The 72,089-nt window shown below is 34.4% G+C and overlaps 1 pseudogene; it reads left to right on the top strand.

The window, feature by feature from the left end:
* Positions 1-45,337: 45,337 nt before the first annotated feature.
* Positions 45,338-46,894, top strand: LOC100598693 (annotated as a pseudogene).
* Positions 46,895-72,089: the final 25,195 nt, after the last annotated feature.

The raw sequence follows: 72,089 nt of genomic DNA, 5'->3' as shown, positions 1-72,089 counted from the left end.
AAATAGGAAAAAATGGGTTTGCAATGTACCAATATAGACAAAACTGTAGGATAACCTGAATTGACGTGGTGCTTCAGAGATTAGGCATTTCTGTTAACACATAATTTGACAAGTTTATGACATCAAAATGAAGATGTCAAAAGGCATTTGAATATATGTGCTAGTTCAGAGAAGAAATGTGTATTATAGACATAAAGTTGGGGGCTGTCTGCATAGGGATGGTGTTTAAAACTTGAGATGAGACTTACAAAGGAGTCAGTCAGTAGACAGAAAATAGACAAAGAGAAAGAAATACATCCTATTAGATGTAAGATCTAACCTATGGCCCTGAATATTTATCATTGTGTTTGGTAGAGCTAATAGAGCAAATACTTTATTTATTTAAATGATATAACATAATTATTTATTAACTATATGAATAAAATATATTTTAATATATAAAATTATTGTACAAATTTTATAAAAACAATGAATAAAGCTGTTTGTTTCTTATGCCCTGAATGCACTTTAAATAATTTAGAGATTTCCCACACCTGAGAAACACTATTTAGGGAACACTCGGAAATCCTTTTTCAATTTATTGAGGAGTTTTGATATATATCAAAGGCAAAATGATACAAAATGTGTTTATTGTATTCTAGGAGAGGAGCGGAGGAACAGAGCAGAAAGGTGGCAAAGTCATTCTTCCTGGGAGCTTTTTCTCTGGGAACTCTTCTTACAGCTTCACTATAGTACAGCTTGACTATATTAGTTTAGAATTGTTTAGAATTTAGAATTTTCTTAATGGCTCTTCTTATGGACCAGGTTGTTATGAAGAGATGTTTGTCTACCTTTAGTGATATTTCTCTTTTATCTTTCATATAACTGGACTGAAAAGAAAGGTATGGAGCTGCCACTGTGTGGCGGTAATTACCCAGCTTTTGAAAGTAAGCAAAGTTGGTCATGGAAAGAAGGCACCTCATGGATAACTGTTCAAACACTTGTGCTTCCAAGTAATGACAACTGCTTACAATTAAAAAAAAAAAAGATGTTTTGATTAATAGATAAAATAATATAAAACAAATTATATTTAAAACTATTTCTATGTTATTTTGAAAACTTATACTATAAAATATGAACATGATGTAATTTCAATCCTTTGAAATGCGTTGAGGATTTCTTCATCTAGAGTATGGTCAATTTTGATAAAAGTTAACGTTTCTGAAAATAATGCATTTTTTTTTTTGCCAAATAAGTTGCATTTGTAATTTGTGTAGTTAAAAAAATGTACATGTATCTAGTGATTTTTCCACTGTTCCTGCTAAAAGCTATTGAGAAAAGTGTATTAAAGTCTTACTCTATAACATTTTTATTTACATATTTTTAAATTGCCAAATGAAATTATATGTATTTACCAGGTACAACATATTGTTGTGAAGTATATATATATTGTGGAATAACTAAATCTAGCTAATTAACATTATGTTTTACCCCAGAGTCATCATTTTCGAGATAAGAACACTTTAAATCCTATTTCCTAGCATTTTTCAAGAATACAACATGCTGTTAACTATAGTCATCACATGTACAATAGATTACTTGAACTTATTCTTCCTATCTAACTGAAATTTTGTATTCTTTGATGAACGTCTCACCAATTCACCCTCTACCAACCACCCTGCCCCAGCTAACCACCATTCTACTTTCTGTTTGTACTATCATCTTATAGTTATCTATCTTTTTTTAGTTTTGTCAAGTTTTACTTTCTATATTTTGAAGCGATATTACTGACTCTACTAGTTTAGAATTGTTTAGAATTTAGAATCTTCTCGATGGATAGGCCAGGTTATTATTAAGAGATATTTGTCTATCTTTAGTAATGCTTCCTGCCTTAAAGTATACTTTTTATACTATTAGTATTAAAAAACACATATTTTATTAGTATATCAATGGTATACATTTCATTCATTATTTTAATTTTCACCTTACTCCATTCATACCTTTAAAGTGCATCTCCTATTGAAAAGTGCACAGAGTTTTTATTTTTAGTTCTAGTTTTTCAACATTAGTCTTTGTATTGGAGTCTTTAAAATAGTTTCATTTAATGTAATTAGTGAAGGTTTTGGAATTATATATACTGTGTAATTTTTTTTGATTTAGCAATGTAATTTGTTCTTTCTTCCCTCCTTTCTGGCTTCCTTAGGGGTTAACCAAATGCATACATCTTCTATCATACATTTGATTATAAAATTATTAAAGTAAAGCTCCAAAAGATATTAAACTTCTAGCTTTTACTTTTATGTCTACAAAACTTATTTCTTGTGCCAGGTTTTTCCGTTGCTAGGGTATTGGAATATTTTAGTAATATTTACCTTTATGTAAAGTGTTGTTATTTTAAGGAAAGATTTTAATTTCGCATATGTATTTAAACCACTGAATATTGTTTTGTACATTCCACATTTATATATATGTACCCACATATTATATTTTCTATTGTTCTTCATACTTTCCTGAATTTCTGTGTTCCCATTTGAGAATATTTTTCTCTCTGAAAAGAAATCTTTTTAATATTTATTTTTGAGAAAATAAATATGCTGCTGGAATACATCTTTCTTGATCATCTTTTTTTTTTTTTTTTTTTGAGATCGAGTCTCACACTGTCGCCCAGGCTGGAGTGCACTGGCGCAATCTCGGCTCACTGCAAGCTCCACCTCCCGGGTTCACACCACTCTTCTGCCTCAGCCACCCGAGTAGCTGGGACTACAGGTGCCTGCCATCATGCCCGGCTAATTTTTGTGTATTTTTAGTAGAGATGGGGTTTCACCGTGTTAGCCAGGATGGTCTTTATCTCTTGACCTTGTGATCCACCCGCCTTGACCTCCCAAAATGCTGGGATTGCAGGCGTGAGCCACCGCGCCTGGCCTTGACCATCGTTTTTGAAGAAATGTTTAGGATTCATAGTTGTCTTTATTCTCTTTCAAAATTATACATATTTCATTTTATTGTCTTCTGTTTTCCACCATTTTTTGTTCAGAAATCAGTCACTCTTAATTATACTATTTTAAAAGCAAATAGTTTACAATTTGGCTGTTTTTAAAATTTTATCTAGGTCTTTCTAAATCAATATAGGTTGCTTACCTGTAATCGAAAATCCATAATCTGAAATGTTCCAAAATTTGAAACTTTTGGAGCACCGAAATGATGCTCAAAGAAAATGCTCATTGGAGCATTTTAGATTACAGATTTTCAGATTAGAGATGTTCAGCCAATAAGTATCATGAAAATATTTGAAAATCCAAAAAAATTCAAAATGCAAACACTTCTTGTTCCAAGCATTTTAGAAAATGAATTGTTTTTATTTATTTATTTATTTTTTATACTTTAAGTTTTGGGTACATGTGTACAACGTGCAGGTTTGTTACATATGTATACATGTGCCATGTTGGTGTGCTGCACCCATTAACTCGTCATTTAACATTAGGTATATCTCCTAATGCTATCCCTCCCCACTCCCCCGACCCCACAACAGTCCCCAGACTGCGATGTTCCCCTTCCTGTGTCCACGTGTTCTCATTGTTCAATTCCCACCTATGAGTGATAATGTGTGGTGTTTGGTTTTTTGTCCTTCCGATAGTTTGCTGAGAATGATGGTTTCCAGCTTCATCTATGTCCCTACAAAGGACATGAACCCATCATTTTTTATGGCTGCATAGTATTCCATGGTGTATATGTGCCACATTTTCTTAATCCAGTCTGTCATTGTTGGACATTTGAGTTGGTTCCAAGTCTTTTCTATTGTGAATAGTGCCACAATAAACATATGTGTGCATGTGTCTTTATAGCAGCATGATTCATAATCCTCTGGGTATATACCCAGTAATGGGATTGCTGGGTCAAATGGTATTTCTAGTTCCAGATCCCTGAGGAATCGCCACACTGACTTCCACAATGGTTGAACTAGTTTATGGTCCCACCAACAGTGTAAAATTGTTCCTATTTCTCCACATCCTCTCCAGCACCTGTTATTCCCTGACTTTTTAATGATCGCCATTCTAACGGGTGTGAGATGATAACTCATTGTGGTTTTGATTTGCATTTCTCTGATGACCAGTGATGATGAGCATTTTTTCATGTGTCTGTTGGCTGCATAAATGTCTTCTTTTTCGAAGTGTCTGTTCATATCCTTTGCCCACTTTTTGATGGGGTTGTTTGTTTTTTTCTTGTAAATTTGTTGGAGTTCATTGTAGATTCTGGATATTAGCCCTTTGTCAAATGAGTAGATTGCAAAAATTTTCTCCCATTCTGTAGGTTGCCTGTTCACTCTGATGGTAGTTTCTTTTGCTTTGCAGAAGCTATTTAGCTTAATTAGATCCCATTTTTCAATGTTGGCTTTTGTTGCCATTGCTTTTGGTGTTTTAGACATGAAGTCCTTGCCCATGCCTATGTCCTGAATGGTATTGCCTAGGTTTTCTTCTAGGATTTTTATGGTTTTAGGTCTAACATGTAAGTCTTTAATCCATCTTGAATTAATTTTTGTATAAGGTGTAAGGAAGGGATCCAGTTTCAGCTTTCTACATATGGCTAGCCAGTTTTCCCAGCACCATTTATTAAATAGGGAATCCTTTCCCCATTTCTTGTTTTTGTCAGGTTTGTCAAAGATCAGGTAGTTGTAGATATGTGGCATTATTTCTGAGGGCTCTGTTCTGTTCCATTGGTCTATATCTCTGTTTTGGTACCAGTACCATGCTGTTTTGGTTACCGCAGCCTTGTAGTATAGTTTGAAGTCAGGTAGCATGATGCCTCTGGCTTTGTTCTTTTCGCTGAGGATTGACTTGGCAATGCAGGCTCTTTTTTGGTTCCATATGAACTTTAAAGTAGTTTTTTCCAATTCTGTGAGGAAAGTCATTGGTAGCTTGATGGGGATGGCATTGAATCTATAAATGACCTTGGGCAGTATAGCCATTTTCACGATATTGATTCTTCCCACCCATGAGCACAGAATGTTCTTCCATTTTTTTGTATCCTCTTTTATTTCATTGAGCAGTGGCTTGTAGTTATCCTTGAAGAGGTCCTTCACATCCCTTGTAAGCTGGATTCCTAGGTATTTTATTCTCTTTGAAGCAATTGTGAATGGGAGTTCACTCATGATTTGGCTCTCTGTTTGTCTGTTATCAGTGTATAAGAATGCTTGTGATTTTTGCACATTGATTTTGTATTCTGAGACTTTGCTGAAGTTGCTTATCAGCTTAAGGAGATTTTGGGCTGAGATGATGGGGTTTTCTAGATATACAATAATGTCATCTGCAAACAGGGACAATTTGACTTCCTCTTTTCCTGATTGAATACCCTTTATTTCCTTCTCCTGCCTGATTGCCCTGGCCAGAACTTCCAACACTATGTTGAATAGCAGTGGTGAAAGAGGGCATCTCTGTCTTGTGCCAGTTTTCAAAGGAAATGCTTCCAATTTTTGCCCATTCAGTATGATATTGGCTGTGGGTTTGTCATAGATAGCTCTTATTATTTTAGATACATCCCATCAATACCTAATTTATTGAGAGTTTTTGGCATGAAGAGTTGTTGAATTTTGTCAAAGGCCTTTTCTGCATCTTTTGAGATAATTATGTGGTTTTTGTTGTTGGTTCTGTTTATATGCTGGATTACGTTTATTGTTTTGCTAATGTTGAAACCAAGCGGACCTAATAGACATCTACAGAACTCTCCACCCCAAATCAACACAATATACATTCTTTTCAGCACCACACCCTATCTATTCCAAAACTGACCACACAGTTGGAAGTAAAGCACTCCTCAGCAAATGTAAAAGAACAGAAATTATAACAGACTGTCTCTCAGACCACAGTGCAATCAAACTAGAACTCATGATTAAGCAACTAACTCACTCAAACCGCTCAACTACATGGAAACTGAACAACCTGCTCTTGAATGACTACTGGGTGAATAACAAAATTAAGGCAGAAATAAAGATGTTCTTTAAAATCAAGGAGAATAAAGACACAGCATACCAAAATCTCTGGGACACATTCAACGCAGTGTGTAGAGGGAGATTTATCACACTAAATGCCCACATGAGAAAGCAGGAAAGATCTAAAATTGACACCCTAACATCACAATTAAAAGACCTAGAGAAGCAAGAGCAAACACATTCAAAAGCTAGCAGAAGGCAAGAAATAACTAAGATCAGAGCAGAACTGAAGGAAATAGAGACATAAAAAACCCTTCAAAAAAATCAATGAATCCAGGAGCTGGTTTTTTGAAAAGATCAACAAAATTGATAGACCGCTATCAAGTCCAATAAAGAAGAAAAGAGAGAAGAATCAAATAGACGCAATAAAAAATGACAAAGGGGATATCACCGCCGATCCCACAGAAATACAAACTACCATCAGAGAATACTACAAACACCTCTACGCAAATAAACTAGAAAACCTAGAAGAAATGGATAAATTCCTTGACACGTACACCCTCCCAAGACTAAACCAGGAAGAATTTGAATCTCTGAATAGATCAATAACAGGCTCTGAAATTGAGGCAATAATTAATAGCTTACCAACCAAAAAAAGTCCAGGACCAGATGGATTCACAGCCGAATTCTACCAGAGGTACAAGGAGGAGCTGGTACCATTCCTTCTGAAACTATTCCAATCAACAGAAAAAGAGGGAATCCTCCCTAACTCATTTTATGAGGCCAGCATCATCCTGATACCAAAGCCTGCCAGAAACACAACAACAAAAAAGAGAATTTTAGACCAATATCCCTGATGAACATCGATGCAAAAATCCTCAATAAAATACTGGCAAACCGAATCCAGCAGCACATTAAAAAGCTTATCCACCATGATCAAGTGGGCTTCATCTCTGGGAAAATGAATTCTTAATATGTCCTTACTATTATATTTATTTTGTGTCTGTAGAGCTTCTTGATTTGTAGTGTAATGTTTGAAAATACATAAATCTGTCAGTTTTGTTTTCAGTAATTATCATTTATAATTTTTCCATAACTTATTCTCTTCCTTGTCTCCTTTGGAATCTCCAATTTCCTACACTTAGATATATATATTTATAAAACCTGGCATATCTGATAAATATTTGTTAAATTACAGAATCATTAATGAAATGTTGGAAAGGGTCAAAATGCTATTATCTTCATTCAAAGAGGGTTCCTGTATTTTTACCAGGCTGACAACATTAACGACATGATGCAGTGAGCCCACTAAGAATGGGTTTCAGGTTTGATAAGTCAGCATCTGTGTCTGTGATGCTCTCTGTTTTTTAGGGTATAGACCTTCAGGTGTCCTAGCTGAGGGTGTTGGTTTGGGAACAAGATTGCTTGTCCATAATGTTATAATTCTAACCCTTGTCTTCTGAGTAAAGCAAATTTGTCAAAAACTTAAGCATTTCTGTGTAGTTTTTTATTGTCCATCCACCACAGAGCTGCATAGTCACCAAATCAGCTGTTAGTTTCTTCAATTTCTTCATAGCATTCCTTTCTTCACCTCTTTCTAGCAACTCAAATTGGCAAATACGTCCAGGCAATAAAGCAACTACAGCAGGGGGCTTATTCTTCATGTCTCCCTAATTTCCCTAGATTCAGGCCACTAGATCCTGTCTGTCCTGCTTATAAGTGTTCAGTGCCTTCAAACACCTCTGATTTGCATTCTATCTCACCATTTCCATTCAATCTCAGTGGACATTGCTTGTTAACAATTAATTATATCATAGTTGTCAGTAAATCTAACACCGGAAGGATAAATACATTCTCCATGGCAATGTTCCTTTTCATTTACAAACCAATTTTAGCATTTTTATTTCTTAAAAAAATAAAATGAGCTTGCAACCCTATTTCTGTCATACAAAACCATGTCAACATTGTTAATTGTGTACTTTACTTTGCCATATCCTTGTGAAATTGTTTTAGATTTAGTTTATAGTTGGTTTTACTAATTTACTGAAATATATATTTTTAAACTATTGACATGGGTAGATATCATCACTTTCTAAATAATGCTTACTCAGTAGCAGGCATTTAAAGAAACTTTACACATATTAATTATCTCAGTATTATGATAGATATCTGAAGTAATCATTATTCTCTTCATGTTAATGATGAGAATATAGAGAAATGAGAAGAGGGAATAGATTTTCAAGGTTACACAACTACTAAATGATAGAGCATTGATTTGAGCCAGTATCATAAGGAAGTCAGTGTTCAAAGCCACCATGCTATGCTTTTATTCCTAAAATCAAATAAAGAATATATCTCATTGTTAGATTTAATATGTGGCAACAAGATATCTTGACGTATGCTATTTTTATAAATTTTTTAAAATAGTATTGAAAATTTTGATTACTGTTTAAAAGTCAGTTGGCCTCTGTTTGAATCTCAGCACTGTCAGTAATAAATAAGAAAATCTTGCAGAAACTTTGAAGATAAATAAAAAATTTTGAAGATTTTTTTTCTCCTCAAGCCTCAGTTTCCTCAACTTTCATATAAGGTAACAATAGTGAACAAGAGAAATTTTATGAAACACACTGAGTTAATAGTTGTTAAGTGCTTAAAGGAATTCCAAAATTTATAGACTATGTATTTGCTAAAAAACAATATTTATCAAGATATAATTTTATGAGGACAAAAATAATCTAAATTAATTTTAAGTTATATTCCCAATATAAATTCAAAGGAATAAAGATATTTATTTATAAATAACATAACATGCAGACTCAGTCAAAAATACATTTCTTTAGCTACACAATATTAATGTTTAAGAAACACTTAAATGTTACAATCTGCAAAAATATTTAGCATTATTATATAGAACAAAATAACTACATTATAAAATCATTTACTCCTCAAAGGCTGTTTATTCCCTTTTCATCAAATTTACTGCTGATTATGCAGTATATACTCATTTGTGTATTTCCTAAACTTATATTAATTTTTGTTCCACAGTAGTCCTTTTCTAAATTTAAAATGAATTCCTCATGCATTTTTTTCTTTTCTGTCATATGATTTTGTTTAATTTCAGATGTTTTTCATAATCTTTCTCACTATTTCCTGTTTTTTCTTGACTAATAAAATTTATTGAAACATTACTTTTACTTTATTCTTCTCTGATTCAGAGAGCTAGCATTACTGAGAACTATTTTGTCCTTATTAGAGAGATTTTCTCTCAAATGGAAACCTGGAATAGATAAATTGCACATATTTTCTATTATTACTTAACATTTACTCTTTTCTGTTCAGATTTTGTATTAGCATACCTTTAAGTCATAGACTATAGATAACACAAGATATGATTTACAATATAAATAATTAAAGCCTAATATTTTGTTTTATGACCTAAAAAGAATCTTGGCTATAAGACAAATCTGTATTTACATAATAGCTCCACTAAATATTACCTTCACTTGCCCTTATTATAAAATTGAACATATGTTGACTTCTTTTTTTAATTTCCTGGAGCAAAGAAATTATTCAATGTGCATTTTATGGAACTGAAACAAACATAATATGAGTTTTCAAGTAACAGTATGGATTACTAAAACTAAATCAATGTCAGCATATCAAGGATAAAATGCAGTGAATAAATTTTGGGAAAAAATATAAAGGAGGTTATTCATCTTTGTAAACTACTCCCTACTTAGAAATTCAAAATTGTTTACATGATTTTAGATAAGAGGGTTTATATTATTTTCTCTCTCTATATATATATGTGTGTGTGTGTGTATGTAATCATAATTTGTCAAAAATATTTTAATTTTTCTATCAGAATACAGAGTTGATGATCAGCACTTTTTTAAAAAAAATCAATGAGTTGGGGAGTGATAGAGAAATTGAGTACAATCAGTCTGTCTGAATTGTTCCACAATGGAAGTTTCAAATTATGCTAAAGAATTTCATTTGCCTATTCATTATTTGCTCTTTAGAATTCATGTACATGTTCCAACACATTAATTGTTACAGATCAGTATGAAGCAGGCTCACTGAGCACTGGTTACTAACTTGTTTGTATCCGGTGGGACAGAATATCCATACATGCAAGTTATATGAAGCAGATTTCTTACTTACAGATAGAATACAAGGGACAACAGAAGCCTAAGGTGCATCATGAGCCAGTTCCCCAAGAAGCAAAAAGCTACTTCAGGCGGATGGAGTTTCATCGGCATGCGCGCCACTTGCACTGTAGCTGTGATATCCCAGAATGCTGTCTGCCTTGGCTTTTATAGCCTGGGGCTACAAGACAAGTGGGTTACAGGGTTGAAGAATACTTCTAGATGGAAACTGGAACAGAGCCTAGGCTTTCCAAGCCAGTTTTTTTTCCTATCGGAATGTTACATTGCCAGCACATTCTACAATTATGATTCAGAACTACAGATGAGAAAAGGAGTGGAACTGCGTCAGTCCTAGGCCACCCAGACAACAGTCCTTTAATCAAGAATTCCATCTACAGATGTACAAGGACACACTACTATCTAGCATCTTCTGCAAACCACACATGTCAGAAAAGTGGTAAATAGGATGTGAGTGTCTGGATTGTTATTTTATTGTGTCTGTTAGAAGCTTGTAGTCCTTATAGCTATATATTTATCTCTTCCACTCTCTCTTGCTCTATCAACATGTATTATTACCACTGTATTCCTTAGAGTAAAATATATTTTATTCTCATTCATGATGTTTCTACACACCATTGCTTTTACATCAGATAGTCTCCTGTCTTCTTTTCCGCTATTCCACATCTATCTTTCCTTCTTCGTATTTATTGCTTCTTTTTGGGAGACACTTCAGTTTTCATCGAAGGACTGACTAGAATCTTCTGAAGAATAATGCAAAATTTTATTCTTATGTTCTATAACTTAGGAGCTCAGGAAATACTTGGTTAATAGCTAAATTTAGCTCTATATTTTAAGGGAGGATTGCATAAACATTAACCAAATGAGCTACAGAAAAGCCAAGAAACTATTTGGAAATCGCTTCTTGATGGTGTAAGGATAATTAACAATATTTATTATGTACCACACTTGGAATAGTGGTGTAGAGGAGCGCAGCTAAAGAGATTCAAAAGAAAAACATGACAAACCCTAGAAACATAAATAGCGGTCAGTCACATCTTAATTTAAAAAATGATGTAATATCAATGGATTCTACAATTCTGGGCTTTCTGATTCAAGAGTGTGGGACTGATCTGCAGTCTATGGGAAAGCAAAAATTATTGGGCCTAATATAAATGTTTAAACTGTGGATGTCAATTCTATATGAAGTGAAGGAAATTGGGATAGTCCATAAACTTGCCAAGCTTGAGAAACAAGAATCACAGTCATGTATCAAGAAAGCAGACTTTAGTCACTCTCCAGTTTTCCCAGTGGTTCCTGTATCCAGAACGACACATTAAAAGTATAACAAAATTGGGTAGAAATAAAAAACAATCACACAAAACAGGTATCATTGGGATAGCAAAGGTATATTTCTGCCACGTATATTCTTAGGCACTAAATTCCATTCACATTATTATTATTATTATTATTATTATTATTATTATTATTATTATTTTGCTTTGCATCCCAGTATTGGAGCAGTAGAACACTATATTGAAACTCCTTCTTAAAATGAAGATTGTGAATAGTATAGTCTAATATTTTACTCTACTTACAGGTTAATAAGACAACCCGTAACTACTTCATGGCTGCTAGCAGAAGACACTAGACCATGGGATAGAGACAAATGAGTTTATTATTAATGAAAAAAGCAATGGCCATGTCTTCATATTGTTTGCATCAGTTTCCTTTATTCCAATTCAATTCCCAGTGAGGTTAGTCAAAGGGGCCTACGAAAGAAGGCTCTACACGCAGTAGGTTTTATTACAGGAAAGGAACAATGTACTTGGGGGACACACTGCTTTTACCATGAGCAGAACCAAGCCTGCTTTCTGTCCAGGGGAAGATATAAACTTATTCCTTAAGACTGTTCATTGCAAATGCAACTCTGAAAAATATCCAAGATAATGAACAGCCAGGGCCTTGCATTTTTGGAAGAGTTCACAACTTGCATGGAATCTCGGCCCATGGTGGATTGCTTCTGGACCCTTAGCAGCTGTTGTTAGCCTTTCAGGTACAGCACCAACTCAAGCTAGGAAAAATCGAAGCCTGAAAGAAGTGTGGATGATAAAGACTCAGTTTGAATAAACATCATTAACACTGAGAGAAACAAAAGCGATTGTACGCTCAAGCTAATTCACTATATAAAAGGAGGTCACAGGTATAACATCATATTCAAAGAGATGTCATTTGAATATGTCACAAGTTAAAAACCAAATTTACTCTATTTTATAATCTATTCTTTATGTTTCTATATGTGGCCATCAGAGAAATGCAAATCAAAACCACAATGAGATACCATCTCACACCAGTTAGAATGGCGATCATTAAAAAGTCAGGAAACAACAGGTGCTGGAGAGGATGTGGAGAAATAGGAACACTTTTACACTGTTGGTGGGACGGTAAACTAGTTCAACCATTGTGGAAGTCAGTGTGGCGATTCCTCAGGGATCTAGAACTAGAAATACCATTTGATCCAGCCATCCCATTACTGGGTATATACCCAAAGGACTATAAATCATGCTGCTATAAAGACGAATGCACATGTATGTTTATTGCGGCACTATTCACAATAGCAAAGACTTGGAACCAACCCAAATGTCCAACAATGATAGAGTAGATTAAGAAAATGTGGCACATATACACCATGGAATACTATGCAGCCATAAAAATGATGAGTTCATGTCCTTTGTAGGGACATGGATGAAACTGGAAACCATCATTCTCAGTAAACTGTTGCAAGGACAAAAAACCAAACACCGCATGTTCTCACTCATAGGTGAGAATTGAACAATGAAAACACATGGACACAGGAAGGGGAACATCACACTCCGGGGACTGTTGTGGGGTGGGGGGAGAGGGGAGGGACAGCATTAGGAGATATACCTAATGCTAAATGACGAGTTAATGGGTGCAGCACAACAACATGGCACATGGATACATATGTAACAAACCTGCACATTGTGCACATGTACCCTAGAACTTAAAGTATAATAATAATAAAAAATAAATAAATAAATCCATATTTCTAAAGCATCATAAATCTTCCTCATATGCTCTATATTACTTTGTTACAAAAGTACTTTGGGAAATTTTTCAGAGTTGTTGTCTGGGAATTAACTTGCACTTAGCAGATCAAAACCTAAAATGCAATTTAGAAACACTTCAAAATGAATAATAGCTTTTTCATGTTGGAACATAATATAGAAACACATTCAACCTAAGGTATTTTTTGTTATACTGTAATGCTGTCAATTGACAAAGATAACCAGTTCATTATTTTCAAAGCAACATTAAAATATGCAAAATCTAACATTCCATCTCCAGTACCCAGTTGTAAGAATCAGCTTTTAAAGAACAGTTTTCAATTTGACCTGCCAAACCTCTCTGCACAAAAGTATAAAGTTCATCATAAGGTTTTCACACAAACAAGAAATGAGAAGCAGTGAGATTTTCTTTATTAACCTATTATATTTATATTTATTCCACATTGTGGCTTGTCATTTTACTTTATTCATGGTGCCCTTTGTGGCACATAATTTGTAATTTTGATATTATCCAATTTACTTTTTTGTTGTTGTTTGTGCTTTTGCTATCCTATTTAAGAATTGTTTTTTAAATACAGGGTCATGAAGATGTATCCCTCTGTTTTCTTCTAAGAGATTTACAGTTTTAGATACTACATTAAGTTTGTGACCCATTTGGAGTTAATTTTCATATACAGTATGAGATCCCAATGTTCTGTATTTTTTTGTTTGTTTGTTTGCTTGTAGAGATCTAGTTGCCACAGCAGCATTTGTTGTAAACACACTTCCTTTCCCATGGAACGGTCTTTACACTCGTGTCAATAAAATCATTTGACCTAGGTGCATCAATTTATTTTTGGACTCTCAATTTTCTACCATTGGGCTATATGTCTATCCTTGTGCCAGTAAAACACTTTCTTGATTAAGGTTGTTTTGTAAATAAGTTTTGAAATGTGGAAGTATCAGTCTTCTTACCTTTTTCTTTTTTTAATGGGATTTTTATGGCTTTCTAGTTCCTCTAAAATGCTACACAAATTCTAAAAGCAGATCTTTAATTTCTACAAAAATCCAGCTGGAATTGTTAGAAATAACATCTAATTTGTATATAGGTTTGGAAGTATGGTCATTTAATAATGTTAAGTTTTTTGACCCATGAACATTTTTATTTATTTAGATATTCTTAATTTTTTTGAATGTTTTATACCTTTTACAATATTAACTTTAACACTTTTTGTTAAAATTATTCTTTAGTACAGCAGATCCTTGAATAACATTACTTTGTTTAGCATCACTTTGTTATAATGTTGAAGAGAAAAGAAGTTGATTTCTCGTAGAGGTGAATGTCTGTGTGGAGTTTGCATGTTCTCCCCATGCCTTCATGAGGTTTCTAAAGTTTCTCCAGTTTCCTCCCACATACCAGAGATGTGGCATTAGGCTTATTGACATGTCTAAATTGTCCCAGAATGAGTGAGTGTAAGATATATATATATATAAGAGTGCACTCTGTGATGAAATGGCATCCTGCCCAGTGTTGGTAACCAGTTGGTGCACTGAACTGCTGGGTTAGGCTCTGGCCCTTAGTGACCCTGAACTGAAATAAGTGGGTTGAAAAATGCATGCATGAATGAATACAAATTATTGTAATATAGAAGTGTGTAAAGTTTGCGAAAATTATACAAATACATGACAATAAATGATGTGATACCTAAGTGCTCAGCAAGACTGCCACGTCTGTTATTGTTTTTGGTCTGCATGGTGTTATGAGGTACTCCTTACAATTTTCACTTTGCAAACACTTATTCCTTAATTTAACTCACACCGTTATGACCACCATCACCCACTAAGTAACCAAAAATTGAGTAAATAATTACTTGTTTCTATTAATCTTTCTTAACTGCAGGTATGGCTCACGTTTATTGTAATGTTTAATATTAGAAGTGTTTTTATTCATTATTTAGAATTTTGATGATGTTGCTGTGATCAGATATACACTGTATCAACTTACCTCTTGTTTACATTAATTTGCCTATGGTGAAACTGGTTTCATTGTATGTTTACTTAATGTCACAGTTGCTACTAACCTATTGACTACATTAGTTGTAGATTTATTGCATTTATTTTTATGCTACTGTGAGTGGAACTGTCTTCTAAACTTTATTTTTTGGATTATTCATTGCAAGCATATAAAAATATCATTGATTTTTGTGTATTTATTCTGTGTCCTGCAAACTTTTGTATGCATTTAAAGTTCTATAGCTTTTGGCAGATTTCTTAAATTGTCTATATAAAAGTTAAAGTCATCCAAGTATAGCGATAGTTTTTCTTTTCCCCCTTGTCTCCTTTTACTTTATTTTTTCTGCTTAATTGCCCTGGATAAAATCTCAAGTACAATGTTAAGAGAGAAGTCATCAAAGTAGACATCCTTGTCTTGTTCTCAATCTTAGAAAGCATCTGGTTTACATCATTAAATAAAATATTAGCTGTTGGCTTTTCATAGATGCTCTTTATCAGATTGAGGAATTCTTTTATTGCTAGTTTGGGTCAGATTTTGTCAAATGCTTTTTCTCTGTCTATTGAGATAATTATGTAATTGTTTTTTATAATGTTGATGAGATATATTAATTGATTTTCAGATGTTAGATAATCTTTGCATCCCTGGGATACATTATATTTGATCATGACATAATTATTGTTAGAAGTTCTTTTATTTCTTTTGATGGTATTTTGTTGAAGATTGTGTGTGTTTACTTGAAGTTCATTGAGCTCGCTGGATGTGTAGACTTATGTTTTAAGTAAATTTTAAAAGTTTGCGGTCATGTTTTTGAATAATTTTAATACATCCTTTCTCTTTTCTCTCATGCTGGTACTCCCATTGCATGTATGTTGGTATGGTTAATGCTGTCCTACCTTTTTCTGAGGCTCTGCTTATTTTTCATTTTTTCTCTTAGTACATCAGCCTGCATAATCTCTATTGATCTTTGTTCAAGTTCACTAATTTTTTTCCTAACAGTCCAAACTAACTGACTTAGTTTGAACTCAGTTATTATTCACAAAGTTCCTCTCAGTGAATATTTTTAAATTTCAGTTATTGTATTTTTCAACCCTAAGGTTTCCATTTTATTTTTATTTTTAATATCTCTTTTGTATTGATATTTTATATTTAATGTTACATTATCATCATATCTTCATTTATTTCTTTAATCATACTTATCTTTAGTTATGTAAACATATTTATATGGTTACTTTGAAATCTAACATCTGGTTACTCCAACAAGTAGTTTCTGTTAACTGCTCTTATTTCATTGTGTGATCTTGCTTTCCTGTTTATTTGCATTCCTTGTAATTTCTTGTTGGAAATTTGGTACAGGTTGAGTATTACTAATCCAAAAATTCAAAATTCAAAATGCCCCAAAATCGGAACTTTTTCACTCCCACCATACCACTAGTGGAAAATGACACACCTGACCTTATGTGACAGGCAGAGTAAAAACATAATAAAAACCTTTTTTGTGTGGACAAAATTATTTAAAATTTTGTATACAATTATCTTCAGGCTATGTGTATAAGGCATATATAAAACATAAGTGAATTTTATGTTTAGATTTGGGTCCCATCCCCAAGATATCTCATTATGTATATGCAAATATTCCAAAATCCAAAACATTTTCCATCTTTAGCATTTCAGGTAAGAGATATTCAAACTGTATTATAGCTACTCTGGTTAAAGTTTTCCACCCTTCCCTGACCCCCTCATGCTTCTTATTGTTATTTGCTTATTATTTGACTGCCTGAACTACTTTATGAAGTTTATTCCTTGCTCTACTCTAGCCTTCACCCCACCCTCAGTGTTAAGACTCTGATGTTTCTCCTCAGGGAGACATAGTTTTGTAGTGTCCGTCGCCATTCTGTGATTACAGTGGTAGAGTTCTCTTTCTGTCTTTCCTAACCACCATGCAGTTGTCAAGTTCCATCAGTTGCCAAGGGATTGCTTTACTGTTGTTAACAATGTCTGGGACATAAATTCCCCTACAAACTAATTCAATGAAATTTTAGCTTCTTTGAAGGATATTTTCTGAGGTTAGTCTTTTATATATTCTGAAATTAGCAGAGCTCTTTCCAGTTCTTATCCCTGGGTTCTTTCCTATAAACTAGCTGGCTTAAATTATAGGCTGTAGCTATTTTAGACCCATGGATCTCTTCCCAAATGCCTATTACAGCAACCTTCATAGTTGCTGAGAGAGATTTTAGGTTAAAATTTTCCTAAGCTCTTTTGCAAATGAAGTTAGTTTTTTTTTTTTTTTTCATAAATGTTTAAAGGTTATCTATTTTGTGGCCTTTTTCTTCTCCTGCCCCAGGCAAAATCTGATCTAGGGCTCTTGAGCTGGTGGCAGGGTATGTTTCTTCTGAGTCACCCTTCAACTCTAGGACTGGAGTAGAGGGCAGGGGCAGCCACTTAGGCAACTTTTGGCTTACTTCTCATGGAATAAAACCACCATCTCATAAGCTGGGCAAGGCCTATTTTAGCCCCAATATTCTCAGTGTGCCACATCTGAGGTAGAGCCTTCACTACAAGAATGAAGATTGGGCAGAAGAAGGAAACCTCCACATCTCCATCCCCTTGCCTCTGACAGCTTCAGCAACAGGCAGCTTAGAGTAGGATGACAAATGGCTCAGGTTCTGCTCCTCAGGGGAAGAAGGCACGGTGGCTGGGAGCTGGGGTAAGAGGGAGCCCTGTGTTTCCGGCTGCAAGCAGTCCAGGATGGCATCGCTATCTCACTGAGCCGCGATTTGGAGGAGGGAGAAATCTTGGTTAGAATGCTGCCAACTCTCATCTTTCTTACTGAATTTTTTTTTCTATTTTTTTATTTTTTGAAATGGAGTTTTGCTCTATTTCCCAAGCTGGAGTGAAGTGGCGCGATCTCGGCTCATTGCAACCTCCACCCCATGAGTTCAAGCAATTCTCCTGCCTCAACCTCCCCAGTAGCTGGGATTACAGACACACACCACCACGCCTGGCTAATTTTTGCATTTTTAGTAGAGACAGGGTTTCGCCATCTTGGCCCGGCTGGTCTTGAACTCCTGACCTCAGGTGATCCACCCGCCTCAGCCTCCCAAAGTGCTGGGATTACAAGTGTGAGCCACCGTGCTTGATCTACTGAATGTTTTATATACTGGCTTGATACCTGTTTCTTCATTTGCTTTTAACCCTTACAACCATTTCCAAAGGCTTTGAGTGTTTTAATGATTTTTTAACAATAATTTTTACTAATTCCACTGGAGAATTTAGCTCTTTATGTTGTCATGACAGAATAGCAGGTTGAGTTCTTATCACATTTTATTACTCTGGTTTCCTCTTCTGCTTCCCTCTTTCATTCCTAAGGACCCTCATCATTACATTGGGCCCACTTGGACAGGTCAAGATAATCTGTATTTTAAAGTCTGACAATTAAACTATTAAAATTCCTCTTTCACACGTAACATAATATATGTATAGATTCCAGAAATTAGAACATAAATTTCTTTGGGAAACCATTATTTTATCTACCAAATACAGCCAATTGGGATACACATTTACTTATGCTGAATGAAAATCATAGGAATGGGCATGAATCTCAAGCTGATCTTAATTCCTGAAATCCAGAAGTTTTCTATCAAATCAATGGAAAATTCTCATTTTTTAAATTACAAGCTTTTAGACCATAAAGTAAGCAATTGTAAGTGACCATTTTTAACATTAAAAACTGGGGCCAGGCGTGGTGGCTCACGCCTGTAATCTCAACACTTTGGGAGGCCGAGGCGGTCGGATCACAAGGTCAGAAGATAGAGACCATCCTGGCCAACACGAAGAAACCCCGTCTCTACTAAAAACACAAAAAATTAGCCGGGCGTGGTGGCGGGCGCCTGTAGTCCCAGCTACTTGGGAGGCTGAGGCAGGAGAATGGTGTGAACCCGGGAGGCAGAGCTTGCAGTGAGCCAAGATTGTGCTACTGCACTCCAGCCTGGGGGACAGAGCAAGACTCCGTCTCAGAAAAAAAAAAAAAAAAAAAAATGAAGTATTTCTGAAAATAAGGACAATGGTAAGAAAAGCCTAGCTAAGAGGTAATAAAAAGTGATAGGGTCTGGACAGTATTATTTGAGTGCCTACTTCCAATCATCTGTGAAGTCACATTTATTCCTCAACTTTTCTTGCAGGTTAGATATAAGCTAAAGTATTATACACACATTCTCACACAGAAACATATATGTGTCTATGCCTATGGATTGAACTAGTTTGAATTGTGAGGGCTTTTTAAAAAATCATGAAATACAAAGAAACCTAAGTAAATGAGCCATTGTATTTTAATTACTTACAATTATATTGCTGGTCCTTTCTTAAAGGGAGAGGTATACACTTGAAGATACATTCTTCATTTAAATTAACTTCTTCATATGCTCTTTCCAACGTCATAATCTATGAATAAATAGATTATCAAAGTATTCTGGCTTACTTATATGAAAATCTATAATCATCCTTTCACATGTTTAATGTCAGTAATTTGTTTGTGGTTGTTTTTTAAATTTTCCCCAATAGGCTAAGATTTAAATATACAAAATGAGGGGAGGATTAAGCAATGAATAAGAGACAGCAGATGTAGATACGACACAGGTTTTAAACATATATTTACGAGCTTATACTATAATGTGTTGATGAGTCAGGACTCATTACCCCAATATATGGCACCTTGGTATTTAAGGAAACAGAAGAAGAAACAGGAAGGTCTCTCTCATTTCTTCTCCCCTTTTATGTCTTTTTATGTCTGCCCTAAAGTGGGACATGAAAAATATCCTCTGACGTTCCTGTGAGGTCATAAGACCTTCATTGAAGAAGTACCCTTTCTATACTCAGGAAAAAGGAATGTCCCTGTCTCTAAAAATACATGAACACAGAGAATAATGTGAACAAAGAGGCCTTGATAGGCTCCCCGTCCCCAGTTTACTACCATTAGATCATACACGTTTTGTACAGTCATATATCTGCATGACTGTCTACTTCTTCATCTGCTTCTTTTGGTATAGGCTGAAAAATACACAGGTTTTCCTGTTTCCTTGGATCTTCATTTCTGAAAGCTCTTGTGCCATGTGAAATTTATATTAAATAAGTTTGTATGCTTTCCTTTGTTAATCTGTCTTTTATTATAGGTGCCTCTGCCACGAACCTTGAGTGAGCTGAGGAAAATATATGACATTTTTGCCCCTACAATGTGTAGGAGAGGCAGGATACTGGATTGTGGAAACAAACTGCCTGTATTAAATTCTCAGCTGTGCATGTTAGCTGTAGGACTTTTGATATATTACTTAACTGAAACTAAAATATAAAATTATATTTTTTAAGAATGACAGAACAAGTAATGGCATCAGAAACATGCAGATGATAATATACTCATGCCTCATAGTTATTATGAAAATATATATTATCTCCAAAGAATAGTATATGCCTGGAATATGGAAAGAACTCATAAGGATCGTAAGACTGTAAGAGAGTGTCCTTAAATTTTGTGCCTCAGGTAGCTCACTTGCATCACACTAGTCTTGATTCTGGTGCTTAATCAAAGAAACTGAAATTAAAGACTAAATAAATAAGAATTAACTAACTTGAGAGCACTTCCTTAGAAAACAAGATAACACTACATAGGATACAGATAATTTATGCTTTGACTGAAAAAGCTCTAGTTTTAACTCTGGGAAAGTTTTGATAGGAGTATATGAATTTGAATCTTGCCTAAGGTAAAGGCATTAGCATTCAATAAATGATATACAAAGTTTGGAATTTTCCTGGAAAACACCAGAGTGAGTTTGTTTCCTGATGGTTTCAACTGGCATAACCAGTAAGAATGGCTTACTTACAAAACCCAGAAAGACGTAACAACACCTACTGTGTACGTTTGCCTTGAGTTCTCAGTAAGCCAAGATTTCAGGTGAATCTTGACAAACATACTGTTTGGAGTTAAAGATTACCATAAAGGAGGATTAAAGGAATGCCCTTGAATTTAAACCATATATGTAGTGATAGGACACATATGACCAACCTGCAATTGATAATGCCTGTACATCTGTAAGTATAATCATTACTGGGCTACTTGTATTATAGAAGAAAATTACTTACTTTTGTTGATATTTTTGACAGATATATGCCAACTGAAATTCTTTGATTTTTTTGATGACACAACTTGCCATTATATTGAATAAAACAATATATGACCTGAACACTGAATCCAAAATTTAGGCTGCAGGAATAAATCTAAGAAATTAAAGAAAACAAAAAAAGCAAATTGTTTGCTATTTATAAAATATAGTTTTCCACAACACAATTATTTTTATTTTCTACCACTAATTCAATAATAATAATAATAATAATAATAATAAATATATCTCACCCTGTCGCCCAGGCTGAAGTGCAGTGGTGTGATGTCGGCTCACTGCAGTCTCTGTTTCCTGAGTTCAAGCACTTTTCCTGCCTCAGCCTCCTGAGTAGCTGGGATTACAGGCATGTGCCACCACACCCAGCTAATTTTTTTGTATTTTTAGTAGAGACGAGGTTTCTCCATGTTGGCCAGGCTGGTCTCGAACTCCTGCCGCCTCGGCCTCCCAAAGTGCTGGGATTACAGGTGTCAGCCACTGCACCTGGCCTCAATTATAATATTTTTAAAATTTCAGTATGGTATGTTATGTTATTAAAACAGATAACAAAAACAATTTAATATAGAACTGGCCATATTATAAATATCTGTAATATAACTTACTTTGTTTATATTTTTATTCCTTAAGGAAAAAGTAATTTACCATTAAGCTTCATTCAGTGATTTTGCTATATTACACTGAGACATATGCTCTTTCTTTAGTGTGGATATGATAGATGATTTCTTTCACATATTTGAAGTTGATTCCACAAACAACTTTGGATGTAAAGCAGCTGGTATTCAAATTTTAAAAATCTAAACTCTGCATTAAAATATTCATTTAAGATTTATAGATTGTGAAAATCACCCTTTCCACACAGAGTAAAAAATGATAACTAAAACAAAACTACTTTAAAATAAGTCATTTGATGGCAAATGCAATTTGCAGAGGAAGCAAGAGAGTTCTTAGGGCACAGTGGGAAGTCAGAACTGTTCATTAATTTACAAAAAGTCATAGATGACTTAAAATTCTATGCTGGGTATAAAGCACTTTAGAATCACAGAGGTATTTCACTTGTTAGTTACTATGCCCAGCTTGTTTGATAAAGCAGTTAAGGGATTCTATCACTTACATAAGGCATTTTTAAAAATCTGCTTTAGATACCTGAAATTAAAATATAAAATTATATTTTTTAAGCATGACAGGACAACATTTTATTTTAACTCAGACTTTCATTACAGGATTTTTAAATACAAATTTGTTTTACTATTAAATGATTCCACATGTTTCTCTGTTTGGAATTAGGATAGCTAAGTAGTGCTCCTGTTATCCTTTGTTGATAGCTCAGTCATTTAATACTGCTTATCTCTGTGTATTCGATTAAAATTATCCTATTATTGCTTGGGGCTTCTGCAGTAGTTAGCCACTGTGCTGTTCATCATTCATATTACCGATTCAGACAGAAGTACATAAATTGGAAGGCTTGCTGTTAATCATATGTATTTATCTTTGTATGAATTTGGGATGAGCAGCATACATCTGTAGGTTGAATGACTAGAATTTAATACAGCGACATAGCATAGCATTCAATAAACTGCCTTATGTCAGTGACCTTATGATTAAAACAATAACAACAAAAAAAACCACTGAACTAAATATATAATTATCTATGTGTGGTGTTAAGTCACTAAATAAAAATCGAATGGAAACCCTGTTCTGTGAAAATTATAATCCAAAAATAAAGAAGAAATCATTAAATCAATACTTGACCAAAGTTATTCCATTAATAAATGAATAAACATTTATTTAAAATCCCTTAGCCAAACAAAGGCCATACTTCACGATTATTGCTTCTTTACCTTCATTGATAAATCGTAATCTCTCTTGAGATCTCCGTATGCTGGATTACTTAGTTTTTTTCTAATAAACTCTGTTCTCTTTCACTTTTTTGTTTTGTTTTGTTTTGTTTAGTACGTGGGTCCTTTCTCTGTGTGGAATGTTTTCCATCATTTCTCTCCTTTTGAAACATACCCCTATGCTTTCCCACTTGCATCTTCTTGACTTTTACTTATCAATCACTTCACATGAAACTTCTCTTTAGGTAACCAGATGACTGGCTAAATGGCTTTACTAACGTGCCACCAGGTATTCTGTGTATATATCATTATAACACTTATCATTTAGTATTGCACCTGCAGCTATTGCATCCTTTCCCATGATTACTGAGCGCAGAGAATATACTCTTTCAATATTGTATCCTCAAGGACTAACAACATACCCAGGAAGAGTATTTAGCTGCCTGATAAATATTTCTAGAAAAATATTCATAGTTAAATGAATGAATAATGAAGGAAAAGTTTGAGTTTGAAATTAACTCTTTGATTTAAAGATGTATTACTGGGGCCTAATGTCTCATTATATTACAGTATTATTATTTTATATCAAATTTATTTCAATTAAACATAGAAAATCTATAGAGGACAGTAAATCCTCTGAAATATTTAGGCAGTATATTTTAGATTTCTACTTTTCCTTCTTTCTGTACAAGAAATAAAAATTCAGTATGTCTGTAATTCTATATCATATCCACTATATTTCTGCTGATGTATTTGTGATAGAAACTCTTCAGTTGAAATTAATTAATAAACTGTATCAAATATGTTGATTCAATATCAAGTAATTACTTTTATAAGACAGGTAGAATTATTAAGTATCTGACCTCAGACGATACTGTGAAAGACAACACATTCAGGTAGAAATAGTTAATTAACACATGGCTTCTATAAAATTTGTCAGCCAAGATTTGATACATGAAAAAGCTGTGACTAGCAAAATGGTTCCAGTAAGTTTTAGCTTTAGAAATATATATATTTGCAAATATATTTTCATCTTTTACAGAAGTGCTACAAGAAATTTTCAGTGCAGAGGATTTAATAACAAAGTAAAATAATATATAATTTCTGTGCAAATATTTAAATAGACATTTTGCTTATAGAATTGATTATACTCCCTTAAACAACCCACATTATTCATTAATTTTAATGAAACTCTGACTATATCATTTCATTAAATGCAGTGACTACACTTCTTTGCATTCTACATAATCTGTCTTGTCTTTAGGCTAAAAGTCCCATTTAATTTGATTTCCATTTCAAGTCACATAATTCCATTTTCCTTGTTTTCCAAAACATTGTCTCCTCCATCTTCTGCCTTAACTAGATAAGACCTCATCAGGGGTACATAATCCAAAGGTCAAAAAAAAAAGCCTGGGAATTAAATCTTTTGATATCATTTATCAATTCACATCACCTAGGAATATTTTCTTTTCTACTAGATGTGTTGATGCCTAGGATGAGATTTTTCATTTAATGTGTATTCATTTACATATAATCCTAGATCTTATAAAAATTGTTAATAATCTCAAAGGAAAAATACTGAGAAATTTTAAATAATAAATGTAATGCCATTTAAGAACAGTTTTTCACAGTGTAACTGTACTCTTATTGGCTAATTTTCTGGCATAAAAAATTTATCCTTTACTCAAATTTTATAAAAATTATTCAAGTAATCAGAAAGTTAATTCAATAATTGATCTTTTCAATAAAAACTGAATTATTAAAAAGCAATCACTTTGAAAATAAATTATTCATATTTAGGGCTTTTGTAACATTTCCTACTTTTAAATATTTTCTTTGAATTTTTTTTAATCTAACTGATTTTAGTCAATTAAAAAGAATATCTAGATTAATTCACATTTTCTTGTTTCTGGTGATTTATTTTGTGTATCATACACATCAAATTTAATATAAAATAAGGGCTATCTTCTCTAGTCCATCACATATATCTATATCATTTTTAAAACTTTTGTTTTAGTTTTTGGGGTAGGTGTGAAGATTTGTTATATAGGCAAATTTGTGTCTCAGGCATTTGTTGTACAGATTATTTTGTCACTGAAGTATCAAGTCCAGTACCCAATAGTTATTTTTTCCGCTCCTCTCCCTCCTCCCACCTTCCACCATCAAGTAGACCCCAATGTCTGTTGTTCCCTTTTTGTGTTCATGAAAGAACACACTTTCATGTGTTTCGGCTCCCACTTGCAAGTGAAAACGTGGTATTTGGCTTTCTGTTCTTACATTAGTTTGCTAAGGATAATAGCCTACAGCTCCATCCATGTTTCTGCAAAAGACATGATCTCATTCTTTCTTATGGCTGCATAGTATTCCATTGTGTATATATACCATATATTTTTAATCCAGTCTGTCATTGGTGGGCATTTAGGTTGATCCTCTGTGTTTGTTATTCTTAATATTACTGCAATGAACATTCACATGTGTATGTTTTTATGATAAAATGATTTATATTCCTCTGGGTATATATCCAGTAATGGGATTTCTGGGTTGAATGGTAGTCCTGCTTTAAGCTTTTTGAAAAATTGCCATTTTGCCTTCCCCAGTGGTTGAACTGATGCATACTCCCACCAGCAGTGTGTAAATGTTCCCTTTTCTCTGCAACCTTGTCAGCACCTGTTATTATTTGACTTTTTAATAATAGCCATTCTGACTGGTGTGAGATGGTGTCTCATTGTGGTTTCGAATTGCACTTCTCTAATGCTCAGTGATACTGAGTTTTTTACATGTGCTTGTTGCATGCATGTTTGTCTTCTTTTGAAAAATGTCTGTTCATGTTTTTTTCGCCCACTTTTGAATGGGGTTTTTTCTCTTGTAAATTTATTTAAGTTCCTCATAGATACTGGATATTAGACCTTTGTCAGATGCAAAGATTGCAAATATTTTCTCCCATTCTGTATATTGTCCATTTAATCTGTTGATACTTTATCTTGTTGTGTAGAAGTTACATTTAACTATCTATATCTGCATGTATGTATCTTCTAAAATTTAATATTGCAATATATTGTGTCTATGAGTGTATACGTTTTGCAAATTAATTGTAACAGTATCCTATCTAGAATATGTGTTTAGAATAATGTTTAAATATTTTGATAAAAATTGTGAGGCATTTTTGATGCTAATGTGGCAGTGTACCAGAAGTGGGTTGTTAAAAACAGCTTCATGAAGATGTGAATATCTTGGGATAGGTTTAAAACTAAAAATTGCTTTGAAAGAACAGTGACTGTTATACAAGAAAAAGGAGAATAAAACTGATAAAAATCAAAGGCTTAACATTAATTCTTTGAACACACGTTTGAGCACACAGGGGTGGATTCTGTAAAGAATATATTAAAATTAAGACAAGTTCAATGTTCAGAGAATGCAACAGTAACTACAAAGCAGAATGAAGGTAAGATTATAAAACTGACAAATAAAAAAGTACTGAGAGTCAGCTGGTCTAAACATACTCACCTTTTAAGACTCAATAAAGAATATTCTCCTTCTCTAATAGCTTTCCTTAAACACCCAAGGTTAATGGGGGAGCCCTCATAAGATTCCCCATAGAACTCTACACAAGGTGCTAAGTGTTTAAGTCTCACCCAGATCCTTTCTAGCAGTGGTGTGTGCATTCTCACCTCCAACCCCCGAGTACCCTGCAAGGCATACCTGCAAGACTGAGTATTGCCTTTTGGCTGGACACCACTTCACTTCTCCAGAGAAGGTTGTTCGTGTCTAGCATTCTGTCCTTGCACCCCCGTATTTTCTTCCTCAAACTCCCAGGTGACCAGTGACCTCTAACTGCTTTGGGAGTACAAAAGCTCAGCTCTTTTACCTCCAGGTGGAGTGAAATTTTGAGTTGTTATTTATACTTCAGATCTTCTTGGATTAGCCTATGTCTAGGACTTTAACACAAATGCCACCCTTGCTACACTTCCCCTGTTCCATCCCGCTTCTTCCACACTCTTTCTGGGTTCTCCTGAGAGTTCTTCCTTAATACATTTTTCCCACCCGGATCTTTAGCCTATAGTGTGCTTCTCAGAGAACGTCACATAAGCCAAACACCTATCTTTATGCTTACCAAACTGCATTATACTAGCTGTTTACTGGTCAATTTAGGACCATGTACTCTTCATTTTTGTGTCAGATCCTCAGGAGAGCAGAAAACAGCACTCCTACTGTATATTGGTTTTCTAGAACTTTGGTAACAAAGCACCACAAACTGGTTGCCTTAGAACAAAATAAACTTATTGTCTTATGGTTCTGATGTCTAAGGAATTAAAAATTCAGGTGCAGGCAGGCCCATGCTCCCTCGAGGATTTAGGAAAGATCTGCCCTAGGCCTCTCCCCTAATTCCTGACACCTTAAATTCAGTTTTCACATGGTCTGGTCTTCTTCCTGTGTGTGCCTGTCTCTTCACAGGCATTCTTTTTATAAAAACATCAGTCATATTAGATTAGGAGTTCGGCTAAAGATGGGTATGACTTCATCTTAATTTAACTAACTATATTTGCAATGACACTATTTAAAAATTAGGCCAAATTCTGAGACATTGCTGCTTAGAACCTCAGCATATGAACTGTGGGGGACAAAATTAATCTCATATTGCTAATTAACCTATTTTATAGGGTATTAAAGTATTATTAAAAATCATTGCATCTTCCTTTTTGTAAATTTGACTTACATTTGGGAAGAATACTAGAAAAGACCATTAAATTTAGAAGAATTTGCAGTCTTCAGAATAATTCTGAATCTGTCTCCGAATAATTTTGGATAAACAAAAGGAAGTTCTCTCTGAAAACAAACTAGTAGTATTTGGCTTTTCAAGCATTTGCTAATATAGGAGAAAAATCACTTAGAATAAAAAAAATTAATCACAAAAAATGTTCCCTAATCGAATGTGTATTCCATGTTTAAACATGTTGGAACCCTGAGATTCATTATGCTTTACAAATCCTGGGTTTGATTTTATTTATCTTTAATTACTAAACCTGAGTACTCATAATAATAGGAGTATTGCAAGCATTTTCATGTTCGCACTGTAACTGACATAGTGAAGAAATGGCAGAAAATATAATCTTTCTCCAACTCTTAATTATTGAAACAGAATTTTAAAACTTACTCTTATCTCTTTATTGCATGTTTATTCTATACCAGACTACTCTCAGTGTATGATGAGTTAGTCCATTTAATCCTCATTAAAAAAAATAAAATGAGAGGACAAAAAGATCAAATAGCTTTCCACCAAGGCATAAACTCTAGAATCTGGGTTATTAAGCTCCATTGTTTACTACTGACTCATGAAGAAGATAATCTCATCACATTAGAATAAATGTGGAAAAAAAACAGTATTTAACAATAATATACTTCAGGTGCTTTGTATACCTTACATCCATTATATTTCATAAGAGTTTTCTGACAGATAATTCCATTGTATAGTTGGAAAAAACAGAATCACGTAGCAGTTAAACAACTTGCTAAATTTTTATAATTCTTTATTAATGGAATTCAAAACTGTTTGTCCAATTACAAACCTTTAGGCATTGCAATACACTGAATTTCAGTCTGGCCAACTTGAGTCTTGAGGGAAAATAAAGTTCTTATGAATTCCTTAAGTCAACAAACTATCTTGTTCCAAACTAATATATTAAATAGCACAATAAAGCCAGAGTTAAACTTCACTTATAAAACTCGATTTCAAATTAAAAAATCACAAGTTATATAAACAAAAGTGTTATTAAAATTAAAGATAACATTAATTTAATGTGAAATAGCATCACATTACAAGTAAATCAATCATTATTTTTATGATTTAATTGGTTTTACGATCTAGCTTCAAATATAACCCATTTCCCTGGCAGTCAGTATATTGAAGTGTTAATATTTTTGCAATATGTTCACTAGAGTATGCTTTTGATGGTAGCCATGAGTCTGATATATTTCAGACCATTGTATAGTGATTTAATTTTCCCAAAACATTTCTTCTTTTAAATGATTTCAAAGTGATTTTCCCAGAAGTGCATTTGACTTCAATAAACTATCTTTGTTACCAATTATTAATCTATGAGACAAGTAAAATATAAGTTGCTGCACTCTTTTATGATTGCAAACAATATTTTAATATTTAAATTAATTAGTTAAATATATAAACAAATGTAAGTTTTAGTCTTTAAAACTTTATTCCAATTGCAATTTAGCTGAATGAATAAAAAATATGTCCGTATATATAAGTATAACCATTAATGATCTTTCAATTAATATATATTATTAATATATCAATTAATAATATCTATTAATAGATATTCAGTGTTCCATAAAATTTCAGGTTCTAGTCTAAGTGCTTAAGACACATCAGTAAGAGAAAATAATACAAAATATTTGCTTATGGAGTTTACCCAACAGGAGGTTATGGATGTCACTGTGTACAATATTAACACATAGCAAAGTAGATGAGTCATATACACTTATCATTGCATTGAGTGTTAATATCTGTTTTTATAGATTTGTACTTGTAAGCAAAGATATTCTAACCTAAAAGTAATCTTCAGCTATAAAGATTATAATTGTCTGTTAAACTTGTTTATAAGGTTATAATCTAGCTAGATTATTACGGTTACTAAAATACTATTATTTTAATGTACTTTGTAATGTTATATTTTAAAATTACAATGGAAATAGAAATTTAAATTTCAAACATATTGTATAAAACTATTTGATAATGACCTCACAACACATCTGAGGAACTACAAGGATCCAGAAAACCTACATTTGGTGAAAAGTTGACGATTCTAACATGGTCATGTTGAGTTTGAATTGTCCATAACACTAACAACATATATGCTTTTCTTATTATTCTTAAGATATAACAATCATCTCTAAAGATGTTCAGCTTACATATAATAGAAAACATACACATTAAAATAAAAAATTTTTAAAAACTCCTCAAATTGATGGTAATATCTCTCTTTCTCTCATCCATCTTTCTGTGTACTTAAATATTTATATTCTAATTTGGCAAATATATAAGACTGCATTGGTTTTAGCAACATATATTGATTTTAATATTTCTGGAAAAAACTGACAATATTTGTCTCTTTGTAATTGACTTCTCAATTTATTTAATATAGATTTATCCTAAAGGGATATTTAGATATAACTGGAAATATTCATAGTATCTGAATATAGAAGTATACATAGAGAATAAATATCACAAACATGACTATATAAATGTAAATATTATTTAAAATGTTTAGCAGTAGCCAAATAAGTTATAAGACAGAGTACAATATAGTCATTAACATAATTCTCCAGAAATATATGTAATAATGCCTTATCCATTTATTGTATACTTTATATAAATTTATGGCTTCTATATCTCCTATATGCTAGACTATATTAAATATTGGTTATGCAGCACTGAGCAACATATATTTGGTTAACATTCTTTCCAAATTATATATGTCAGGTGGGAAACAATTAAATAAACATCAGATAAATAAACATAAATAAAAATATTCATGGGTATGCTACATAAAGAATAATCAAATCTTGAAGCTTATGAAAAGCATAATATAAATATTTTTTAAAGTCTATATTAACATATTTTTAGAAGATAGACTGTAAGGCAAGGTGAAATAGATGTAACTGCAGGAAATACCTTGCCTTTTCTTATAGTATGGTACCATTATGTGAATGCACACATATACGTATAATAACATACATACACACACACATACATTATCTGGGAATCAGCACTGTTCCTTGAAATATAATGTGAGTACCAAAGGTGAGCCACATATATAATTTAAAATGTCTCATAGCCAATAAAAGTATATAAAATTAAATTTAATATCTTTTTAAACCAGTCTATCCAACATATTACTATTTCAACATTAATTAATATGAAGATAATTAAAGAGGTTTTTTACATTTTTTGTACTACAGCCTCAAAATCTGGTATGTTACACTTATAGCACCTCTTAATTTGAACAAGCCAGATTTTACACATTCAATATAATGTGACTAATTGCTATCATTTTGGACAATGAAGAAAATATATAAATAAATATAATTTTTAAAATATATTTATATATATTATATATTTATACATGCTAAGGAAGCATAATTTGAAGGAGAGAGAATTGAATTGAGTTAGATCTGGACTGGCACTTGTTGTATCGTGGGCTCATAGGAAATAATTTATTTTTACCTAATCTGATAATTCTGGTACTTCTGTTGCATATAATGTCACAAATTAAATGTATTATAAAGTTACAAATTAATTTTGAAGTTACATAATATGTGTATGTTCAAAATAACATTAACACTTGAAATGTGTGCTATGTCATTTAGAAGTCACTTATAGTTTAAAATTTATTTAAAAATTTGTTTTAATAATTTTCCTCTAAAAGTATTTTAACTGAAATAATTGCCAATTAAAATTTTTAAGTCCTTATACACTTATAAAAGCATGATTCCATTTGATTGTATTTCTTCTTTAGTCTCTATAAAAATGAAAACATTATTACTTACTGCTTACCACCAAGCTTACCTGACAGAAATATTTACATAAAGTGTTTCAATAATGCTTATATTTATTGGACAATCAATATGCCAGCATTATTCTAAGTACTTTCTATATTATGTCATATCATTTTCATTATTCTCTTACAAGATAGGTGATATCCGTAATTATGAGAAATATAAAACAGAGCAATACAAATTGTTTCTGTAGTTGTTTTTTTTGGAATATGTAAGTAGAAACACCAAAAAGACTAATTTCATACACATGATAGTTCTGGTTATGCTGTACTTTTCTAATTTTGACGTTTAAATTTGGGATATATGCCTAAAAATGTCTACGATATGAATCCAAATTACACTCTAATTATAGAATTTTGAGGCTACCACTTTAGCATAGCTTGTAGCTAGATTGCCTGTCATAAAATAATTGAGTTAAATACTAATTATAAGGCCACGTGTATTTAATTTTTATGTATAAAAAAAGCAGTTTACATTTAAAATTTAGAAATATTAACACAGTTGTTTTATTTATTTAGATTCATAGATATTAATATTATGCTAAATCTAACTTGGTCTCTTGAATGACAAGTTTTATCCCTACAGAAAATAATACTAAGAGGCAAAACAGTAGCTATATTAAGACTAAACAGAGATGGAAATGACAGAGTTGTACTAGACTCTTGGTTAACTTCATTCTAGACATGTGACCAAAGCAGATCAGTTGATCTCTATCCTGTATTGTACTCACCAGTAAAATGTGGATAGTAGTCCTGACCTCTTGAAGTAGATGGGAGAATTAAATTAGACACTGTTTTGTAAAGTGCTTAGCTCATTAGGAGTGAAGTATATAGTTGTTATTTGGTAGACGTAATGACTTTTTGGAAATAATCATTATAAGAATAGAAAGTATATTTTAGTGGTAAATAAATATGGTGCCTACAAAAGCATCCAGGTGAATCCTTTTTTAATAACTTAAAGATAATCTCAATTGACCCTGCTTTTCTATTCATTAGGTGTGAATTAGTAAGGTTTACTTCAGATGGGTTTGCCTATATAATCATTATTTTAGTCTGAGTTCATTTTTAGTTAATGTAGCCTGAAATGTGAATCTAGCGAGTAATGTATTTTAGTTACATTGCCAAAAATTTGGAGAAATTCTCAAATTTGTTTGTCAAATGGAGTGTGTCTCTGTAAGGTAACAAATTTAACATTTTGTTTAAAAATGAAAAAAGTATATAATCATAAAATTTTTAATTATTCTAAACCTTACAGGTGCCATATGGTGATATCTTTATTTTTTAATTACAAATGTAAATATTTAAATGTTTATTTTAGTATCATATTTATATTATATACAAAAGAAAACTAAACTTAATCTCTGCATTTGAAAAATAAGTGCACTTCCTATAAGAATATAAAAACATGGGCTTTGCAGTTTTGCTCAAAACATATTAATGCATAATATATCATTATTAATATTTTAAAGGGATTAAGTTGAACACTTCCTTTTTTCTTGTGACATTTTGTGCTAGGAACTTTCTGCACTGGTGCAGGTAGATACTCTTTTGAATATTATAAAATCAATAAAATCACTGGAATTTATTTAACTAATATAGTTGTAATAAACTAAGAATTAGAAATGACAGATTCCGTGGAGAAGGTTTACTCAACTTTCCATAAGTTGTGGATCAGCCCAAGAATATTTAAGCTTAAGTACTTAGTAGTTTAAACTTCAGCATATTTGTCAAAACTAATGCTTTATTTATACACCACTGACTTTTCTTGTCAGGCCACAGGATTTAGTGATTTGGAAACACATGAAATGATGAATTAAAATTTTATGTCGGAATAGGAAAAAAAAGCATCTAATGTATAGTCATCTCTTTTTGTTTTAAATGTCCTGTAAATCATTGAAAAAGAAGATGAAACCTGAATGGAATGTTTTGTATGCTTTCAATAATAACAAATGGATGACTCCCTGATACAATTTTTCTTTCTACTACAACCTATTTTTCGTTCTTTTGCAGGCAGGGCCTAAGCAGTAGTAGTAAAAGCTCTCATGAGTTACTAGCAACAACCACAAATAAGGATAAGCTTTCAAATATTTTATTTTTGTAACTTTTTAAGTCTAGCTTTAAGAAATATTTGAAGTCCAGCTTTAAGAAATATTTTTCAACTATATTTTCACTTTTGTGAAGCAGTGTGATTGACATTTAACCTTCCATGCTGCAATACAGCACAGTACTTTGGCTGAAACATCTTAAAATACTTGTTCTCAAAAATCAAATTGGAAACTGAGAATGAAAAATATAATCAACACTTGCTGAAGAAATTATATTTATCTGTGGAGCCTATAATTTGCAAAAATTTTGAGACAGTTTCTATTTCCACAAATACACCTTCGGGGAAATGTCCAAATAATGACATATTGTATTTTAAGACAAATTGATAAATTTATATGAATTTACTGAGTTATCTTTTTTCCCTTGTGATCACCTGGAAACAATGAGGAGTTTAGCAGTACGTATTTCGTGGATAGAAAAACTCAGTTTTTCTCTAGGGATATTCTTTCATATTAAAAAACCAGATTAGTACTATAGATTAAACTATATCATATGACCTCTTTAGAAATGTAATTAGCTGACAGTCAGTGATTATGGTCAAAGGTAATGAAATAACACGGAGCCAGATGATGATATCTGGGACAAATTCCATGACACTTGGACCTAGGAACAGGGGTACTACCCTGGGCCATACGTATTGGAGTGCTTCACATATATGAACACTGAAACACAAATATAAATGTAATTTATATAGTGTATTAAATAAAAATGCAAATACATATATCATTATAATTTTTAAGAATTCTCTTAAGAAAGTTTGTCGAATATTTGTACTTAAGTAAATTAAATGTTCTGGAGATGGACTTTGGAGGAGAACTTTGCTTGTCAGGCCAAAGGATTTAGTGATACTGACAACACAAGTAGATGATGAGAGGAAAGAACTCGGGTCACCTACAGACAGTGCCTAAGGAACTCGGTTCCAAAGATAAATGGTGCTTCATTTCTCCTCTCTGTTGTGTGGTGGTGTTTTGGGAAGTGCTGAGTACAGTATAGTGTGAGGGACAAGAACGCTGAATAATACGTGGTATGAGAAATGGAACCAACCTGTCCTGATTTGCTGGAGAGTTTGACCTTGTCAATCTCCAGTCTGGTTTGAAATGGTCCAGTGATGGCCCAGGCATCATGGGATTCAGGCGCAACTTTGAAAACCCTGTCCTTTCTAGGATTTTTTTGCTGACTCCAGCTGGCTCATAAGCAGCGAGCCTGGCTACAAGAAAAAAGAAAGCAGCTCCTTTGTTTCCCTGGTTGTAGAAGAGTCCCTGAGGAGGAACCAGATGGATCCTGTTACAGGAAAGCAGTTCAGGCTGTCAGTACAGCTACATTTATAGTGTGTGTGTGTGTGTGTGTGTGTGTGTGTGTGTGTAGACTCCATTTTCCTTCTTGCTCTGGACCCCACAAGTGTTACGGGAAAAAATGTTTATACCAAAATGGTTGTAATAGAGCCTGTGAGAATGGCTCAGATACAAAGACCTGGGAGTCTTGATTGATTTCACACAGTATGTGAAAGAGAATTGTCAAGAATTCTCTTGACAATTAGCAGGATTTAAGAAAACAAAGGTTTTTACTTGTTAATTTTGACATATATTACATATTAAAGAAAAAATATTAAGTAGACTTAGTTTTTCTGGTGTTGTGGAGAAAGTCAGATTATAGATAATATTTAAAACTGTGGGACTACTTGTGATTTCTTAGCAATTGAGTGTAGATATCAAAGCCCTGGGAAATGCCAACATTTAGAGATTAGAAAGAAAAGAAAAGAAAACCGTTAAGTATCCAATGAGGAAAGAGAAAAATATTGTTTTAATCAAGAATGAAGAAGGGATAAATGATACCAAATACTACTGAATGATGAACTAAAATGAAGACGGAGAAATGACAATTGGATTGGCAATTAAAAGGTTATTGATGACAATCACAAAATAATTTCAGTGGAGTTGTGGAAATGAAGTCTTAATCATAATTGGTTGGGGAATAAATGAGTGGTTAGGAAGTAGGAACAGGGAATTTAGTGAGCAGAACTTTAATTTACAATCTTGAAAGCTGGAATTTGAACATCTCATCTGAATAAGACTAGCAGAAACAAGAATTACTTAATACCAATACTCCTCTGACATTAATCTAATGGTGATGTTTGTCTCTTGTCATGTTGATTTTCCTCCTGAAACTGTGCATTTACAGAGATCATGTTCAATAATGCCAGCTTTAAAAATAATGAATGCATAGGCAAGAAGCTGGATCTGTCTCTCAATTCTGAACCACTATTCAAAAGAAACTACATTGCTTTATCTGCAAGTATTTGGAAGTTTTAACTTTGTTTTTAATTTCAATAGTGTTATATGAAGCAATTTTATTAATTTTTTGCCACCAGGCATTAACATTTTTAATAAATCTGCTTTCCAAATAGTAATGATTTCAATAGGACATTAGAGATAATGAGTTTTACATTAGAGATAAATGAGTTTTACAAAGAACAGATGTAACTTGATTAGGAACAGAAAGAGACTGAGTCACCCAATCAAAGATTGCCTATTGGGTGTGGACAACTATAACAATCAGAAAACTGAGTAAAGCAAAACCTACAAACAAATAGTAACTAAAAATAATGTCATTTATAAAGTTATAACAATTTTTGGAAAGTTTCTGAAGCCTAAGGATAATACTTTCAATTTGATACAGTAGAATCATTCGAGGATACTTACTAAAATGCCATTGCTAGAAATATTAAAAAGTGATAGAAATAAGCATAAAACAAGGCAAGGAGTGGAATAAAACTAAGTTAAAAAAGAGATATAGACAATTGGATTACAAGATTAGGAAGTTTTAAAATGTGGTTAGTTGTAAAGAAAGAAACACAGAGTGAACAAAATGCTAAGGCATTTTGAAGAAGGTTTAAATATATATACATACACACACACACACACACACACACATATATACTACAGTGTGTGAAATACCAAGTATCTTTTCCTACCACAATGGTATGAAACTAGAAATCAATAATAGACAAGATTTTAGAAAATTTACACATATGTGAAAATTACACAATATGCACTTAAGCAACTAATGAGCCAAAGGTAAGTATAAAATAAAATTTTAAAATATCTTAAACAAAAATGGATCACCATGTACCAAAACTTATGGAATGTAGCAAAAGCTGTTCTAAGAGGGAGGTTATGTCAATAAATGACTACATCAAAAAAAGAAGAAAGCTCTCAAATAAATGAGTTACACCACAGGATCTTAAAAAAAAACAAACTATGCCCATAGTTAGTAGAAGGAATGAAATAATAGAGACTACAGCAGAAACAAATGAAATACATGAAATGATGCAGATTGGGAAAATGATACAAAAGATCAATGACACTAAGGCTTTTTTTAAAGATTAAGAAAATAACAATCCTTTACATAGAGTGAGAAAAAATCTTAGACTCAAAATCAGAAATGAAAGAGGAAAGATTACAACTAATACCATAGAACTACACAGGTTCACAAGCGACCATGGTGGGCAATTATACACCAATAAATTGGATAACTTAGAAGAAATTAATAAATTTCTAGACACATACAACCTGCTAAGACTAAATCATGAAGAAATAGAAAAGCTGAACAAATCAATTCTGAGTAAAGAGATTAGTAATAAAAAGCTTCCCATCCAAAAAGAAAAAAAAAGCCCAGGACCTGATAACAGTGTCACTGCTGAATACTATCAAACACTGAAGGAAGATCTAATACCAATATTTCTCAAAATTCCAAAAATCGAAAAGGAGGTAACACTTAATTTTTTTCCCACAGACCCAAGAAAACTTCTAATGGGAACACTTTCAAACTTATTTTATAAGGCCAGTATTACTGTGATATTAAAGCCAGACAAGGACATTACAAGAAAAGAACATTACAGGCCAATATGCCTGATTAACGCAGAAGCAAAAATTCTTAATAAAATACTAGCAAACAAAATTCATCCAAATGTTAAAAGGAGGATTCACCATAATCAAGTGGGATTTATCCCTGCAATGCAAGGATGGTTCAATATATGTAAATCTATAAATGTTATGTTCCACATTAACTGAATGGAAAAAAACCCCATGACCATTTCAATACATGCAAAAAAGGCATTTGACTAAATTTTATATTCTTTCATGAAAAATGCTATCAATAAATTAGATGTAAAAGTAACGTACCTCAACACAATAAAGGTTGTATGTGACAAAACCATAGCTAACATCACACTTGACAGTGAGAAATTGAAAACCTTTTCTCTAAGATTGGGAATAAGACAATTCCTAGGTATTTCAAAAGTTTTGTGACTAATAAATGGATTGTGTTCTTGATTTGAATCTCAGCTTAAATGTCATTGATGTATAGAAATGCTATTGATTTTTACATTGATTTTCTTTCCTGATCTCATACTGAAGTTATTTATCATTTCTAGAAAGGTTTTATGGAGATTTCAAGGTGAAAGTATAGAGTCATATTGTTTATGAAGAGAGATAGTTTGAGTTCTTCTTTTCTTATTGGATGCCTTTTATTTATTTCTCTTGCCTGATTGCTCCAGCTAGAATTTCCAGTGATAGCGACATGCTTGTCTTGTTCCAATTCTCAATGGCAATGGTTCAAGCTTTTTCTCATTCAGCATGATTTTGGCTGTGAGTTTTTTATGGATGGCTCTTACTATTTTTAGGTATGTTCCATTTTTGTGACAAAGGCACCTAGTTTGTTAAGGGTTTCCTTTTTTGAGGGTTTTTTTATATATAAAAATAGTGATTCCTGATCTTTTTATTTTCTATTTGCAAAATCAGCCTTTCTTAATCCTTTGACTTTGTGCCTTTGGGTGTCATTACATGTGAGATGGGTCTGTTGAAAAGGGTAGATGGTGGGGCTTTGTCTTTTTATCCATCTTTCCACTCTATGTCTTATAAGTAGGATGTTTAGCCTATTTATATCCAGGGTTACTATTGATATGTGAGATTTTGATCTTGTTGTTAGCTTGTTGCTATGAAGACTTGATGAGGTAGTTGCTTTACAATGTCTGGATATGTGCTTAATTGTGTTTTTGTGGTAACAGTTGTCATTTTCTTATTCCATGTTTAACACCCTTTCCTACACCTCTTGTAAGGCTGGTCTAGTGGTAATGAATTCCATCAGTGTTTGTCTGAGAAGAATTTTATTTCTCTTTTGCTTATGAGGCCTTGTTTGATAAGATAAAAAATCTTTGGTGAATTTTTTTAAAGGATTCTGAAAATATGCCTACAACCTCTTCTGACTTGTGAGATTTCTGTAAGAGGTCCACTGCTATCCTGAAGTGGTTCCCCTTGTATGTGTACTGATTCTTCTCTTTAGCTGCCTTAAGATTTTTTCCTCCACATTGATCTTGATGAATCAGATGACTGTGTGCCTTGTGGATGGTCATCTTGTATAGTATCTAGGTAGTTGTATTAGTTCATTCTCATGCTTCTATAAAGAACTACCTGAGACTGGCTAGTTTATAAAGAAAAGGGGGATAATTGACTCCCAGTTCCACAGACTTAATGGGAAGTGTAACTGAGAGGACTCAGGAAATTTACAGTCATGGCTGCAGTTGAAGGGAAAGCAAAGACCTACCTCACATGGTGGCAGGAAAGACAGAATGCAAAGTGAGAAGTGCAACATGTCTTTAAATCATGCATAGGATCTTGTGATAATTCAATCACTATCATAAGAGCAGCAAAGAGTAACTTTGCCCCCCAAGATCCAATCTCCTCTCATCAAGAACCTCCTCCAATCTGACATGAGATTTGGTCAGGAACACAAATCCAAGCCTGTGTTTCCAACCTACTGAATTAAAAGAAAAGTTTAACTCTGTGAGATGAATCCACATATCACAAAGTGTTTTCACAGATAGCTTCCTTCTGGTTTTTAGTGTGGGATATTTGCTTCTTCAGTACAGGCCTCAATGGGCACCCAAATGATCCTTTGCAGATTCTACAAAAAGAGGGTTTCCAACCTTTTGAATCAAAAGAAAGGTTTAACTCTGTATGATGAATCCACACATCGCAAAGCATTTTCACAAATGGCTTATTTTTAGTTTTTATCACAAGATATTCAATTTTTCATGAATTACCTCAATGGGCTCCCAAATGTCCCTTCACAGATTCTACAGAAAGAGTGTTTCCAACCTGCTGATTCGAATGAAAGGATTAACTCTGTGAGATGAAACCAAACACCACAAAGCCTTTTCACAGATAGTTTCTAGTTTTTATCACAGGATATTTCTTTTCCACTATAGGTCACAATGGGCACCCAAATACACCCTGCACAGATACTACAGAAAGAGTTTTTCCAACCTGCTGAATCAAAAGAAAGGTTTAACTCTATGAGATGCATCCACACATTGCAAAGCATTTTTACAGATAGCTTCTTTCTAGATTTTATCACAAGATTTTGGTTTTTCATTATAAGCCTCAATGAGCTCCTAAATGTCCCTTCGCAGATTCTACAGAAAAAGTGTTTCCAACCTGCCGAATCAAATGAAGGTTTTTACTCTGTGAGATGAATCCAACCATTGCAAAGCCTTTTCACAGACAGCTTCTTTCTAGTTTTTAATTGCGGGATATCAGTTTCACTATAGGCCTCAGTGGGCTCCCAAATGTCCCTGCACAGTATCTACAGAAAGAGTGCTTCCAACTTGCAAAATCAAAAGAAAGTTCTAACTCTGTGAGATGAATCCACACATTGCAAAGTGTGTAAAGGATAGCTTTTTTCTAGTTTTTTTTTCACAGATTTTGTTTTTTTCTCTATAGGCTGCTATGGCCTCCCAAATGTCCCTGTGCAGATTCTACAGAAAGAATGTTTCCAACTTGCTGAATCAAAAGAAAGGTTTAATTCTGTGAGATGAATCCCCACATTGCAAAGCATTTTTACAGATAGCTTCTTTGTAGTTTTTATCATGGGAATTTGGTTTTTTACTCTAGTCTCAATGGGCTCCCAAATGTCCTTGCACAGATTCTACAGAAAGAGTGCTTCCAACCTGCAAAATCAAATGAAAATTTTAAGTCTGTGAGATGAATCTGCACATTGCAAAGCATGTAAAAGATAGCTTTTCTTCTAGTTTTTATAGTGGATTATGTTTTTTCTCTATACGCTGCTATTGGCTCCCAAATATTGCCATGCAGATTCTACAGAAAGAGTGTTTCCAACACGCTGAATTAAAAGAAAGGTTTAACTCTGTGAGATGAATCCAAACATTGCAAAGCCTTTTCACAGATAGGTTTTTTTTGTTGGTTTGTTTTGGTTTTATTGCAGGTATTGGTTTTCCACTATAGGTCTCAGTGGGCTCCCAAATATCCCTGCATAGATTCCACAGAAAGAGTGTTTCCAACCTGTTGAATCAAAAAAAAAGGTTTAACTCTGTGAGATGAATCCACACATCACAAACCATTTTCACAGACAGCTTTCTTTCTCATTTTTATCGTGGGATATCAGTTTTTCACTATAGTCCTCATGGGCTACCAATTATACTGTGCAGATTCTACAGAAGATAGTTTCCAATGTCCTCAATCAAAAGAAAGGTTTAAATCTGTGAGATGAATCCAGACATCGAAAAGCATTTTTGCAGATAGCTTCCTTTTAGTTTTTATAGCAGGATATCTATTTTCACTACATGACACAATGGGCTCCCAAATGTCAATTTTACTCATAACTTCTTTCTTGTTTTCATCCTGAGATATCAGTTTTTCACTACAGGCCTCTGTTGACTCCCAAATGTCACTGCACAGATTTTAAAGAGTAGTTCCAACCAGCTGAATCAACACAAGGGTTTAACTCAGTGAGATGAATCCACACGCCACAAAGGATTTTCACAGATACCCTGATTAAATTTTTCTTGCAGGATATTGGTTTTTCTGTATAGGCCTCAATGGGCTTCAAAATATCCCTGTGCAGATTCTACAGAAAGAGTGTTTCCAACCTGCTTAATCAAAATAAAGGATTAAATCTGTGAGACGAATCCACACATTGCCACAAAGCATTTTCACTGATAGTTTCTTTCTCCTTTTTATTGTGGGACATTGGTTTTTCACTATAGGCCTCTATGGGCTCCTAATGCCCCTGCACAGATTCTACAGAAAGAGTATTTCAACCTGCTGAAACAAAATAAAGGTTTAACTCTGTGAGATTAATCCAGACATTGCAAAACATTTTCACAGATAACTTCTTTCTAGTTTTTATCACGTGATATCTGTTTTCACTATAAGACTCAATGAGCTCACAAATGTCCTTGTGCAGATTCTACAGAAAGGATGTTTCCAACCTGGTGAATCAAAAAATAGGTTTAACTCTGTGAGTTGAATCCACACATCGCAAAGCTTTCGCACAGGTAGCTTCTTTCCAGTTTTACCACAGGGTATTCGGTTTTTTACTATAGGACTCACAGGCTCCCAAACATACCTTTGCAGATTCTGCAAAACAGTATTTCCAAGTTGCTGAAACAAAAGAAGGGTTTATCTCTGCGAAATGAATCCACACATTCCAAAGCATTTTCACAGATGGCTTCTTTCTAGTTTTTATTGCAGGATATCATTTTTCATTACAGGCCTCAACGGGCTCCCAAATGTCCCTGCGCAGATTCTTCAAAAAGAGTGTTTCCGGAGGGGGCCAAGTGGCGGGGGTGGGCTGGGGGTGATGGCCGGGGGTGGGCTGGGGGTGAGAGGTGACAGCATGCTGGCAGTCCACCTAGCCCTTGCTCGCTCTCAGTGCCTCCTCTGCCTAGGCTCCCACTTGGGTGGCACTTGAGGAGCCCTTCAGCCCACCGCTGCACTGTGGGAGCCCATTTCTGGGCTGGCCAAGGTGGAAGCCAGCTCCCTCAGCTTGCAGGGAGTGTGGAGGGAGAGGCGCAAGCGGGAACTGGGGCTGCACGTGGCGCTTGTGGGCTGGCTGGAGTTCTGGGTGGCCGTGGGCTTGGTGGGCCCCTCACTCAGAGCAGCCGGGCGGCCCTGCCGGCCCCAGGCAATGAGGGGCTTAGCACCCAGGCCAGCGGCTGCGGAGGGTGTACTGGGTCCCCCAGCAGTGCTGACCCACTGGCACTGCGCTGGATTTCTCACCAGACCTTGGCTGCCTTCCCGCGGGGCAGGGCTTGGGACCTGCAGCCCACCATGCCTGAGCCTCCCACATCCTCCATGGGCTCCTGTGTGGCCCGAGCCTCCCCGATGAGCGCCGCCCCCTGCTCTACAGCACCTAGTCTCATCGACCACCCAAGGGCTGAGGAGTGTGAGTGCACGGCACGGGACTGGCAGGCAGCTCCACCTGCAGCCCCGGTGCAGGATCCACTGGGTGAAGCCAGCTGGGCTCCTGAGTCTGGTAGAGATGTCGAGAACCTTTATGTCTAGCTCAGGGATTTTAAATACACCAATCAGCACCCTGTGTCTAGCTCAGGGTCTGTGAATACACCAATCGACACTCTGCATCTAGCTGCTCTGGTGGGGCCTTGGAGAACCTTTGTGTCCATACTCTGTATCTAACTGATCTGATGGGGACGTGGAGAACTTTTATGTCTAGCTCAGGGATTGTAAACACACCAATCAGTACCCTGTCAAAACAGATCACTGGGCTCTACCAATCAGCAGGACGTGGGTGGGGCCAGATAAGAGAATAAAAGCAGGTTGCCCCAGCCAGCAGTGGCAACCCGCTCAGGTCCCCTTCCACACTGTGGAAGCTTTGTTCTTTCGCTCTTTGCAATAAACCTTGCTACTGCTCACTCTTTGGATCCACACTGCTTTTATAAGCTGTAACACTCACCGCGAAGGTCTGCAGCTTCACTCCTGAAGCCAGGGAGACCACGAGCCCACCTGGAGGAACAAACAACTCCAGATGTGCCGCCTTAAGAACTGTAACACTCACCGCGAAGGTCTGCAGCTTCACTCTTGATCCACGGGACCACGAACCCACCAGAAGGAAGAAACTCCGAACACATCCAAACATCAGAAGGAACAAACTCCAGACGCGCCACCTTAAGAGCTGTTAACAGTCACTGCAAGGGTCCACGGCTTCATTCTTGAAGTCAGTGAGACCAAGAACCCACCAATTCCGGACACAGGAGGATGGGGGTGGGGTTTGGGGGTGGGGTAGGGGGTGAGGGTGGGGGTTGGGGGTGGTGAGGAGCACAATTCACTTGGCAGCCCCCCCAGGTCAGGGGTGGACTCTGTGTTCCCTCCCTTAGCCTAGGTGAAACCTGGCTTTAGGATCTAAGGGCAAAGTGAGTGCCTGTTTTCCAGGTGCCATGTGCGTGGACTGCCCAGGCCCCTGGCTGCTGTTGCCCTGTGGGCAGGGCAGGAGGCTGCTGCCAGCCACAGAGGCCTGGTGTATGCTCCACTCCTGAGCCCACAGTAGGGGTGGCCTCTGCCCGGGAGTCAGGAGTCATCCCCTTTGTTCTTCCTCGCCCTGGGAGGGCCGCTGGAAGGGGCTAGGCCCTCGGCTGGGGGGGGCCAGTGGGCACCTGGGCGGGCGAATCCGTCAACTCCCGCGAGAGGCCCTGCGAGGGCTGCAGCCAGTGAGTAGCCATATCAAGCTCCTCAGGGAGGCTCCGCCCAGTCCTCTGGGGCCGCCCTTCCTCGGCGTCCACGCCCGGCGGGCAGTTACCTGTTCTAGGTGTTTAAGCCCCTCCGACTCAGGTAAAGGTCCTCGGCCCCGGCCTGCTGCTCCGTCTCAGCTGCTGCCCGCGTCAGGTGAGGGCTCGGGGCTACTGGTTGGGGCTCCCGGCGCGTGGTGTCTGGCTCTGGGCGTGCGCTGCCCAGAGGACGGGGCCGGCGGGCGGTTGGCCCTCCGTTCGGTTCCGGGAGGGGGCGGCACGCTGGGCCCTGGGCGGCCTAGGCTGGCGGCGGCGGCGACGGCGGCTCTCTCTCTCGGGTTCTCTGCCCCCAGCCGGAACCGGTCGGTGCCCCGGCGGAGAGACGGGCAGTCGGGCTCCCTGGCCTCGGGGCCACCCCCACTGGGGCGGCTGGGGCAGAGGGACAATATTTGCTCACGCCCGGGTGTCCGCCGCTCATTCTCGGGAGGATCCGCCCGCGGTGACTGCTGAGAGGGATTCGCTGTTGGCCAAGGCGAACCGGCTGGCCGAGCATCAGCCCCTGGCCGAACGTGAGGGCAAAGAGGCAGCGAGGGAGGAGAAAGCAGGAAGCCGTCCCCCCGCGGTGGTGCCTGCACAAAGCGTGCCCCAGGCGGCTGTCCCCGTGAGGCCCCTGGCGCTGCATCGGGCGCACAAGGCGCGTGGGCCCGGGGGCCCCTTCAGCGGGGAGCCGCGGTCGCCAGTGCCGCCGTTGCTGCGGGATCCGTCGGCCGAGGACGCCATGGAGGAGGCGGCAGCTGGCCCTAAGGAAAAGCGGCAGCCGCCCAAGGGAAATCCCTGGAACAAAAAGCCTTCACAGCTCCTGTCCCCAACCACGACAGGTCGGCCCCGCAGCCAGCGCTGGAAACCCTGGAGGCAGAGTTCGGTTCCCTCAAAATTATAAAAGCAGGAAAACTCAAGAAACAGAAATCCAACAAGGCTAGTGATTTCAACGATATGGAGAACTGGCGAACACCAAGTGTATTAGTGAACACTGGATATCAGAGCGTCCTCAGCCAAGGAAATAAAAAGCCACAAGATAGAAAAGAAAAAAGAAGAGGTTGAAAAGAGAAGTAAAAGAGCAAACAAAACCGGGAAACAAAATTAAATGGTCGTGGTGAAAACATCATTGAGGATGAGGCTTAGTCAAGTAATCAATGAAAGAAAGCTAATAAGCACACGTGGGTACTACTTACTCACTTACATCATCTTACTCAGATGATGTAAGACCAGAGAGTCCAGAAAGACCTGGATCCTGGCACAGCTCAAGATGTCAACCTGAAGCAAGTAAACCAACACATAACAATAGGAGAAATGATACGTGAAATTGGACGCGAGATAGAGAAAAAAGAGATGATCAATATCAAGTTTCCAGTGTGAGAAGTGAGGGAGGTAATATCCGAGTTTCCTTTAGAGGCCAAGGTGGAGGCCGAGGACGGGGAAGAGGACGAGGCGGAGCAAATCCTCAGTTGAACTTTGATTATTTATATGGTTATCAAGAACATGGTGAAAGGACTGTTCAGCCATTTCAAACAGAACTTAATACCAGTATGATGTATTACTATGATGATGGTACAGGGGTACAGGTGTATCCTGTGGAAGAAGCATTGCTTAAAGAGTGTATTAAGCGTCAAATTGAATATTATTTCAATGCAGAAAATTTGGAACGAGACTACTTTCTTCGAGGAAAGAGGGGTGAACAAGGTTCCTTGCCTATTTTCCTGATTGCTGGTTTCCAACGTCTTCAGGCTGTCACTACAAACCTTATCTCAGAGGCACTGAAGGATAGCACAGAAGTAGAAATTGTGAATGAGAAAATGAGAAAAAAGATAGAACCAGAAAAATGACCAATTCCAGGCCCTCCTCCACGCAACGTGCCACGAACAGACTTTTCTCAACTGATTGATTGTCCAGAGTTTGTACCAGGCCAAGCCTTTTGATCCCATACAGAGTCTGCCCCAAATTCTCCAAGATTTGGAAGCCCATTGACCCCAAAGAAAAATAGTGAAAGAAGTATTCTTCAAGCAATGTCTAGAGATTTGCCAGTTTGCCTGACTTGGACTCAGAACCTTGGATAGAAGTGAAAAAGAGACATCAGCCAGCCCCAGTGAAATTGAGGGAATCAGTGTCTGTGCCTGAGGGGTCATTAAATCAGCTACGTTTTTCAGAAGAAACAGAACAAGGAGAACTTGATTTTTGTTTGGTGAAGAGACTGAACAAATAGGATGAAAAAACATACTAACTGATTGGTCTGATGATGATTCAGATTATGAAATTGATGACCAAGACTTAAACAAGATTTTGATTGTAACTCAGACACCACCTTATGTGAAAAAACATCCTGGAGGAGATTGAAGAGGCAACCACATGTGTCAGGCGAAAATCACATCTGAACTTACTAAAGTTATCAATGATGGCTTATATTATTAGGAACAGGATCTATAGATAGAAAAGAATGAAAACAAACATACAGCCATAAAGGTGAAAATATTAAGAACGCCCTTTCTCATATGAAGGATAAAAACAAAGTTACTATGGAAAAAAAAAAGTAATTCTATTAAATAAAATGTTATATTAAACTTACATAGCATTTATGTTTGTAAGTAGCTAAACTGTTGTTAAGGGCAGAATTACTTCATGTTTTTGAAAAGAATGAAGATATTTTTAAAAGTTTCAACAATTTTTCAATTTTATCATTAGATGTTTCGTATTTTATATTTTATTTTATTTTCCCATCGGATCCATGTGATATTTATTGCCATTCTCATTTTAAAAATAAGGAAACAGAGTAGATAATATAACATGTGCAATATCATGGAAATTCTATGTATGAGAACAGATTTTCATACCTAACTCTGATGGGTTCAAAGGCTCCATATACTTAAAATTCCATCTGCTTCTTAATTATGGTGTTTAGATTTTAATTGTGAATTAAATCTTGGACATTCACTATGTAGTAAAGATTCTGAACAAAGAAACTTAGTTTTCTTCCTTATTAATCTTCAACTTCCTGAGTTTAATGAAAATTAAAAAGTGTATAGAGTTTATTGATAATATAGGGATTGGGAGAGTATCATTCTTAAGTACTTAATATTTTTGTAATGCTATATTCACACTATGTTAAAAAGGGGAAAGTGTTTTAAATAATATTTCATGAAAATATTTCTTGTTTTTTGAGGAAACATGAATACTTTAATAGGTTGTAAGTCTTTATTCCTTTACAGTGTGTTTGAATTTTTAAAATGATGAAAAATCATCTAAGCATACACCTTCATAATAGACTGAAAGTTATAACTTGCATACTAAACTTTGATTTAAGAAATATGCTAACATAATGTGAGATATTTTCTTCTATGTTTCATAATCTTTATCTGGAGAAATCCTAAAATAGAAGCACCAAATATTTTAAAAAATTGTGAGAACTTAGGTTTGGTGTTAGATTTTTGGATTTAGATTTTAGTTTGGAACTTAGATTTTTCACATTTACATTAATTTTACTCATGTGGTCCTAGGATAAATAATTTTTGTATTTTCCTGCTCTTCAGTGGTATCTTCATCACAATCCAAATACATTGATCATTAAATGTTTAAATCTTTGAAATCTTCATTCTAACGGAGCATAGGGTAGTTATATAATCTATCCTAAATTATTGATAATGACCACTGAAGTTCTAAATTTTCCTTGGTAGAATCTTGTCAAATGTTTGATTATTTAGTTCAATTGACACCACATTGCTGAGATTTATTGAAACACTAGTAATTGCTAATATTCAAGTGAAAAGAACACACAGAATACAAAGAATTAGGCACTGATATTCTTGTCCCTACCCCTCATTTCCTCTATAACATCCCTGAGCAATGAAACCCAGCCAATTAAGAAGTTAATACCAGGTCAGGAAAAGAGAAATAAATGATGTCTTCATAAAGACTTAGCAAAAATGTTTGGTTTTGGATGATTTCAGAAATAGTTAATAAAATTCTTCTCTCGCTATGCTGATCCAACTCTATATGGGCGTCCTGCTTCAACATACTTCAACTTCATTCTTTTCTCTCTGTTCTCTCTTCTCTGTCTGTAGCATCTGAACCTCCCCTTTTCTCTTTCATGCACTGGCCTGTTCTAAACATACCCTATTCCTTGGGTATTAAAATAATATCTTATAGTGTAGTTAATAATAATGACCAAATTCTCTGTTTTAAAATCGTATTTAATATCACATTTGCATAATTTAGTTGTTACAAGGAAAGGCTGAAAGTTCACTGAAGGATTTAGGATTGCTTTATCAACTCTTACTTTAGATTCCCTAATCTCCATCCATTAGTTTATATCCTTGTAGGTCCTGGCGATGTGAAAACTTGGTTAGAAAAGAGCAGGAAGGATTGATTTTCAAAATACTATCAAGTATATTATAGAAAGTTGACCGTGAATGAATACTAAATGAGTCCAAGAATAAAAAAATTCATCTTAGCAGTTATGTCTGATGTCTTTCTCTCAAACTGAATGATCAAAAATTCAGTCTGATAAACAGACTAAAAAGCATTCATTTCAAAGATGACTTAACTGGCACCTTCTGGGAATACGCTGCTCTGAATGAATGTAAAAATACTATAAAACCCGTATCTACTTTCCTTGTTGATGATTTTAAACCTGTTAGAAACAAAAGATAAGCTGGCAGACTTCCTCCCTTTCCTGAATTACAAGAGCTCACTGGGCACATCGAAGACATTTTGACCAAGAAAAAAATGCATACCAAATTAATAACTCTTAAGATTACGCAATTAGCTAAAACATAGTTAAGGAAATGACTATGTCTAAACTAGAAAAAAACCCATTGCCAAAATTGTAAGAAAAAGGAATACCACAGGAAAAATTGCCCTCTCCGACCTTAAAATATAAAATCTATTAAATAAACAAAAGACAAACATCGTCCAATAAAATGTTGACTCTCAAAAAAAGAAGTCACTCCCATCTGTCCCCAAATGCCCTTAACACCAAAACACTGTTTCTGGGTTGTCTCAGTGCCATATTGTCATTTATAAAATCTCCCGTTTTCCATAATTTCTTTCTTAGAATAATGAAAAACTTTCAGTGGCAGGAATCTTGAATGACCTTCTGATTTGGCCTTCTATCTCAGCCACTTCTTCTCTCTGTAGACCCTCTATTAATCAAAACATTTGTTTTGTTTTGTGATTGTATTCTGATGATTTTGTGGGGAAGAGACCTACATTTTCAATGTGGTGATACAGTTTTAAATTGTGAAGAAATCTCTTCCTGGAAATTCACGAAAAATAAAAAAGAAAAATCAACAGCATAGAATTTGATAATGAACCAGATTGATTACGGTATTGATTTTCTTTTGCTCTGTTGCAAATTTACACAGATTTAGTGACTTAGAATAGTATATCTATTATCTTACAGTCCTGGAGGTAAGACTTCCAGAATGAATCTGAAGGGACCAAATCAAAGTATCTGTAGTACTGCATTTATTTGGGAGGCTTCAGGGAAGAATCTGTTTCCTTGCCTTTTCTAGCTTCTAAAAGTTGCCCAAATTTCTTGATTTACGACCATCTTTCTTTTTCTTCGAAGTAATTTACTCCAACCTCTTGGTTCATTGGCACATCTCCTTTTCCTTAGTTTGACACTTTTGACTCTTTCTTATAGGGATCTTTTATTTTATTACACTGGGCCCACCTGCACAGTACAGAATAATCTCTCCATGAATCTCAGGGATCTTAACATAATTTCATCTGCAAAGTTATATTTGTTACGTGAGCTAACAAATTTATTGGTGTTTATGACATAGATGTCTTTGGTGGGCCATTGGCCTACCGCAGTTACCCTCCACTGTTATCTTTGAAGTTGAATCTGTTTCTGATTGTTTCTCTCCCAAAGAAAATTTATACATGGGACAAATAGCACTGAAATTTCTCAAGTGACCTGGCTATGATCTTAAAAAATGGTCCTAGGAGGAGAGAAAGAGGCTTTATGAAGACCGGTGTCTATTGCAATTGCATACTTCCAGAAAGGATTTATTAACACTTTTAATAGACATTTTAATATGTTTCCCAACCAAAATCACTAATGCTTGGGGCTACAGTTTTGATTAAAATAAGAACTGAGAATATTTTACAAGTTTAGATATTAAAAGAACTCACAAGAATGCACAAATCATACTCTGGTAAAGCTTTTGGCCGGGCGCTGTGTCTCACACCTGTAATCCCAGAACTTTGGGAGGCTGAGGCATGTGGATCATGAGGTCAGGAGTTTGAGACCAGCCTGGCCAACAGAGTGAAACCCCGTCTCTACTAAAAATACAAAAATTAGCCAGGCATGGTGGCGCACGCCTGTAGTCCCAGCTACTCGGGAGGCTGAGGCAGGAGAATTGCTTGAACCTGGGAGGCGAAGGTTGTGGTGAGTCGAGATCAGGCCACTGCACTCCAGCCTGGGCAACAGAGTGAGACTCTGTCTCAAATAAATAAATAAATAAATAAATAAAGCTTTTATTTAAAGGCTAATATATGGTGCAGCCAAAGATACAGCATAGGCAAGCACAAGGATTCTGAGAGTCTTTCAGGAGTAAAATTTCCACAGTCCTTTTGTGTACATATAGACATGTTTTGTTTCTAATGTAAATCACCATCTGTGTCATGAATCTTAACTTTGGGAGATCCTGAGACAGATGTTCCTAGTCTAATTGCTGGTTTTCTAGTCATATCAGGCTACTTAATCTGTTATGCCCTTCAAAACTATCAATGAACAAATTAACTCTGGCAGTAGTCAGATAGACTTTGTACTTGAAGTACTGAATTCCCCTGACCTTATCTTGGCTAACAGCCAAAACCATATACGTTGGCATCTTCCAAGATAAAGATAGAATTTATCAGTTCATTTGTAAATTAACTCTATCTTATAAAGTCAACCATCTGATGATCTAGCAACACTTTTTAATTGAAATTGCTTGTGATAATTTCTTCTCATGCATCTATTGCAATATTTATAGAACAAAATGCTAGTGGAAAACTGTCAAATATTATTTTTGCATCATGAAATGAGGTATGGGAAATAAGTCAAATTATTCTTACCAATTACACCAGTATTACACTAAATATTACATTATGAAAATAAAATTACTATGAAAGAAGTCATTTTGGATTACAGTAGTATTTTGTAGAGCTTCCTAACAAAAGCAGTCATTACATAAATATTAAATGTTGTCATAGGCCATGGTGTAAATCAAGGGTCAAGTTTTAGTTAAATCTGAAATCTCAGTGCCTTGTGGGGCACAGCCATATGACCTTTTATACTACAGGGTTGTACTGACTAGATTTCATCATGAGCCTTGCATTTAAATCATACTTACTCTCTCTCAGGTAAATCCTTATTTAGGTTTAATGGGCTTCCATTTGCAGCCAACTATGAAACATTTTGTTACCATAGAATGTTTATTTCATAGTTACAAATTGGGCATATAATTTATATCCACAAATGTTGAATTTCCCAGTGCAATATTATTTGGGCTGTAGTCATCTACAATTTAAGTATGGCAGAAAGCTTCTTGTGGGAATCCCTCATTGACACTGGAACTATCAGACTCAAGTATATGTGTTATCACGTTGCCTCTGAACTGATGTTAGTTTCTACTTTCCACATATATATATATTTTTTTTACCTCAGCAGTTACCTTTCTGAAAAAAAAAAAATATATATATATATACATCCTCTCCATGCACTAAGACACGCAATACTCTGAGGAGTTGGATCACAGTACATATTTTAATACAACAGGTATTTTGGTCTTAAAGCAATTTGGTATTCCTCTGTAATAGAAACAGTTACTACAAAACCGCAATAACAAGTTGTCAAACGTTTTTTGAATGACATATACTTCGAAGTGACATCAACAAACATCCCAAATCCCAGTGGTTTCTACTGGATAAGAGTAAGAAGTTTTTGTGTGGTGGCCATATGTTTCAGACACTTCCAAAATTATTTGAGCATGGGAAGTGTTAATGTTGGGTTGTGTGTTTTTGAAGCTCTAAGAAAGCTTGCTTTTAGAAAAAAGATAATCAAATTTGACTGTTTTCCTTTTAATTTTGTGAATAAGTGCTAGCAATATTTCAAAATGTGGTATGAAAAACTAAATAATCCAATCAATTAGTGCACCCCTTGATTGATTTTGGAGCTGACCTAGAGAGTAACTTAACTTTGGTTGTCTGAGTAATATCTTTATGACCCTTGCTCAAGTGATGACAAGAAATTTTATCATTTTTTTCTGAGCTTTACCATATCTGGGTTAATTAGCTTTACTCTGGTGGTCACAGAATTGATAAGCATTTGTAATTATGGCTTGGTCTTCAGATTAAGTTATCAACATTATATAACAAATAACAGTACTTTCCCACCAAATCAAATCTATATGTATTTATTTTCACTAGGTTGTGGTAATTAATTAACAGGAGAAATTAAATATTCTTGTAGGAACACAGTGAATGCATGTTGAAGCCCATCCCAAGTAAATGCAAATTGGTTTTCTCTTCTAACTAGAGTTGAAAAAGAAGGCAAGTGCCAAACCAATAAAGGTATGAAAATCTTAATCATTTTGTGGCATGTCTTTAATTTCTACCATATAGGGTATAGTTGATGCTTTTGGTGGAACCATTGTGCCAGTTGACTTTCAGAATCAATACTTTATATATGGTCCATAATGAATTATTAAACAAGTGATTTTAGGGTTCTAATATGCTTGTATATAAAACAGACCTTTTGTTAATTTAAATATTTGTATTCCTTATGAATCTTATATTGTTTTAAATTAAGCACTTGCATACATTTAGATGATTCTAAATGATTCACTATGTATTGCCCGATTAAAACAGGTGAAAAACAGATTTGTATAACTTTCCTTTTCCTGTATTTTGGGTAAGTGAAAACTTTCCCATTCAGACAAAACATATATTTCAATAATACATTCTGGCAATTAGGAGGCAACAACAATAAAAAACTTTTGTTCATAAATTTCTACTTGAACCTTACTTTCACCTGCAAATCTCTTATAATTGCATCACCATATCCTAGTGTGAGAATGTAGTGAGAAGACCCACACTAGATACTGGTGCCTTGATCTTGGACTTAGACTCTACTGTGAGGGAATAAGTTTCTGTTCTTTATAAATTACTCAGTCTGTGATATTTTGTTATAGTACCACAAAATAGACTAAGACAATCAATGACCAGCAATCCTAATAAATTTCTTTACCAGACCCAGGCCGTTTTACCCATCCTTGAGTAAATTAACTTGAGTCTCCTACTGGGATATACTAAGAGACATTAACAATTTTGTCATGCAGAGTCCTAATCCTCTCCTGTGTTAACTGACACTGACTCTTACAGGATTATAGACTATAATTCTCTGTAATAATCTTTTTTTTTAAAAAAATTAAGTATTGGATAAATTAAGTGAATTTTTCATTGTCCTTTTCCAGACAAAGTAGTTGGTAGAGGAGCTAGACAATCTAATTTCTCATAGTGATCTGTGAAAATTTTAGTAGCTATTCCATCTATTTCTTCCTTTTTAAAATATTTGAATTGAGCTTATGAAGATTTCCACAGAGTTAAACTGTCTTCAGATTTTTCACCTTTTTTTTCTTATTGCTCTCTTTCTTGGTATAATCTTGAAATTTCTCATATTATATTTCACTCCATTCAGGGGCCTGAAATTTATAGCAGCTTCCTACAGATCTTGCTTCTCTCTAAGAATAAAGTCACATAAGGAACTCAAACAATTAGAGTCCTTTATTATGAGAGCATCAATCATTACTGGGTAAGAATCATAGAATTAGTGGAAGTCTTAATACTATACAGGAAGTAATTTTGCAGCTTTAGCAGCCTCTGGCTGCTTATCTGTCAGCGTCAGTTGTACCAGAACGTACTTTAAAAATCAATACAAAAAGAATGACAAACACAACCACACTCAAACCCAGTCACACACACGCGTGCACACACACAACATTGCGTTGTTCGTGGACTTATTTTTTTAAGACATACATATATTTACACACATACACACACACATATATACATACACACACACACTCCCATATATATTTACGTAATGTAACACATTTAGATGTTCATCCAAATCTAGACGCATGAATTTTTGGTCTCATAATTTTCTGCCTGTCAGTGGATGCAGTACTTGTGCAGCTTAAGCCCAGAAATGGCCAGTAAGTCAACCTGAAGACAATGATTTCTCTCCCCCTCACTTTTATTTCTCTCAAACCATGTCTTAGACATTGTTATTTACGTTATATTGTCAGGAATAGTTTAAAATATCCCATCTCATTGCCATAAATTATTGTTAAGTTTGAATATTTTAAAGGTCACACAAGTTGTACAGAGCATCCTTACATAAGGCTTAATGTATAACCAGAGAAAAATAAAGTATAGAAAATAATTGGGAAATCCAAGGGAGCTCCATGTGCAAGCTCCCAGCATCCTTATTGAAACAGAAGTGCTTTCTATCTTTGAATTCAACCACCAAGAGTTTTATAATAAACATTGCCTTCAGAAATATTCAGAAAAGCTCAATGCAAAATGTCTCTGTGAAGTTTTCATGTTGTTCTGGTCACTTAGTTAAGCTAGGCTACATGTCAATTGAAAATCATCTGTAAAACATTAGACCTGAAGTTCCTGGTGGCCAAGGGCAATGCCCAGTCAGGACTGGTTATGTCCTGGGATCAATATATATTTCATCTTGCTTAAAAATCAGAAGAATAGCTGTTATTTATTTAGTGTTCCTTATGTGGCAGATATGATGCTAAGGGCTTTACACTTATCTCCACTTTTAGAAAAGTAACGATTAGTTTCGTTTTACAGATGGTGACACTAAGGTTCAAAAACAGACTGGCAGAATCTTGCCCCAGGCCACCTAGCTAGTTAAGTGGCCCAGCTAGTTTTGATATCGTATGTGGCCCATTTGATCCCCAGTTCACCTAAAAGCACATGAAGCACATCCTAAGGATGCTTAGAAGAACATTACTGGGAACAAACATCAATCTGACACTGCAAGATTCTTGGTTCTCAAGGAAACATAAGATTATATTTAGCAAATTCTGCTTCTAAAATAGGAAAAGGGGTTCAAAGTCAATTAATGAGATATTAAACAAGGACTGATATGAAAAAGCACTTTTCAGGGCTCAAGAGTGACTGAGTATATAGAAATTAAATTGAACTTAATTACATTTTAATTCCATATTTTAAAAATAAAAAATTAATAAAATAGTAAAAAGTAAATAGCCCTCAGAAGTTGAGAAGTCACGAGGGGAGGTTCAGACTTTAAAGGGCACGTCATAAATGCCTCCTGATACAAAGATAGAATTTTCCCAATCCACCTGTGAATTTACTCTATCTGCAACAAAAATACTTAAAAAAGCTATATTAAAACCAAAGACAGTCTGTTTATCTGAACACAGTATAAAAGTGAATAAACAATCTAAATATAAATGATATTAGAAATAAAACTGAAACAGTGATAATATTCATAATATAAATAGGATGCCTACAAATAAGAAAAACCTAAACAACCTAATTTGGATAAGAATAAGAAAAAAATGAATAGGTTATTAATTCAAGAGGAATCTTAAATATACAATAGGCAGATTAAAAGATGCTTTTGATCATCATTGGAAATACATGAAATAAAAATAAAATAACTAATAACAATTTTCACTATTTGATAAAATTTAAAAGTTTGAGAGTAACAAACTGTCAGGATTTGAAGACAACTAGAATTTTAAACACCCTTGGTATAAAGGTAGAAGTTGTTGTCACTAGTTTGGACCACAATGTGGCCTTTTCTAATAAACTAAAAATATTTATAATAGATTATTCTGCAATTCAACCACTGGACATATGCGTTGGAGCAGAATTTTTCAAAATTTAATGGTGACTTACAATAACAAAGATATTTGATACTGTGACATTATAAATACATATTTTTAAATATTTGTGTCCATGCACATATAAGCAAAAGAATAATAAAATCATTTCTTATAATATATGTATATAAATAAAAGTTAAATGAAACAATATTTACCCCAACGATTTGAGATGAACAATGAAACTAATGCATTCTATTTAATTCTTCCTGTTTCTTTCTGTTGTGGCTGAGAAAACATTACCCCAAAGTATGGCACTTTGGCATGCTGAGTACTTTGAGCTGAAGGATATTGGAAAGACCTCAGAAACAAAGTCTACTTCTGACCTTTCTTGGCCTTCATTCTCCTACTTTGTTTTCTCTCTTGAGGCAGGCCATAAAATCTGGAATTCTTCTTCCCAAAGGCTGGTCATACAAGCCAAAAATATTACTCTAAATTTCCTGCACTTTTTTGTGTAGAAGCCGGCCATAAAGAAATTCTCTGACCTACTTTGTCTGATTGTATCATAGGACCCTCATTCCAAAAGGGTTCTTGCCCTATTCCCGGGAAGAAGGAATACCACACAGAAAGACCAAGAAGAATCTGAACAGACAGGCCTTGCTGTGTTTAGCCAATCAGTCTATGACCATTAGATCACTCCCTTTTTGACACATTTCTACATGGCTGTCCATTCTTTATTGAACCTAAGCATAACAATAGACATTTTTCCCTAAGTCTTTGAGTCTTCATTCTGGTCTCTGTGTCACATAAAATTTTATTAAATACATCTGTTATACTTTCCTCTTGTTAACCTGTCTTTTGTTGTAAGAGTATTGGCTGTAACCTCTATGATGAGAATAGTTATGACATACTTTCCACTTCTACAGTTCTGATCTATCACATTACACTCACAAATAGAGGGCATAACTCTCTGAAATACCTTTATGATACTGAAGTGTTGTGACTCACAGATTGAAAAAAGCTGTTCTGTACATGTGAATAGGGTCTTTTCTTCTTGTACATGTGTAACAAGAGTTACATATAAGAATACTTGAATGAATACTGTTGGTTATTCTAAAATGGGAAAGAATAATATACTCTACAGTAATGAAGATAAACTGGAATTGAACATTATATAACAATAGGTATGAATTTCACATACATAATGTTCAGCAAAACATCAAGTTGCAGAAGTAAATAGAAAATGTAATTCCATTTATAATTACAAACATATGAAACAAATTATTAATATTTGTGCATTAAAGAGAGACAGAGATATAGAAAGAGCTGTATAAAATAAAAAAAAGATGGCTAGACACAATATTTGATACATTGGTTGTTATTTGCTGCCATCACATAAAGGGCGTATAGGCGGTTTAGAAGATAAGGTATTCTCTTGTCAAATTTTGATGTAATCAATATATTGATGTGACTTTTTACTTTTTACATATGATTTATACGTCTAATGTTTTAGATTTAATATTGAATACTTTTAAATATATAATAATTATAAATATATACTTTCAGATAGAGATATATAATTTTTTAAATATAAGTAATAAAAGACCTAAAAGGAGATGTTTCTATTTAGTAGAATATCATATGCTAAGTACACAGTATTCTCTTCACTCTGAATATTAAAAGTATCTTGGCCTCAAGATTATAATGGTAACCAGGTGCAGAGGCCAGGGTGAGCTTTTTGTGCCCCTGCCCTGTGGTAGTGTCTAGGGGTGTGTGCCTGCAACCCCAATGTTACAATGCTCTTAGCCTCGCCATCCACAGAGGACTTTAAGTGTCAACCAGCTCAATGAACCCTCTGACTTTTTGCAAGGGCAGAGGGTGAGTGTGACAGCTTTCTGTATCCAAAGTTCTTGTCCAGCATCCCTGAAGAATCTGGTCACACACGGGCTTGAAGGATAAATGCAAGGTTTTATTGAGTGGTGGAGGTGGCTGTCAGTGGGATTGGTGGGGAGCCGGAAGCAGGGGATGAAGTGGAAAGATGATCTAGGCTGTCTAGCAGCCAAACCCCTCTTCAACCACAGCAACCTAAACTCCTCTTTACGTTCAGACCTTCCTCCTCTTCTCTCTTTCTCTGCTGTGTTGTTCTGCCATTCATCTGCTTGTCTTATGCTAGTCTGCTTCTGGAGCCTGGGGTTCGGGGTTTATATGGATACAGGATAGGGGGCATATTGGGCCAAAAGGCAACTTTTTGGGCACAACAACAGGAATGTCTGTCCTCATTTAGGGCTTTGTGTCTTCAGGCTTGAGGGTGGGGCCTTTGCCAGGGAACTGCTATCTTCAACCAGTGATTCCCTGTCTCCTATCCATATCACTTTTCCTTTTTATTTATCTTTATGTGGATTTACCTATTTCAGTTCTACCTCATCCTGCCTCCTGAAGTACTGGAACCCTATAATTCCCGCTCCTGTCTGGAGTTCTTCAGGGTGAATTGTCTTGATTCATAAGGCATCCATGATAGCGAGAATTCAGATTTCATCTTTTTCTGCTCTTCTAGATGAGTTATGGATTCTTTCTTCTAGTTTTATCCTTCAAAAACTGTGTTGATATTTCTCATCAGCTATTGTGTCCTTCAATACTCTGTGCTTTATGGTGAAATTCAGGGAAAAAAAAGGAGATACATGTATTAGCTTTTCTGTTTAAATAGACATTTGTACATATTACTCTAATTACTGTTATCCCTGAGCTATAACTCTGAAGACCACAAAAATGCCACAGTGACTTTTAGCCCTACACAGAATGATATCACATAATACATTTTAGTTTTTCCGTCTTGATATAAGAGTCATAAGAAAGAATGAAGATTCTAGAAGTCTTTATTTCTTTAAGTATTGAATTATCCTATTAAATAACCAGTGTTTGCTACTCACTGGCTGAAATTCTAACACCGAGCAATATTGTTGGAAGTAAAGCCTTTAAAATAAATTTCCTCTTTGTTTGTTTATTTATTTATTTATTTTACTTATTTTTGTTTGAGATGGGAGTCTGGCTCTGTCACCTAGGCTGGAGTGCAGTGGCACGATCTTGGCTTACTGCAACCTCTGCCTCCCTGGTTCAAGGGATTCTCCTACCTCATCCTCCCAGTTAGCTGGGACTACAGGTGCACGCCATTACACCCAGCCAATTTTTGTATTTTTAGTAGAGACGCAGTTTCACTCTGTTGGCCAGGCTGGTCGCGAACTCTTGACCTCAAATGATCTGCCTGCCTTGGCCTCCCAAAGTGCTGGGATTACAGGCATGAGCCAAAGCACCTGGCCAAATTTTCTCTTTATAATGGGAGAGGTTTTTAATTTTTTTTTTCTTTTTCATTCTAAAGGGATGTAAGGCATTCACTGATACATCACTGCTTAAGAAAAAATGCTGTACTTGGGAGTTCAATTGAATCACTCTGACATATTCAAGTTGCCATATTTACAACCAATAACATTCACACTTTTTTTTCTGAAAGTAACATAAAAACCTCCCTGGCTGCTCTATATTCAAGCAGAAAATCAGTTATTTCAATATCACAAAAACTACACTATGACTATTCATATTAATTACAGTTGGATATCCTGTTACTGACTATAAACAATTTAAATTATAAGTAAAAATGAATTTATTTAAAACTACAGTTTATATGAAAATGGACTCCTGAAATTAATGGCCTTGGAAAAAATTAAAAAATCATCTTTCTGAGAATAAATTGATATATAAGATTACTTTTTAGGTGAGGTTTACCAAAAATCCTTTACTGTTTAATTACTGGGATATTAGGGTATTTATTTTACATGGAATTACTATAACTACCCTATTCTAGTACTAAAACTGACATAAAATGTTTGGTCAGAGCTATCAAACATTCTAAATAATTAACAGAACATACTAACTTATTTTTGGTTTTTAACTGCTTACACTGATGTCAACACTATCCAAAGTCATCACATAATCAGTGTTCTGTGAAATAATGTCAAATGCATCATTAAATGTGTTGATCAGCAACTCTTAGTGTGAACTGAGAGCAGTTTTACAGGAGAAAGACCAGCTGCTTTCTCAGAGAGAGAGATACAGACAGTGAAAGAGAGAGACAAAGAGAGATTGACAGTGAAAGAGAGAGAGAGAACAAAGCAGGTCTATTTATTGAACATATGGCAATCCCAGGAGGATCCTAAAAACATAATATGTAAATATCCTAGTGCTTATAAATATTCTAATAAAATGAGCTTTTGCATAGTACATATAAAATGTTAATTTTAGATCAAAGATGATTCGTGATGACCCAATGAATTCATTAGTATACTGCCATCCTCAGAGTCTCACCTTGTTATAGGCTTGCTTCTTGAAGTTAATCACCCAAGATTTACTAGCTTGAAATTCTTCTCCTCATTTACATCAGCCTTTTGAATTCTCACTTGAGAGGTGATATTTCATTCTCGTTTCTGTGTCAATCTGGAAGATTTTCTGAAACAAATTAAAATTACAAAGCCTTATTGAATAAAATAATTTATGGTGTATTCATTAGTTTCCAATTAATATTAAACTGTGTTTATCTTTTGCAGATATTAATTATAATTGAGCACTTTGTTCCCCAGGATTTTAAAAATCAAAATTATCCCTGTACTTTTAAAATCAGAACAAGAAAGAGAAATGTTAACAATATATTACTGTATGAAATCAAATTTTACCTATGGGAGAAAAATTATGTTGATGACCTTTGTGAATCGGCTATATCTAACATTAAAATAATTTTTGGAATTTAAATGTAGTGTTTCATCCACTGAAATTGTATCATATGTTGATGTTCAAACTTTTTTCAAATGTCAACCTTAATTGGTACTTTGTCTGGCAAAGACAATGTTGGGCATTGGCATTCACAAAACCATTTTCTTTTTCCCCTCACCATACAGAGAACTACATTTTCTACACTTCGTGACTCTCTGGCAGGACCATGTGACAGAGTTCTGAACATTTGAATGTGGATATACATGATATATGACTATGCTAAGCTCTAAAATTTCCATGAAATTATTTATGACAGATAATAATGGATTTAGATCATAATCTCAAAATCACGGTCCCAAACCCTGTTATTCCAAATGTTGAAATAATAAATTATCAAAATTCATTAAGTCTAAATCCTTAATGTCTAAAATCCCCAAAAGCATAATCATAGGATAGTTGCATCGTGGAACTATTACCTTGTTATTGTCTTTATTTAGAAATTAAGTATGGCTTAAGGAGATGTATATGGATTTCTAATTGACAAGGAGTAGATTTGTGACCTTAATTTTAAGTGTCAGCTTGACAAAATTAAGGAATACCCAAAAATGGTAATGCATTATTCTGGACGTGTCTGTGAGAATGTTCCAGAGGAGATTAGTGAGTGAGTCTGAGTGGACAAGGCGAGGAAAACTTGCCCTCAATATTGGTGGAAACCATTTAATCAGCTGGGGAACCAGAGAGAGCAGGTAGAGAAAGGCAACTGGTCCATCTCTGACAACTAGAGTAGACTTTTCTTTTGCTGCTTTGAACATCAGAACTCCAAGCTTTTCAGCATCTGTACTCCAAGACTTACACCAGAGGTCCCCAGGTCCTGAGGCTTACAGCCGCAGTCTGAGAGTTACATCGTCTGCTTCTCTGGTTTTCATGTAAAAATACTGACATTTCCTTAGTAAATGAAGATATGTTCTTTTTGTGCACCTGGATTGGTGAAATTTCTTGAGCTCTCAACTCTTTGGGTTACTGCATATGCAGTGGTGACCCATTGTGATTTTTATTCCATTTTCTCAAAGATTTAGGTTGTTCCTAACAGTATTTTAGATGACGAGTTATGAGTGTACATTATTACCAACCATACTGATTTGTGCTTATACATTTTGGTCTTGACCTATTTCTTTGTGAATACATTTCATCTGCTTGTAACTTGTATACACATGTGATTGTCGTTAGTATAATTAGTGCTTATGCTTGCAAAAATACTTATATCATTATTGCCTATATTATTGTTCAAATTGGCCTATGAAATGTCATAATTTTATGTTTCTCAAATAAATTTGCTTTTAAAAATGTAAGTAAATATTTATAAAATGATTTTGAAACTTTTTTCAAGAATTATATTTTTCAGATTTTGATTTTTTTTAGGATTGTGATTTTTGAGTTTATTTAGACTTTGAGGATGTTGATATTCTTATGTTTCAATATTTGAGATTATGGTGTATGGTGTTTGCAATTGTGTCTTTCAGGATTATTATTGGCTTGTGATGATAGCAGGGAAACTGATAGTTTGGAAGTGTGTCTCCTCCAAATCTCATGTGAAAGGTGAAACCAGTGTTGCAGGTTGGCCTCGTGGGAGGTGTTTGGATCATGCGGCAAATCCCTCATGAACGGCTTGGGACCCTCCTCACAGTAATGAGTGAGTTTTGACTCTTTCAGTTACTAAGAAATTTGATTGTTAAAAGAGCCTGGTACCTCTTCCTTTCCCTCTTGCCATGTGACGTGTCTGCTTCCCCTTCACTTTCTGCTATGAGTAAATGCTTCCAGAGGCCTCACCAGAAGCCGACCAGTTGCTGGTATCAAGCTTAATAAACTACACTACCATGAGCCAGATAAACCTCTTTATTTTGTAAATTACCCAGCACTTGGTGTTCCTTTATAGTGATGCAAAACATAATACAGTAACCTTAAAGCCAAGTGATGATAATGACAGATTGCAGGCTGGCAGAGATCTTGTGAATAGCTGCCTATAGAAGAGCACTCTTTTTGTATTCCCCACCAACCACCCACAAACTCCAATGTGCTGTGAGTTTAGTAAGTAATAAATGTTCGTCGTACAAAGAACCTTGAAACATCTAGCTTTAACAGGTAGAATAGCTAGCATTAAATACTATGAGGTTTCTAATTCGAACATATGCAGATGGTAGTTTGCTGAATTATAGTATAATTGATTGGCAATACAAAAATATTAGTAATAATAATAGTAATAAATTTGTGGATAACATTAACCTTTGCATGAAATTTATTAGAAATTTCTGAAATAGGCAGAGTATATTTTTATTTAATCAATAGAAAAACTAAAGTGCAAGATAACATTTTACAATATAGCAAAAATACTAATATACTATCAGAACTTAGTGGCATTAATATATTTATATATTTTATATCTAGTGGCATATATATAGTTACTAAGTTCTGATGGTATGATAGTATTTTTAATATGTAAATAATAAAATATAAATATATTAAATGCTCTATATACATTATTATATAGAGCATTTAATATTGCATTTAATATAGTTTTCTAAACAAATGATAATATATGTAATTGTCCTTCAGACTGTCAAAGTCTTTGTACATATTATCTATTTTTTCTGGTATTCATTTCCTATCAACTTGGTCTGTGAATATTGTAATCATCATTCAAAGTTAACATCAATTATCATTTACTTTTTTGCTACTTCTAGTCAGAGACCCCTTGTCCTTTCATGGTCTTGTCCATATTTTTCTTTATGAAACATTAGATAAAAATGCCACTTTTTCCTAATGATTTTTTTATTTAACTCTTTCTTTTTAAATTGTTCAAGGGAGAGCTTAAGTATCCAGGTATTCCAACTCAATAATGGGATATTGACTTGTGAAACTTTTATTAAATACATATAACCTCGTCATGTACTGATAAAAGAGAAAATGAATAGTTGATCTAAAGGCTAATACTACACATAGGGTGACTCTGCTCATGTTGAATATAAATTTAAAGTGAAAAATGTAGAAACTGACTTGGATACTTACTTACAAATTATTTTAAAGTATTTATAATATTATGTCTTATTTCTCAATCACTGTTACTTAATATTACTTTTTACAACATATTATTGTAAAATTAAATGTACTTCATTACCCCTAAACTTGTGTAATTTTTAAATTTTATTTCATCTTTCTTTATCCTAATATGTCTCTGTGACATTAAGTGGGCATATAATATAGATCTAATTTTAATGAAGTATATTTTCCTTTTCCTTCCTCTTCCACAATTAATTGAGTTATATTTCCCTAAGAGTCTTACAACTTTTACAAGTATGTTGCTTAAAATGTCAGATACAAAATTGATCGCTAGGAAATGTAATAGATGTCAGTTATAAAGCTGTAAGATAAAATTCAAATTCTCAGTTGCTAGTATCAATAATCTTTATTTTAGTGAATCAAATCAATGAAAAATATAATTTTCCAAAAGTAAAAATAATGTTTAAAAAAGTTGTGAATAGCATTTCAAACTATCTGGGTTGAAGGATCAGGAGTTTTGTTTTTTTTTCTTTTTCCTTGCAAAATAGTATTACAATATAAACAAATTATTTAAAAAATTCAATAAAATTAACAAATGAAAAATAAAATCCCAACTTTTAAAATACTAACTTAAAGACATAAGCTATACTTTAAAAATAGAGAGAAATGCAGTGAATGTGCTGTGTTCACTTGAGAAGAATGTTGCATTCTGCTGTTGTTTGGTAGATTATTCTGTAAATATATTATTCTTATTCAGGCCATCTATATCCTTATGCTTTTCTGCCTGTATGTTCTTTTTTTTCAATGACTCAGTGAGGAGTGTTGAAATCTAAATGTATATTATATTGTGGATTTATATATTTCTATTTTCAAATGTATTTTTTAACAAAGTACGGATATTTTTCTTTTAGCACATTGAAAATGTCACTGCACTATCTTTTTTGCTGGCGTGAGTTCTGCTAAGAATTCTGCTGTAATACTTATCTTTGATTGTGTTGGGTATTTTGTCACTAATATTGAAAAATCCTTTGCCATTATTTCTTCAAAATTTCTTTTGCTCCTTTCTCTTTTCCTCCTTTTTATGGGATTCTGATTATAAATGTTTGGTATTGTCTCACATATCTTGTATGATTTTACCTGTTATTTAATACTTTTTTTCCTTTGTTTTTGTTTGACTTTCTACTGACCTGTCTTCACATTAACTGATTCTTTTATTTGCTGTGTTGAGATTACTGGTGAACCTGTCAGAGGCATTCTTTTTATTTCTACAACTTCTATTTGTTATATTTTAATGTTTCCATCTATCTATTAAAATATACATTTTATATTGCTTGTAATGCTTTTCCATTAAAACCTATATTAGATTGGTCATATTTATTTTAAATTTACTGTCTGTACCAACATCTGTGTCACATTATAGTGTTGTTCTGAGGACTGTTTTTCATCTTCAGACTGTTTCTCTTTTTGTTTTTTTGCATGCCTTATAATTTTTGTATTTGCATGCCTTGTAATTGTTGTATTGAATTCTGAACGTTATATAGCACAGAAGATACTGAGTCACATATTTGTTGTAGTTAGGGATGAGCACATCTTTCCTTTCTCTGAGTCTTTAGTTTGGGGTTTTGCATTAGTCTGGTAAGGAATAGGGCTGAGTTTGAGATTTATCTTTTCTCTAGTTACCCTCCGTGAAGTTGAAGGCTCAAACCCTTCAGAAATTCCTTTCATGTATTGTATGGGCCCATTTGCAAGACATATTTTCTCAATATCTACTCCACACTTGGCTTTAGGCCCCATGCTTTACTTTACATCTTCCCTTTGTACTGCTTCCCAGAAAGAATTTATTTCCTGCAGCTCTCCATATTATACTCCATTATTATTTTTATTTTACACCTTTTATTGTGGTCATGGAGAGCTGGAGAAGACGAATGTTTTCTGATGTTTTAACTAAGCCTCTTTCTTACATAGGCACTGCAAATTTAGGCCCATTCACATCACTCACATTGAATGTGATTATTTTTATAATTGAATTAAAACGTACCATATTGCTGTTTTCTATTTGTTTGTTTGGTTACTTTTTCCTATTGTTTTTCAGCTTCTTTTCTTATTGCTTTTTATTTTTTCTCACTTTTTATTATTATTTAATTCTTTAGTGGTTACCCTATTTTTACAAGACAGATTTTTAATTAAAAATGTTATATTCTCAAGTAATATTTTACTACTTCATGTATAGTGGAAGGACTTTCAGTTGTAGATTATATTTTCTATTTCTCTCTCCCAATTTTTGTATTTTGTTATGACATTACTTTTTATCTGCTTTATACAATATATTACTATTATTTTTGCTTTACATGGTTAACTATAGGTAATTAAAAATGAAAAAAGTATCTTTCCAACATTCTTCTTTGATTTAATGGATTTATATTTCTGTCTGATCTGATATTTCTCTACTGGAAGAAATTTATTTAATAATTTTTACAGCATAGTGTTTTTTGTCTGAGAAAGACTTTGTCTCTCTTTCAATGTTGAGACATACTTTGTAGATCAAAGTCCATTGTGTTTTGAGATTGCATGGTTTTTTATTGTTAGTTTTATTTCTATGTATTTAATATAGATATCTTCAAGATTTCCCATTTATCTTTTGTCTTCGGGTGCTTAAATATTATGGGCCTTATTTTTCTTTTGTTGTTGTTACTTAATTTGGTTTGGTTTGACATTTCTTCTGCTTGGTGTTCTCTGAGCTTCTTGATTTTATAGATCTCTTTATCAATAATTGCAGAAATTTCTCAATCATCAGTCTTAAATATTTCTCTTGTTCTGTATTATCTCTCTTTTCCTCTGGCGTTCCATGGGTCCTGTTTCATAAGATTATTTGATATTTTTTCTCAGCGATCTGATGTTATTTCAGTAATTTCCATTGACTTATATTCAAAGTCACTGGTTACATCTTCAGTTGTGTCAAGTTTATGCATTAGTCCATTGCTGATATTATTTATATCTATTATGTGTTTTTTATTTCTAAAATTTTCTTTTGATTTTTTAGATTGTTTTCTTTTCTCTGCTGGAATTATCCATCTCATTTTGCACATTGTCCAACTTTCATAGTAGAGAATCTACTTTTCCGTGGCCCTGAACTATGTAACACTGCAATGGTGTCAGTTTATTTAATCAACTACAATCCAATCAAGTCTATAAAATGCTATCAGATTATACTTGACTATAGTCATTACCCACAGACTAAAATATTTATAGATAGTTCCCCACAAATATAGGATAAAGTCCCAGATAATTTGTCCAGATGTAAGTCATTCTATATATTTCCATTTTCTATGTATCAAATACTATCGCACTCTCCTGCATAAACTTTGTACCTTTATTAAATTGATCGAATAAATATTCTCCACTCTTTGCATATTTTCTGTCTACAGACCTTCATCTACAGGCCCTCTGTCTACAGGCTTTCATTCTAAGTTATTAGAATAATTTTATATTCTTCTTTAATATTCAACGTCCATTTTATGTCTGACCCCTCTATGAACTCAGCCCATCTCAACAGTCCATCACTAAAGTTTAACCTTCAAAAGAATTTATTTTCTATCAAAGGTATATCATTGGGCCATGTATATCTTGCCTCCTTATGACTTAGAGTTTTGGTATATTCAGTGATTAAAATAATTTTCATTTGATGATAGTGCTTATAATGGTGTTGATAAAGATGATGAAGATGATTGTGATGACAACAGAAACCTTAAAATTGTTCTTCGCAGATATGTTTGTTCACATATACATGTCATATCAGAGTCCAATGAGACAAAGTGCTTATTATGATTTATTTTCTCCAGACATCTGATGAATTTTATGTCACATAGGAGGTTAAAATCCTAATTTTATCTAAACTAATCAATTTGATTGTTAAACTGAAGAGACAAAATAAGAGAAATAAAGAGAGAATGTCTAACACTATAGCATTGGTAGTATAAAAATCTCTGTATCCGAACATTTAATTTTAATCTTCTTTGATGTCTAATTACATCTACAAAATGTTGTGACCTATGCCATTATATTTATTCCAAATGCCAGTGAAGGTTTCTAGTCAACTAAACTGTATATTTTTGCATGAAGATATCTGTATATTCATGATCACTTAAAATTTTAAATCTATAAGTGCTGAATTAAAAAGATTCAAAGGGCCAGGCGCGGTGGCTCATGGCTATAATCCCAGCATTTTGGGAGGCCAAGGCGGGTGGATCACCTGAGGTCATGAGTTCTAGACCAGCTTGACCAACATGGTGAAACCCCATCTCTACTAAAAATACAAAAAATTAGCTGGGCATGGTGGCACACGCCTGTAATCCCAGCATTCGGGAGGCCAAGGCAGGTGAATCACTTGAACCTGGGAGGTAGAGGTTGTTGTGAGCTGAGATTGCGCCATTGCACTCCAGCCTGGATAACAAGAGCGAAACTCATCTCAAAAAAAAAAAAAAAGAGAAGATTCAGAAATAGTTAAGGAAATATTTTGTATGCTTTTATGATTGTAGAAGCTTTTCCTAAAAATAAATCAAGAGGGAACATGCAGAAATAATTATAATACCACAATAATAGAATTGGAAATAGTAGAAACTTGCATTTCCATTGCACTACACATTATGTAAAGCAATTATATAAACGTTTCACAGTGTAATTCATCATGTATTAATACACTAGATTTTATCCTCTCAGCAACGTTTGGAGCAAAAACGATATTGTACATTCTTGGTCCCCTGGTATATGTTAATTGCTTTAAGCAAGGGGTTGAATCATGGTCTCTTAAAATAAATTCAGTATTATATTAGAAATTATTCTAATTTCAAAAGTGTCTCGTTTTAATAGAAATTACTGTTTGATATAAAATCAACATTGAACTTTAGAACTAATTTGAGATTATCAAAATGTATTTTGCTCTTTTGATACAAAGTTAAAAATGGCTTGAAAGAACAGTGAGGTGAAATTCTCCTATGGGTAGAGATTTTAGCATATGGTTAACTGCATAATGATGGGATTGAAAAAAATAATATTTGAAGATTAGACATCAAAAGGTGGGAGGAAGCAGACTGCTGTATTAGTTCGTTTTCATGTTGCTGATAAAGACATACCTGAGAGTGAGTAATTTATGAAGAAAAGGAAGTTTAATGGATTCACAGTTCCACGTGGCTGGGGAGGCCTCACAATCTTGGTGAAAGACAAACGGCCCTTTTTACATGTGGCAGACAAGATACAATGAAAACTGAGCAAAAGGGGTTTCCCCTTATAAAACAATCAGATCTCGTGAAACTTATTCACTACCACGAGAACAGTCTGGGGGAAGCACCCTCATGATTCACATATCTCCCACTGGGTCTCTCCCACAACACATGAGAATTATGGGAGCTACAATTCAAGATGAGATTTGAGTGGGGACACAGCTAAACCATATCGGATATATATTTAAGAAATGTGCACAGAGTTTGGAGGTCTTTGACTCTCTCATTAATACCAAGCTAAGGAGTCTCAAAGCAACCATGTGACAGGATATCTTTTTCAGTGGAAATAAAAAGACCTCTTGTCTCAAAGTGGGTTCATAAACTTGTAAGCCATGGAAGAAGGGATGGTGGATGGTAGCTATACAAGGTCCCAATAGCATAGGTGAAAACAATTTAAGAAGGATAGTAGAGACAGTGGTCATTAATTTTAATTATGACATTAAGACTAACTATAGCAGTGAGTACTGTATCTTGTACTATTAGCTGTCCTTTGTGCTTTGGGAAGTCTTTTTCTTGCTTTTTTTTCTTTTTAATAATTATAACTCATCGCCAACTTTGAGAATTATTGAGAGTTCATAATGAACCAAATATGTTGTGCAAATGGATCTGAATTGTATAAATCATAATCAGAGGAAACACTGTGTGTGTCCCACTTACATCCCTTTGACCTAATCTGAAGGTCACCTGCAGAGTTACCATAAAGCTCTCTGTGTCTCTGCCTGAGAACAATTTCTAGCTACTATTGTCAATTTGAACCATGCATAGCAGGTCAACATTTTTAGAAAGTTGATATTCCTTGGGAAACTTTCAAATGATGAAATAGTTGCTAAACAACTATCTCACTCTCTGTTCCCTCAGAGGGACAGCTCTAAGTTACATTCTACATAGTCTCAGAAAAATCAAGTCCCAGTTACCCTCAACTGGAAAATGCTCACTAGTGTTCCCTTTATTGATTTCTATCCCTTCCCTCTATCGCTTTCCCTTGACCTTACCATGCTACCCAATATCCTCTTACTAACAAATTACTTATACCCAAATTAATAAATCAGGGTCTGCTTCTAGGGAAATAAAAAACAAAATATTTATTTTGGTCACTTAGCAGTAGTGATGCCTGCCTGAGAACTTTATTGAGTTTATTAGAATTGCTTAGTAGTCAACTGTCTTGCTAAAGTAATAAAAATGTGTTGAGTGTGATCTGTGAACCAAGAAAGGATTGGGAGAGATAATCTGGACTGGGAAATCCATTACAGGCATTTTTCTGGTTACACTGAATAGAGCAAACTAGATCCACAACAGTTCTCCCTAAAGATTATCACCTGGAAAATGGTGAAACTCTCAATGTATTTCAGTATTAATATTTTTATTCTATTCAGTAAAAAATGATGCTGGAAAAAGTTTAGCAACTTTGCCTTGTTTGTCTATTGAGTGCTGACTTTCAACCTCAGTCTTACCTAATCTCAAATTTACTAGAGTTCTAAAAAGAGTTTTGTTTTATTTATATCATTAAAAACATTTCATGAAAATAATTTTTAGTTACAATGTCATTTTCAGCACAAGAAGCCAAAGAGTAATGTTTACCTTGGTTAGGTATATATGTTTTCTCTTCTATTCAAGATAATTCTTATTATATTCACAGAGGAAATGGAGTTTCTAATGATAAATAAATAGCTATGTTAACACTAATTAATTGATTGGGAGCTTAGGAAATGCTAACATTTAATAAGCCTTTATTGACAAAATGAATTTTGAATTTCATTTTATAGATCCCTTAGTAATAATAAGAAAAGAGGTAAATACTAGGCAGAACTATAGCAACTTGAAGAAATATCATTAATTCCTATTTTTGTCTTGTGCTTTATTTTTTAAATTTCCCCGATATTATTACATATGTGGTCATATTTTTCTTATGCTTTATTGATTACCTGTAAAATGCCACAGTTATTTTGGAAAGTAAAAAAAATTACATAAATAAATAAATACTTTTTGCTCTCTAAATATATAACATTTCTTATTTACTCTTCCTGGAAGAAGTATACCATAGGGGTAAGATTTAAAATTTAAATGTGTCATTTATGTCAGAATACCATTACTATTCATGTACTTTTTCCACATGATAATCCTAAAGGAATTAATTTGTTAAAATAAGATATAACAGTTCACATTGTAAAATTCATAACTTTATTGAAAACATCATGCCATTTAAAAAGCTGAGCTTACTATGAAATTAGTCACCGTAGTTAGTATTCTGCTGCAGATAAAATATTTTTATTTAAGCTCCTGTGAGATTCACTCAAAGATTTGAGAAGTGAATTTAGTTTATACTAATAGAAAACAAAGTGAAATCTACTAACCATGATTCACAAAGGCTAGAAAAGAGTTTTTAGAAGGCATTATAAAAAGTTTTCTGTTTTCAAATTATCTCATTTTTATCCTCCTCTAAGTCTCATATACCTATTTGACTTTTCTTAAAAAGTTTTCAGTCTTACAACTTTAAAATTAGTTAAGGGTAAATAAAGGGGAAAAAAACGACTTGATATACTTAAGGAAAATGTCAGTGGGATATAGAAGATATTAAAAAAAAGATAAGGAAATCAATTTTTAAAACAATTTTCAAATATATAATCAGAACTGACATTTTAAAACATAATTCTCTGAAAACTTTAGTTTTATATCATTTTTGGTAGAATTTATATTTGAGTAATATACAGGTTTATCACTGCTGTGTTAGAACAATGCATATTCCAATTT

This window comes from Nomascus leucogenys, chromosome 9 (genome assembly GCF_006542625.1).
Source record: "Nomascus leucogenys isolate Asia chromosome 9, Asia_NLE_v1, whole genome shotgun sequence".
In the NCBI taxonomy this organism is placed as follows: domain Eukaryota; kingdom Metazoa; phylum Chordata; class Mammalia; order Primates; family Hylobatidae; genus Nomascus; species Nomascus leucogenys.
Note: the sequence above shows the minus strand (reverse complement) of the source record. Positions and strands in the feature narration are given on the sequence as shown.